The following is a 72,089-nucleotide window of genomic DNA, read 5'->3' on the forward strand; positions in this document are numbered from 1 at the left end:
TTGAAATTCAGCAACCTAGTTGCCCATAGTGCATCATCTAATTTTCTAGATCATTTCAACTCTTTGTCAAATATCTACTTGTCCACTCATCTATGGATGGTATGGTGTACCTACAGTATTTTCTGTCATCAACTTAGCAATATTTACAATCAATAGTTCAAACTAGTATCAATAACATCATCAAGCATGTGCTCATGTCACTTTCAAATTTATTTCCACAATCATCCAAATGACCTCTAACGCATTTGTCAACAGTGTTAATCCTAAAATAATCATCAGTAGCATTAGAATATTTAGTAGATTGCAAAATATTAGAAGTTACCTCTTCTTGCCCCACTCTCATGCAAAATATTAAAAGTTACCTCTTCTTGCCCTACTCTCAAAGTCAATTTTTTCTTCATGAACATCAACGACTGCCTTACCAGTTGCAAGGAATGGGCATCCTAAGATCAATGGAATTTCTCGATCTTTCTCCATATCAAGAACAATAAAGTCCACTGGGAAGATAAATTTATCCACTTTAACTAATACATCCTCTATCACACCTTTAGGATATGTTATTGAATGATCTGCAAGCTACAACGATACTCTGTTAGACTTCACTTCTCCAAACCCAAGTTTCCTAAAACAGATAAAGGCATCAAGGTAATACTAGCACCCAAATCACATTAGACTTTTGTGAATTCCATATTACCAATCTTATAAGAAATAGTAAAGCTCCCTGGATCCTTAAGCTTAGAAGGCAATTTGTTTTAATAATGGAACTACACTCCTCTGTAAACATCACAATCTCCTGATCATCTAACCTTCTTTTCTTGGAGAGAATTTCCTTTAGAAACTTTGCATAGCTAGGCATTTGAGCCAATGCTTCAACAAAAGGAATGCTAATATGCAACTTTTTAAATACCTCCAAGAATTTCAGAAAGTTCTTATATTTAGTATTTTTCTTGAGCCTCTGAGGGAAAGGAATTGGTGGTTTGTATAGCAGTACAACCACCTCTACCTTAGGCTCTTCTACTACCTCCTCTTCTACAAGAGCTTCAACTATTCTTTGCTTGCTCCTTTAGAGGTAGCTCCTCCAACTGTTTTCCATTTCTCAAGGTAATTGAATTTACCTATTTTCTTGGATTTATTTTAGTGTTGCTAGACAAAGTTCCTTGAGTTCTATTGGATACTAGATTTGCCAATTGTCCCATCTGTACCGCTAAATTTTTTTATAGTAGCTTGTTGATTTTGAAGGTTGGATCTAGTTTCTCCCATGAATGATATGCTTTCTCTCATAAAGTCATTAGTGGTTCTAGCAAGAGGTTCAATGTTATTCTCCAAACTGCTCTTCTTCTCAGGTGGCTGAAATCTAGGCGGTGCTCTCTGTGAAGGTAGCAAAACTTGAGTTTGTGGCTGAGTTTTCCACTTGAGATTCAGATGATCTCTCCAACCTGGATGGTAAGTGTTGGAGTATGGATTGTTTTGTTGGCATCCCTGATTGTCCACATAATTAATCTGCTTAACTTGCAAAAAAAGAGTAGCCCATAGGACACTCACTGAAATCATGGTTGCCAGTGCAATTCTCACAGACCTGCACCACAGAATTAATAGAATCAGTAGTAATTTTATCCAATCTTTTAGTTAGAACTTCCACCTATGCTTGTAGTGCAAAAACAATGCCAATCTCATGTATTCCTACAAGTCTCTTGGGTGGAATCCTATCTATGGGAAACTTAAAGTTTGTGGTAGCCAATTCATCTAAAAGGCAAAGGCTTCAAAGATTTCTTTTCTCATAAATAACACTCCAGCTGCATTGTCTACTACATTTCTTATGTTGGCATTGAGTCCATAGTAGAAATTTTCCATAACCATTCAATCTGGTAATCTAAGGTGAGGACATATTCTGAGCGTGTCCTTCATTCTCTCCCAAGCTTCATAAAGTGTCTCTGAGTCCATCTACAGAAAATGATAGATTTTATTCTTCAATTTGGATATCTTTGTTAGTGGAAAGAACCTTTCTAAAAATTTATCTTTTAAATCATCCCAGGTAGTGATTGATCTAAGTGGAAGGTTTTGTAACCACTTTTTGGCTTTATCCTTCAATGTAAAAGGAAATAACCTCAATCTGATCGCTTCATCCGATACACCATTCTGCTTTTAATTGTCGCACATATCCAAAAATTGCTCCAAATGGTTACTTGGACCCTCACTAGGTAACTCACAAAACTAAAGTGCATTCTGAAACATCTGTACCAATAAAGGTTTTAGCTCAAAGTTATTGGCTTGCACTCCTAGTCTAACAATGCTTGACCCAATATGTATGATGTCAAGTCTAACATAGTCTCTAAGTATACTGTGGTTCTGTGGTTTAGCTTCTCCTCCAACCACTGGATTTGCAACTACTACATTGTTATTGTAACGACCCGGAAATCGGACCGCTACCGGCGCTAGGATCCAGATCAACATAAGGTCGCCGGGACCCGTAGCAAGCCAAACATACATCCTGAATACCTGTCAAATCCCATACATGATCACACATATACATAAATATGAGAACTTTTTCTCTTCTTTTACCAAGCTCAACCTGCACATGCACATAAACATAAACATAAACCACACACTGGAGTCTCATCACATGCTCCAATGGGGTATCTCATCCAACATCAAGCTTGGTTGAGCATAAACATCATAAAACATAGATCATGTATATACATGGGATTATTCAAACATGCTATGGTCAAGCACAATTCTAATCCTCAATATCAATATTACATAACATGACTGATCATAACATTACATCATTTTACAAATCATCATGTCCACATCTAACTATTACAACTCACAAGACTTTACTCTTCTCGATTCCCTGATCTAGCCCATACCTGCAAACCTGGGGGATATAGGGAAAGGGGTGAGCTACAAGAGCCCAGTGAGCAGAATACTGAAACATTTAAAACATATGCCATCATGTAATGCATCATATCACAGACAATTCACATCAAGGGTAAACCTGTCACCAAATAGTCCCAGCATCATATCCGTGCCAGGCCGTAGAATGGGGTCCTGGTCTTTCCTCAGGGACTAATTGGATCATACAGCATTCACCCACATCCACAACAAAGAATACAGTGCAACATATTCGTGGATTCTAATGCAACAACCTATTATATCACATGGCATTCGTGATGCATGATTCATGCTAAAACTTGCATTAATTTAAAACATAAGGTTTATTCTACTCACCTCAGGCTAACTTTGATAATGAACTGAAGCAGCTGACTCACTGCTGGGGTCCTCGGTTCCTTGGGTCCGAACCTACACAGGTGGACTCAAATAAGGGACCAAACATACTAGAACATGACTCTAAAAATATCCCCCCAAAATCCCCTTAAAACACGTCAAAACAATCAAAGAATTCATGCAAAGGAGGGCTGAACAGGGCACTTTCGGCGGCAGGTTCGGCGGCCGAAAGTCCCTCCAGAGCCGAAATGTAACAGCCCGCAAATCGGACCGCTACCGGCGCTAGGATCCAGATCGGCATAAGGCCGCCGGGACCCGTAGCAAGCCTACTATGCATTCTGTACAGTCGGTATAATCCCAAACATGAACAAACATTTCCATAAAACATTTAAAACTTTACCTTTACCCAGCTTGACCTGTGTATGCACTATGACTGTACTCATAGAACCCCTAGGGTCAGCATACCCCATGACAAACTCGGTCCAACACATATCTCATCATAAAATAAAACTCATGTACAAAGGGATTATCCAACTCGAGCCAAGCACAATACTATAACTCTGAACATATTACATAATATCATTTTACAATACAACTCTTTTACATCATTACGTAAACTTACATTACATCATGTCTACTACTATTCTATTACACATCATAGCCATAGCCATAGCCTGGTGACTTCCTGAACTATCTCCGACCCTGCATACATGGGGTTAGGGGAGATGGGTGAGCTATAAAGCCCAGTGAGCAGAAACCATACAAGAAAAATAGTTCATTTTTTAAAGTATGCTATCATGGAATGCATCACATCACAAACATATCACATCAAGGATGAACTTGTCACCAATAGCCCTCTACATGCCGTAATATGTCCAACTATACCAGGGGCGATGAGGCCACACCTAGTATTCGCTCACATAACTAATATCATAACATGTCCAACTACACCAGGGGCGATTAGGCCTCACCTAGTGTTCGCTTACATTTAACATAGTGCCAGGGGCGACCTGGTCTTTCTATCTCATATCATACCATGTCATATCATATCATTTCATATCGTACTGAGGGCTAGCGGATCATTCAAGATTCATCCACATCAATAACATATTATGCAATGCATCATATTCGTGAATACTAGTGCAATACAACCTACTACATATCATGGCATTTTATGATGCATGGATCATGCTAAAACATTCATTAATGCTTTCTCATATAGAAAAAGATTTAGTTTAGTTCCACTCACCTCTGGCAGACGCTGGACTGACTCTGCAACTGCTAACACTGATGGCCTCCTCGGTTCCTCGGGTCCGATCCTACACAGGTGGACTCGAATGAGGTGCCAAACACACTCTAAACAACTCATAATCAACTCCCTAAAAACCCTCTAAAACATCATAGAAACATGCATACAGAACACTCATGAAAGGGCTGGACAGGGCACTTTCGACGGCCGAAGGTCCCTTCCAAAGACGAAAGTCATGCAGGTTCGGGGGCACCTTCGGCGGCCGAACCCTCTCTCCATAGACCAAAGTCAGGCACTTTCGGCAGCCGAACATCACCTTCGGCGGCTGAAAGTCTGCTCCAGCTCTGAAACACAACTTTCGGGGGCAAGGTTTGGCGGCCAATCCATGCATCCATAGGCAGGTTCGGCGGCCGAAACTACCTTCGGCGGCCGAACCTGAGTGCTTCCAGAACTCAACCCTTGTGCATACAAGCCTCCCAAACCTTCTAAACACCCCAAAACAAGCACCCAACTTCTTAACACATGCACAAACTCTTAACCATGCACAAAGGAGCCTAACAACTTGATTAAACTCCAAAAACAACATCAAAAGCATACATAGATAGCTTATGACCCACATAGGCCAAAACCATCAAAACAACCCATAATCTCACTTGCTCTTTCCCAATCATGCATACACTCTCCCACATGCATAAACTAGCTCAAATCTTCAACATAACATCACATAAACACACATTGGGCACAAAACCCACATAAACCCTAACATGCATATCTACCCATACTCAACCATCGAAAAAATTATTAAACTTACTTAAAACTTCAGTAAAACACTAGGAAAGCAAGGATCTACACTTACCTCTTGAAGATCGAGAGGTGGTGCGATCTCTAACTCGGAGGTGTGGAGGATCCAAGCTCCAAAAGCCTCCAAACTTCCAAAACTTCTATTTAAGCTTCAAAACTTCAAAACAAGGGTAGATCTCATGAAAAACTTGAGGGATGGGTAGAGAAAACATGAAAACGACCAAAGGAGGACAAAAACTCACCTGAGCTCGAGAATGGGGAGAAAACTCGCCCATTTCCAGTCTGAGGGCTCTTTATAGGTGGCCTGCTGAACCACCTTCGACAGCCTAACGTGCCTCCTAAACTCATGTATGTTCGGTGGCCGAACTTGAGGTTCGGCGGCCGAACCTTGGTTCATTCAAACAAGGCTTTCGGAGGCCAAAGGCGCTCCCAAAACCTTCCCATGTTCGGTGGCCGAACTTCTCTTTCGGCGGCCGAACCTGGCAAAAACCTCTTTGGTCTTTTCTTTTCGAAACTCAATTCCTTTTCATTTAAAACCATGAAATCAGTAAAAACATTTTAGAAACCATATTTTACCCCTCTAGAAGACTCTGGCATCATCAAAATTCTAGATTCCAACGGAGATTCCGCCGGAAGGTAGGGATTCCGATGCTGGAATCTAGCCGGATATTACACGAAAGTCATGCACCTTCGGCGGCACTTTCGGCGGCCGAAGGTTCTCTCTAGAGGCGAAACTCATGCATATTCGACGGCACCTTCGACGGCCGAAAGTCCCCTCCAGAGATGAAAGTCCACTTTCGGGGGCAGGCTTCGGCAGCCGAAAGCTTGCCTCCACAGGCAGGTTCGGCGGCCGAAAGTCCTTTCGGCTGCCGAACCTGAGTTTCTCCCAAAGTGGCAGAAACTCAGCTCTTATGCACATTTACCTCTCAAAACCTTCAATCATGCATACAACTCAACCAAAACATGCATAAACACATACATAAGCTCCTAGGGGTTTCAAACTATCCTAAACCCCAACTGCAACACATCAAAAGCAACTCAGCAACCTACATTATTCATAAACACAACACAAAACCTAACAAAGCTCATCTAACCTAAGCATGCATTTCTACCCCAAGAATCAACTTAAAACTTGTTTAAAACATATAATGAGCTCAAGATCGGCTCTTACCTCTTGAAGATCAAGAGGAAAAACGATCCTAGCTCGGAGATGGGAGAGATCGAGTTCTTTGAACCTCCAAGCTCCAAAACTTGCTATTTGCTTAAAAATCTTCAAAACAAAGGTGAAAACTCATAAAAATCATGAAAGATTTGAAGGAAGAACTCAAGATCGGCATGAGGGCGGCGAAGACTCACCTTGGCCGAAAATGGGGAGAAAAAGCTCACCCGTTCAGACAGGGGGACCCCTTTATAGGTGGCTGGCCAGACCACTTTCGGGGGCCTAACGTGCCTCCGCATGCATGCCATGTTCGGCGGTCGAACATAAGGTTCGGCGGCCGAACCTGGACTTCCCTCACTTATGCCTTCGGGGGCCTAAAGCACTCTCGAAGCGCATGCACGTTCGGCGGCCAAACTTGAGGTTCGGCGGCCGAATCCGACTTTTCCTCCAATGCTATTTTAATGCAAAAACTCATTTTCTTTCTTGCTTAAAAACATAAGTTACATTAAAACATTTTATAAAAACATGGTTTTACCCTTCTAGAAGTCTCCGACTCTCGAGATTCCACCGGACGGTAGGAATTCCGATATCGGAGTCTAGCCGGGTATTACATTCTCCCCCCATTAAGAACATTCGTCCCCGAATGTTCCTCAACTAGCACATGCAAGGCATATAACACATCATACACATAAAACACATGAAACATACAAGAAACTAACCTTAGAAAAGATAAGGGTATTGCTGGAGCATGGACTCCCGTGTCTCCCAGGTGCATTCTTCCATATTATGGTGGTTCCAAAGGACTTTCACCATCGGGATTTCCTTGTTTCTCAGCTTCCTGATCTGGGTGTCAAGAATCCGCACTGGCTGTTCAACATAGGTGAGATCTTCTTGGATCTCCACGTCAGGCTCACTAAGAACCTTGCCCGGATTTGACACGAACTTCCTCAACATGGAAACATGGAAAACCGGATGGATTCTTTCCATTGAAGCAGGTAAATCCAGCTTGTACAACACATTCCCAATCTTCTGCAAGATTTCAAAGGGTCCAATGTATCGTGGGGCTAGCTTACCCTTCTTCCCAAAACGAACCACTCCTTTCATAGGAGACACTTTGAGCAATACCAGATCTCCCTCCTGAAACTCTACCTGTCTCCTACGGATGTCTGCATAGCTCTTCTGTCTGCTCACAGCAGTTCTGATCCTCTTTCTGATAATGGGTACCACCCTGCTGGTGATCTCAACAAGCTCAGGGCCTGCCAAGGCCTTTTCCCCCACTTCTTCCTAGCAAACTGGTGACCTGCACTTCCTCCCATATAAAGCTTCATATGGAGCCATCCCTATGCTAGCATGATAGCTGTTATTGTAGGCAAACTCCACCAAGGGTAGATGCTGCCTCCAAGAACCGCCAAAATCTAGCACACACATTCTGAGCATATCTTCTATAGTCTGGATGGTCCTCTCTGACTGTCCGTCCGTCTGTGGATGTAACGACCCGAAAATCAGACCGCTACCGGCGCTAGGATCCAGATCGGTTTAAGGCCGCCGGGACCCGTAGCAAGCCTGACATGTAACCTGTAAACCTGTTTAATCCCATACATGATCAACAATATACATAGAAATTAAAACTTTTCTTTCATACATTCGCTCATACACCAAACTCAACCTGTGCATGCACTATACATAGTCATAATCATAAACATTGACCCCTCTATGGGATCTCATCAATGTCCCCAAAGGGTGACATAACATGTGTTGAGTTGGTTTACATAAGCATCATAAAACATCTAAGATCATGTATTAAAAGGGATAACAACATCCATAGGGTCAAGCACAACTTCTAATCCTCAATATCATTATACATAACATGACTATTCAAACTTTACTTCATCTTACAATTTATCATGTCCACTTCCTATCTATTACAAATACATGACTTTACTCTCCTTGACTTCTCTGTCTAGCCTGTACCTGCAAGCCTGGGGGTTAAGGGAGAGGGGTGAGCTACTAGAGCCCAGTGAGCAGAATAATGAAAAACAATATTTAAAATCTCATGCCATCATGTAATGCAACACATCACAACAAATCACATCTCGGATGGTATTGTCACCAATAGTCCTCTACATTCCAAAGTGCCGGGACGTAGAATGGGTCAACCGGTCTTTCTCTTAACATAACATAACATAGCATTCCAATGTGCCAGGGACGTAGAATGGGTACAACCTGGACTTTCTCTTACATCGTGCCAGGGACATAGAATGGGTACAACCTAGACTTCCATACCGTATCATGCCGTAACATCATCATATCATATGAGGACTAAAGGATCATCCAATAACCAATCCACATCAACATCATAAATGCAATGCAACATATTCGTGAATTCTAATGCAAACAACCAAATTCATCACATGGCATTCATGATGCATGAACATGCTAAAAACTTTATAATTTCTTTGCTTTAAATCGTAAAGGTTTATTCTACTCACCTCTTGGCTAGCTCTAACAATGACTGAAGCAGCTGACTCACTGCTGGGGTCCTCAGTTCCTCAAGTCCGAACCTACACAGGTGGACTCAAATGAGGGACCAAACAACTAGAACATAACTCTAAAAACATCCCTCAAAAACCCCCCTAGAACATCATGAAACAATCATAGAAAAACATGCAAAAGAGGGCTGGACAGGGCACTTTCGGAGGCAGGTTCGGCGGCCGAAAGTCCCTCTAGAGCCGAAAGTCAGGCAGATTCGACGGCACCTTCGGCGGCCGAAACTCCCAGAAAGAGGCGTAACTCATGCATGTTCGGCGGCACTTTCGGCGGCCAAAACTCCCAGACAGAGACGAAAGTCTCCTTTCGGGGGCAAGCTTCGGCAGCCGAAGGCTGCTTCCACAAGCATGTTCGGCGGCCGAAAGTTCCTTCGGCTGCCGAACCTGATTTCTCCCTTAGTGGCAGAAACTCAGCTCTTCTATGCATATACGCCTCCCATTCCATCCAAACATGCATAAACCTATTCTACAACACACATACACAAGCATACAAGCTCCTAGGGGCTTCAAACTATCTAAAACCCCATCTACAACACATTAAACATGCATTTGCAAGCCACATTGTTCATAAACACATATTAAACCCATAAACCTAACCATAAGCTAAACATGCATTCTACCCCATAGATCTTCATAAAACTTACTTAAAACATGGAATGAGTTCAAGATCGGCCCTTACCTCTTAAAGATCGAGAGAGGGGCGATCAAAACTTGGAGATGGGAGATTTTCAACTTCCTTGGGTCTCCAAGCTCAAAGCTTGCTCAAAACTTGAAAATCTTCAAAACAAGATGAAAACTTGTGAAAAACTTGAAAGATCTGAAGGAAGAACTCAAAGGTTGGTGAGGAACGGCGGAGAGCTCACCTTGGCTGAAAATGGGGAGAAAAGCTCGCCCATTTCGGCTAAGGGACCCTTTTATAGTGGTTGGCCAGGCCACATTCGGGGGCCGAACGTGCCTCCGCATGCATGCCATGTTCGGCGGCCGAACTTGAGGTTCGGCGGCCGAACCTGGACTTCCCTCACTTATGCCTTCGGGGGCCTAAGGCACACCTGAAATGCCTGCATGTTCGGCGGCCGAACTTGAGGTTCGGCGGCCGAACCTAGGTTTTCCTCCAAGGATATTTTCATACAAAACTCATTTTCCTTTTTACTTAAAAGCATCAAATACATTAAAACATTTTATGAAAACATGGTTTTACCCTTCTAGAGGTCTCCGACATCCGAGATTCCACCGGACGGTAGGAATTCCGATACCGGAGTCTAGCCGAGTATTACATTCTCCCCCCCTTAAGAACATTCGTCCCCGAATGTTCCTCAACTAGCACATAGCATGGCATAAACATATCATACATACAAAGCACATAAAACTCACAAGGAACAAACCTCAGAAAAGATAAGGGTATTGCTGGAGCATGGACTCCCGTGTCTCCCAAGTGCATTCTTCCATATTGTGGTGGTTCCAAAGGACTTTCACCATCGGGATTTCCTTGTTTCTCAGCTTCCTAATCTGGGTGTCTATGATCCGTACTGGCTGTTCAACATAGGTGAGATCTTCTTGGATCTCTACATCAGGCTCACTAAGAACCTTACTCGGATTTGACACGAACTTTCTTAACATGGAAACATGGAAAACCGGATGGATTCTTTCCATTGAAGCAGGCAAATCTAGCTTGTACGACACATTCCCAATCTTCTGCAAGATTTCAAAGGGTCCGATGTATCGTGGGGCTAGTTTACCTTTTTTCCAAAATGAACCTCTCCTTTCATTGGAGACACCTTGAGCAATACCAGATCCCCCTCCTGAAACTCTACTTGCCGTCTGCGGATGTCTGCGTAACTCTTCTGTCTGCTTGCAACAGTCTTGATCCTTTCCTTGATTATGGGTACCACCCTGCTGGTAATCTCTACTAACTCAGGCCCTGCCAAGGCCTTCTCTCCAACTTCCTCCCAGCAAACAGGTGACCTGCACTTCCTTCCGTATAAAGCTTCATATGGAGCCATCCCGATGCTAGCATGATGGCTGTTATTGTAGGCAAACTCCACCAAAGGTAGATGCTGCCTCCAAGAACCGCCAAAGTCTAGCACACACATTCTAAGCATATCCTCTATTGTCTGGATGGTCCTCGCTGATTGTCTGTCCTCTCTGATTGTCCGTCCTCTCTGATTGTCCGTCCGTCTGTGGATGGAAAGCAGTGCTAAAATCCAACCTGGTACCCATGGCATTCTGCAGACTCTGCCAAAACCTGGAGGTGAACTGGGGTCCTCTATCGGACACTATAGAAACAGGGACCCCATGCAGCCTGACGATCTCATCTACATACACCTGCGCCAACTTGTCCACAGAATAGCCAATCCTGACAGGGATGAAGTGAGCAAATTTGGTGAGTCTGTCCACAATCACCCATATGGAGTCCAATCTGTTGGACGTCGCCGGTAACCCCACTACGAAGTCCATAGCTATATTCTCCCATTTCCACTCTGGAATAGGTAGCGGGTTAAGCATTCCAGCCGGCTTCTGATGTTCCAGCTTCACCCTCTGACATACTTCGCAGGCTGACACAAACTGTGCCACTTCTTTCTTCATCGCTGGCCACCAATAAACTTTCTTCAGATCTTGATACATCTTGGTGGCTCCGGGGTGAACGCTGTATCTTGCATTATGAGCCTCCCTCATAATGTCTCCTTTTAGCCCTATGTCATTTGGTACACACAATCGACTCCCATAGCGGAGGATCCCCTTACTGTCAAATCTGAATTCACTGTCCTTGCCCGACTGAACAGTCCTGGCAATCTTCACTAACTCTGGGTCCTCATGCTGTTTCTGAGCCACTTGCTCCAGAAACACAGGTGTCACTCTCATCTGGGCCACTAAAGCACCTGTACCAGACAACTCCAACTGTAGACCTTCATCAATAAGCTTGTAAAACTCCTTCACCACTGGTCTCCTCTCAGCCGTAATGTGGGATAGACTGCCTAGTGACTTCCGGCTTAGGGCGTCTGCCACGACATTCGCCTTACCCGGATGATACTGAATCTTGCAATCATAATCACTCAGCAGCTCTACCCACCTTCTCTGCCTCAAGTTCAAATCTCTTTGACTCAGGATGTACTGCAGGCTCTTATGATCTGTAAAGATCTCACATTTTACCCCATAGAGGTAGTGCCTCCACATCTTGAGTGCAAAGATTACTGCTGCCATCTCAAGGTCATGTGTGGGGTAATTCAACTCATGCTTCTTCAGCTGCCTAGAAGCATAAGCAATCACCCTCTCATTCTGCATTAGTACACAACCCAGTCCCACACGGGACGCATCACAGAAGACTGTAAAGTCCTCATCACTAGATGGCAGAGCTAACACTGGTGCTGAAGTCAACCTCTTCTTAAGCTCTTCAAAACTCTCTTCGCACTGGTCGGTCCACACAAACTTCTGATTCTTCCTGGTTAGTCTGGTCAGAGGAGCTGCAACTTTTGAGAAGTCCTGGACGAACCTCCTGTAGTAACCTGCCAAACCCAAGAAACTCTTGATCTCCATCACTGAAGTGGGTCTAGGCCAGTTAGCTACAGCTTCTATCTTCTTGGGGTCCACCTCTATCCCATTTTCTGACACTGCATGCCCCAAGAATGAAATGCTCCTCAGCCAGAACTCACACTTAGAGAACTTGGCATACAAGCCATGTTCCCTCAAAGTCTGCAAAACCAACCTCAGATGATGGGCATGCTCCTTTGCGTTCCTGGAATACACCAAGATATCATCTATGAAGACAATAACGAAGTGATCCAGGTATTGGCTAAACACTCTGTTCATGAGATCCATGAATGCTGCAGGGCCGTTGGTTAACCCGAACGGCATCACAAGGAACTAAAAATGCCCATATCTGGTCCTGAAAGTCGTCTTTGACACGTCTTCTTCTCTTATCCTCAGCTGATGGTACCCAGATCTCAGATCTATTTTCGAGAAACAACCCGCTCCGGATAGCTAGTCAAATAGATCATCGATCCTTGGCAGAGGGTACATATTCTTGGTAGTGACTTTGTTCAACTGCCTGTAGTCGATACAAAGTCTAAGGGATCCATCCTTCTTCCTCACAAACAAGACTGGAGCACCCTAAGGTGAGGTACTCTGTCGGATGAAGCCCTTTTCTACCAGCTCTTGTAACTGCTCTTTCAATTCCTTCAACTCGGCTGGGGCCATCCTGTAGGGAGGGATAGAGATCGGTCTAGTTCCAGGCATCAACTCTATCTCGAACTCTATCTCCCTAGCAGGTGGTAAACCTGGAAGCTCGTCTGGAAAAACATCCTGAAACTCTCTGACAACTGGCACCGAGGCGGGCCCTCTGACCTGACTGCTAAGCTCTCTCACATGAGCCAAATACCCCCTGACATCCCTTCCTAAGCAACCTACGAGCCTGAAGAGCTGATATCAGACCTCTAGGTGTACCCCTCCTGTCTCCCCTGAAGACAACCTCTGACCCATCCTGACCTCTGAACCTGACTACCTTGTCCCTGCAGTCCAAGGTAGCACCATGGGTAGATAACCAGTCCATCCCTAGAATGACGTCAAAATCTGTCAAGTCTAGAACCACAAGGTCGGCGGAAAGGCATCTTCCCTCAACAAAGACTGGACTGCACTGGCAGACTGACTCTGCCACTGATGGATCACACTTGGGTCCACTGACCCAGAGAAGACACTCTAACTCAGAGATCATCAACCCCAACCTCTGGACGGCTCTCGGAGCAATAAAAGAATGAGATGCACCAGGATCCATCAAGGCATACACATCTGAACAACCAATGACTAAATTACCTGCCACCATGGTATTAGATGCATCTGCCTCCTGCTGAGTCATGGTGAAGATCCGTGCTGGAGCTGATGGACCTTCACCTCTGAAACCCACTGAAGAAGAGGCTGCTCCTCTCCCTCTACCTCTACCACTGGCCTGAGTCACGGCTGGAGCTGCTGGCTAAGCCACACTGCCAGAAGCTGTCTGCTGAGACTGTGCTCCAAAAGCTGCCCTAGGACACTCCCGAGCCATGTGTCCCTCTTGCCCGCATCTGAAACAGGCTGCTGTCCCAGCCCGGCAAACTCCCCTGTGTGGCCTACTACACTTTGCACAAACTGCATTATCCGCACCAGAGCTCGAGCCACTCCCTAGTCCCAGACTAGACTTGACTTTGTTCCAGAATTTGTTCTTCTTCGGCTTCCTAGTGGTGTTATTCCACTTTTTGCTACCTGAAGCTGCTGCACTCAGAGAAGAAGAGCCTGGGGTCTTGGAACCAGAAGACTGTGCCACTGACTGTCTGACTGTTCCCTGAACGATGGCACTGGCCTCCATTTTCCGGGCCATATCCACTATGGCATGGAAGCTCTCCCTATCTGCTGACTGGATCAAGGAGGAATATCTGGAGTGGAGTTTCATGATATACCTCCTTGACCTTTTCTGGTCTGTGTCAAGGTTTTGCCCTGCAAATGGCAATAGCTCCAAGAATCTGTCTGTGAACTCCTCTACACCCATCTCATCAGTCTGCCTCAACTGCTCAAACTCTATCATCTTCAGCTCCCTTGAACTATCTGGGAAAGCCCATCCTGCAAACTCGTTTGCAAACTCCTCCCAAGACATGCTGTCTACTCTCGGGTTCACATAATTCTTGAACCACTCTCGTGCCTTCTTGCACTTAAGCGTGAACCCAGCCATCTGAATGGCTCTACTGTCATCAGCCCCAATCTCATCTGTGATCACCTTAATCCTTTCAAGATACACAAATGGGTCATCCCCTATCTCATACTGAGGAGCACCCAATTTCATGTAGTCGACATCTTAACCTTACTCCTACTGGCTGAGCTAGGTCTAGAAGGTTGAGTAACTGGGGCTGCGGGTTCTGTAGGTGGTGGAGGTGGAGGTGCAGCATTCCCCGAGGTGGGGTTTGCCGGGTGAGGATAAAAGGGTGAGGGTGGATAAGCTGGGTACTGGGGGTGAGGTGGATAGAAAGGTGGATAGGGCATGTAGGTGGGGTAGGGGCTGAAGCTAGAGTAATCCGATGTGCCTCCCATCGGATACCCTGAACCCTGTGGGAAGGGTGGATAATGGGGTGGAAAACCATACCCCGAGGCTTGAGCGCCTCCCTGTGACTCCCCTGTCCCCTCTTCCGTCATGCTGACATCCAGATTCCCATCCCTCCTCTGATCCTCTTCCATAACCTCCCTCACATCTGAAGAACTTCCTCCTCTATCTGTCCCCCTTCTGCTAGCATCAAAAGACCTTTTAGGGTCCCTTGACACTCTCTCTCTGCTTGATCTACATGACATTGCCCTAGGCAATGCAGGAGGAAGGGCGCTCGTGCCCTCATCCTCAGGTGGCACTCCAGTCAATCGTGCAGATCGACGAGTTCCCCTCATCCTGTTTTCTGAAAGGCAGCACATAACAAGCAAACATTAGCATCATATGGTTCATGCGGGCACACATGAACCCTCATCACATACATCACATATCATTAATGCACATGCATATAATCATGGCATTTCACATCATCAATCAAGACAGGACTCTACATCCTATCCTAGTGGACATGATCTTCCTATTGTGCTTGACCTTCTATAACATCTATGAGCCCGACACTCTAGGTCCGACCATATGAACCTAGGGCTCTGATACCATTCTCTAACGACCTGAAAATCGGACCGCTACCGGCGCTAGGATCCAGATAGGCTTAAGGCCGCCGGGACCCGTAGCAAGCCTGACATGTAACCTGTAAACCTATTTAATCCCATCCATGATCAACAATTAAAATTTTTCTTTCATACATTCGCTCATACACCAAACTCAACCTGTGCATGCACTATACATAGTCATAATCATAAACATTGACCCCTCTATGGGATCTCATCAATGTCCCCAAAGGGTGATATAACATGTGTTGAGTTGGTTTACATAAACATCATAAAACATCTAAGATCATGTATTAAAAGGGATAACAACATCCATAGGGTCAAGCACAACTTCTAATCCTCAATATCATTATACATAACATGACTATTCAAACTTTACATCATCTTACAATTTATCATGTCCACTTCCTGTCTATTACAAATACATGACTTTACTCTCCTTGACTTCTCTGTCTAGCCCGTACCTGCAAGCCTGGGGGTTAAGGGAGAGGGGTGAGCTACTAGAGCCCAGTGAGCAGAATAATGAAAAATAATATTTAAAATATCATGTTATCATGAAATGCAACACATCACAACAAATCACATCTCGGATGGTATTGTCACCAATAGTCCTCTACATTCCAAAGTGTCGGGACGTAGAATGGGTCAACCGATCTTTCTCTTAACATAACATAACATAGCATTCCAATGTGTCAGGGACGTAGAATGGGTACAACCTGGACTTTCTCTTACATCGTGCCAGGGACGTAGAATGGGTACAACCTGGACTTCCATACCGTATCATGCCGTAACATCATCATATCATATGAGGACTAAAGGATCATCCAATAACCAATCCACATCAACATCATAAATGCAATGCAACATATTCGTGAATTCTAATGCAAACAACCTAATTCATCACATGGCATTCATGATGCATGAACATGCTAAAAACTTTATAATTTATTTGCTTTAAATCGTAAAAGTTTATTCTACTCACCTCTTGGCTAGCTCTGACAATGACTGAAGCAGCTGACTCACTGCTGGGGTCCTCGGTTCCTCAGGTCCGAACCTACACAGGTGGACTCAAATGAGGGACCAAACAACTAGAACATAACTCTAAAAACATCCCCCAAAAACCCCCTAGAACATCATGAAACAATCATAGAAAAACATGCAAAAGTGGGCTGGACAGGGCACTTTCGGTGGCAGGTTCGGCGGCCGAAAGTCCCTCCAGAGCCGAAAGTCAGGCAGGTTCGGCGGCACCTTCGGCGGCCGAAACTCCCAGATAGAGGCGAAACTCATGCATGTTCGGCTGCACTTTCGGCTGCCGAAACTCCTAGACAGAGACGAAAGTCTCCTTTCGGGGGCAAGCTTCGGCAGCCGAAGGCTGCTTCCACAAGCATGTTCGGCGGCCGACAGTTCACTACAAAAAAACAGTGATTTAGCGACCAAAATTTTGGTCGCTAAAAGGCAGAATTTTGTCGCTATTATGAAATAGCGACCATTTAGCGACAAAAATTAAATGGTCGGTGTTTGGCCAGTCGCTAAATTTTTGGCGACAATCTGGAAATTAGTCGCTAAAATAGCGACCAATCAGCGACCATTTTTTGGTCGCTAATTTGGTGTCATGGCAAATTAGATATTAGAAATATTAGCCGCTGTTTGGTCGCTAAATGGTCGCTAAATATTAGTCGCTAAATGGTCGCTATTTTGGTCGCAATTTCGTTGTTATTTGATCGCCTTAAGAAAGAGCATTTGGTCGCTATGTGGAAGTAAATTGATCGTTAAATTTTGGTCGCTAAATGGTCGCTGTTTTGATCGCTAATTTGGTCGCTATTTCGTTGTTATTTGATCGCCTCAGGGAAGAGCATTTGGTCGCTATGTGGAAGTAAATTGGTCGTTAAATTTTGATCGCGAAATGGTCGCTGTTTTTGTCGCTAATTTGGTCGCTATTTAGTCGCTATTTGATCGCATCATAGAAGAGCAATTAGTCGCTATTTCGTCGTAAATTAATAGTAAAATTAAAAAAATATTTATTATTGAATTTGTTTTTGTGGCTGATTAGTCACTAATAAATGCATTTAAATCTGATTCATATCATTTTTTCAATAAATTCATAAACCTGCTAGCCAAAACAAATGGCTTATACTTATGAAATCTCCTTCTTTGATTTACATCCACAATATTATACATTAAATGAATTTTCACTCCAACATTTAGGGTAGGATCAAATGTTTTATAACTCTACTATTGGTATTCTGCAGGAGAAGTGGATCCTGGGATATTAATGCATAGACAAGGCAAGGTTCAAATTGAATCGAGCACAATTCCAGACTTGATCAAATATGCAAACTCTTTTTACAACAGCCTGTGCAAAACATCTGGATTCCAGATATTTCTATTGAATTGGTGATTGTTTGGTATTTGTTAACTTATTACTACACTTGAATGGAAATGGGGAAAAAAAAAAAGAGAGGAAGAGAGAAACAGTGAGACAAAATCTAAAGATCTAGGCCTGGAGAACAAGACTCTTACTAAGAATCAAGTCATCAGTGGAGAAATCAGCCTCTTTCCTGTATGTTCCTTTACCAAAGTCTAGATTGTAAGAATCTGCAAGGCCTTCTACCAGGTCAAATTCAGGTTTCCATCCAAGAACATGTTTCGCCTTGTCAACAGATGCAAAGAAATGCTGCATTACATTGCAGAAGAATAATTTCATTAGTAAAACAACAACAGGAGTAGCCTGTCCAGTCTTGTACTACTTTCACATCTCACATGAAAACTATGCTCAACATTTGGAATCTGTCTTAAGTTATCAAATTTTCACATATCAACATCCATGACAAGTTTGTTAACATTTACCTGGTCGCGGAATGGGAATGCCTTCTTTTTACCAAAGTCAAATTCCTTGGGATTATAGTGAATGATCTCAGGTTCTGGAAAACCAGCAGCCTAAGAGGAAAGAGTAGATTGAGGGAAAAAAAATTAGTACGCGATGGAAATTTTATTTTCGACTTATATTTAGTAATACATCAACAACAATTACCTTTGCACATGCCCTTGCTAAACCATCAAAAGTTACATTCTTTTCCCCTGATATGTTAAATACTTCCTTGGATGCTTTTTCATTCCCTATGCTTTTTCATTATCACAGATCATGCATTTATAGCTCATAGGCAGCATCTCCATTTGTGCAAATTCTTAATGTGTTAGAATCAAATTGAAAAAGCATAGGGAAAGAAAGAGAGACAGAAAGAGGAGATGCCTAAAAGTAATCACTCAATGAAATTGGCTGAAGCAAATGAACTAGTAATTTACTGAAAGAATCTCAATTCTAAGTATGCATCACTTCTTCCATACTTGAATTTAGCCCAAATGTTTTGTGGGAAGAGAATGTACTCACCTTCACATGACCAAGTTGGGTAATTTGAATTCCTGAGTTGGGAATTGGAATTGGAATTGGGCGACCTGCTTTCAGGCGGTGAAAGAACCACTCTTCAACAGGATTGTAGTTTAATGGCCCATATATGTAGACTGGCCTTATAGAAGTCCAGTTAACATCTCTTGATTCTAGTAAGCTCTCTATCTCAAGCTTTCCCTTGTGCCTACTCTTTGGATCAACGACATCTGTCTACAACCAGATGAAAATAATTCAGAACTAGAACATACATTATTTTTAGCAAAGAATTACTCTTTAAGATTGATTTTAACAGAACTTGTCCTTTCCAAGTGTTAATGAGTACAGAAGACTTTGATCTTGGAAAATGTAATCTATGAATGACATACAAGGCTTCTGTTAGTGATTAGGGACGTAAACGGGTAGGTATCACAAAAATTAAACTATCTGAATTTAAATCGATTTATATTAGTAATATTCGAACAGTTTTGAATTTGATTAAAAATTAATTTAAATTATCTGAATCCATCCCAAACCCAATTATTATTATCCGAATAAAATTTGAATCATTTAATTTTATATATTTTAATTAATAATTTATATAAAAAATAATTTTCATTTAAAAAATCTAATATTTCTAAAAAATATTTGAATTTTAATTTTTAAATGAAAATATATAAAAAAATCATAAATATTATTATAAAATATATATTTTTATATTAAATTAATTATTTATATAAATAGATTCAGTAGTAGATACTTCATACATAAAACTTGAATCCCCGAATTCGATCCGAACCAGCAAACTGATATTATTTTTTTAAAACATGAACTCATCCCAAACCCGATTATAACTAATCAAACTCGTCCTGATCTGTCGGATGAGTACCCAATATACCCTATCCGTTGCCATCCTACTTTAGATCACAAAATTTTAGTGTTTTTGAGATGTTATACATGCTATCATTTATGTTGATTATCATATTGCATGAGGATCCAAATTTTCCATGACAAAAGAATGATATGAAACCAACCTCACAGTGTGGTAAAAGATCAGATTTGAGGTAAACTCCAGCTGAAGAACAGTATATGTACCTGAGAATTTGGAGATGTTTAGATTTTCAAAGATGGTTGTAAAGAAAGGCAAGAAAGGTTATAATTCCAAAACTAACAATACAGTAGTTTCTTCCTTTCTAATATCAATCAATCTGTCCACATTGCCTCAACAAGTATGATCTCTTTGGCTTAGAAATTGATTGTAGTTTAATTTCATCAACAGAGTGTTCAGAGCTTACTGTTCTAGTTTTGGTAGAGCATCCAATATAGGTGCAACTTCATCTGCTTCGCGTCCTGAAAATAAGTGAAAAAATAAGAGTGTGGAGAAGACAAATAAACAATTCTATCCTAGTTAGACAGGTGAACTATGCTAACGGCACAAAAATAGGACATAACATACCATTTATATCATAGACAACATCAAAGCCTTTAGCTGAGAGACTGGATTTCACAAAATCAAAGTCCTTCCTATCTCCTTTCAAGTGTAAGATCTAGCAAATCATACAAAATCCAGATCTGATTAAAAAACTAACATAGAAGAGAAATTCAGAACATCATTTCTTCATGGATAATGACTTCCATTTGTTTGTGATCTATCAATACAACCAACATTAGCATTCTGCACAAGTTCCCAAAGCTAAAATGTTTTTACAGACTAATAAGCGCATAAATTATATTGTTAAGCAATTTTTCTTTCCTTTTCTGATCTATCAAACAGATGCTGAGCAATAAAATTTTTAACCAAATGAACCACAAATCATAAATAATAAAATAATTGGAAAGAGATTACAATTTCTATCAGAAGCAACTCAATTGCAGAGCTGAAAATTTTAATATCAGCATATAATTAGACTTCAACCAATTGAAAATGGAAAATAACTACCGATTTGTGAAATACAGCCATATTTGACCATTCCATTCTCTTACACCAATCCCAATTCTACCTTTTTCCCTCAAACAACAAAATAGAAATTCTCTCTCTCTCAAAAAAAAAAAAAAACAAAACAAAACAAAACAAAAGGGTACTCCAGAAGAAATTCGCTCTATCAAATAATGAAATATAGAACACATCAAAAGCAATTGAACTGCAATACCCAGAAGAAAAATTTTGCATATCAAACAAGAAACTGTACGAACGCTAACGGTAGATTCAGCCTCACAAGATTGAATTCCGGAAAGCCTTCTCTCCACAAAGAAATCATCGTCATCATCATCGATAATGATATTTCTGCTGTAATCATTATTATTATCACTGTGACTGATTATGGCCTATATTTTGAAACCCACCATTCTCGTGACCGTCTAAACCAAACCCTAACCCTAACTCAAGCTCCAAATTATCCATGCCTAATTCACAATTCTCCTCTATAACACCGAAGTCCGATTCGTTGAGCGAATCGGAAACCAAATGGGAACTGCGACCCATTACCTGAGACTGCTCAACTCGCTGTTGAAACAGATCCATAACGAAACTAACCTGGTTCTGACGGTCGAGGATATCCGGGCCTCCGAGGATAATTGACTCGGGATCCGAGACGGCATCGTCGTCAAGGGTCCGAATATTGAAATTGGTGTGATCAGAGAGTGAGTAGGGGTCATGGAGAGTGGCGTGCGGGGAGTGAGAATCAGAGGAAGAGAAGAGAGGGAAATAAGGGTCGACAGTTAGGTTGCGAGGGTGGTGTGGACGGCGGTGGTGGTGATGACGATGGTGAGAATCGTCGTCGGCAGGGTCTCCAGTGAAGTGGGGGAAGAGAGGCGTTGACTGGAAATTATGGGAAGGGAATGGGGGGAGAGAGGTGCCTACGGAGAGAGGGAAGTGTGACTAGCAAAATGGAAAAATAAATGAGGGGATTAGGGTTATGTTTGTTAGTATAGCTAATTAGGGATTAGAGATTAAGAATTAGGGATTAGGGTTAGTTTTGTTAGGGATTAGGGATTAAAGATTAGGAATTAGGGATTAGGATTAATTTTATTAGGGATTAGGGATTAATTAGATATTAGGGATTAGAGATTAGGATTAGGAATTAGGTTAGAGTAGCTATGTAAACGGATCGGGTATTTTCGGGTATCCGATCCGATCGAACTCTAATATGACGGATTTGGGTAGTTATAATTGGGTTTGGATTTTAAAAATAATACCCATTGCGGGTTCGGATCGGATTCGGGTTTTATGTACAGGGTACTCACTATCCGAATCCATTTATATAAATAATTAATCTAATATAAATAATATATTTTATAATAATATTTATAAATTTTTTTATATATTTTTATTTAAAAATTTAAATTTAAATATTCTTTAGAAATATTATATTTTTTAAATGAAAATTATTAATGAAAAATATTTTTATATAAATTATTAATTAAAATATATAAGATTAAACGGGTTCAGGTTTAATTCGGATAATAATAATCGGGTTTGGGACGGATTCGGATAGTTTAAATTAATTTTTAATCGGGTTCGAAACGGGTTTAGATATTACTAATATAAATCGGGTTCGGGTTCGGGTAGTTTAATTTTCACGGGTACCCTACCCGTTTACATCCCTAGGTTAGAGCATCCCTTAAAACGTCGTTTTATATACCGAATTGAAATTACTTAATTTAAAATTTTAAATAAAATAAAATTTTAATTAAAAATTAAATTAAAATTTTAAAAATAAAATGGTCGCTGATTCAACGCTATTTTAGAGATTAAAATTAGGGGTTAGGGTTAGGGATTATGAATTAAGGATCACGGATTCGGGATTAGGAATTAGAGATTAGGGTTAATTTTATTATGAATTAGGGATTAATTAGGGTTAATTTTATTAGGGATTAGGGATTAATTAGATATTAGGGATTAGAGATTAGAATTAGGAATTAGGTTAGAGTAGGGATGTAAACGGATCAGGTATTTTCGGGTATCCGATCCGACCGAACCCTAATAGGATGGATTTGGGTAGTTATAATCGGGTTTGGGACGGGTTCGAGTTTTAAAAATAATACCCGTTGCAGGTTTGGATAAGATTCGGATTTTATGTACAGGGTACCCACTACCCGAATTCGTTTATATAAATAATTAATCTAATATAAAAAAATATATTTTATAATAATATTTATAAATTTTTTTATATATATTTTTATTTAAAAATTTAAATTTAAATATTCTTTAGAAATATTATATTTTTTATATGAAAATTATTAATGAAAAATATTTTTTATATAAATTATTAATTAAAATATATAAGATTAAACGGGTTCGGATTTTATTCGGATAATAATAATCGGGTTTGGAACGGATTCAGATAGTTTAAATTAATTTTTAATCGGGTTCGGAATGGGTTCGGATATTACTAATATAAATCGGGTTCGGGTTCGGGTAGTTTAATTTTCACGGGTACCCTACCCGTTTACATCCCTAGATTAAAGCATCCCTTAAATTGTCAAAACGACGTCGTTTTATATACCGAATTGAAATTACTTAATTTAAAATTTTAAATAAAATAAAATTTAATTAAAAATTAAATTAAAATTTTAAAAATAAAATGGTCGCTGATTGGTCGCTGATTGGTCGCTATTTAGCGACTAATTATTTTAGTCGCTAAATATGGTCGCTAAATATTCCCGCCCAAAAAGTTGTCGCAATTTCGTCGCAAATATGGTCGCTAATAACTCGCGCCATTAATTCCCGCTAAATTAGCGACCATTTTATATTTGGTCACTAAATAGCGACCAATTAACGACCAAAAATTGGTCGTTAAGCTTTTTGTTAAATAAAAATATTATTTCATTCATTTAGTCGCAGAATGGTCGCTGATTGGTAGCTATATAGCGACCAAAAAATTTGGTCGCTAATTTTGGTCGCAATTTCACAGTTTTTTTGTAGTGGTTCCTTCGGCTGCCGAACCTAGTTTCTCCCTTAGTGGCAGAAACTCAGCTCTTCTATGCATATACGCCTCCCATTCCATCCAAACATGCATAAACCTATTCTACAACACACATACACAAGCATACAAGCTCCTAGGGGCTTCAAACTATCTAAAACCCCATCTACAACACATCAAACATGCATTTGCAAGCCACATTGTTCATAAACACATATTAAACCCATAAATCTAACCATAAGCTAAACATGCATTCTACCCCATAGATCTTCATAAAACTTACTTAAAACATGGAATGAGTTCAAGATCGGCCCTTACCTCTTGAAGATCGAGAGAGGGGCGACCAAAACTTGGAGATGGGAGATTTTCAACTTCCTTGGGTCTACAAGCTCAAAACTTGCTCAAAACTTGCTCAAAACTTGAAAATCTTCAAAACAAGATGAAAACTTGTGAAAAACTTGAAAGATCTGAAGGAAGAACTCAAAGGTTGGTGAGGAACGGCGGAGAGCTCACCTTGGCCGAAAATGGGGAGAAAAGCTCGCCCATTTCGGCTAAGGGACCCTTTTATAGTGGCTGGCCAGGCCACGTTCGGGGGCCGAACGTGCCTCCGCATGCATGCCATGTTCGGCGGCTGAACTTGAGGTTCGGCGGCCGAACCTGGACTTCCCTCACTTATGCCTTCGGGGGCCTAAGGCACACCCGAAATGCCTACATGTTCGGCGGCCGAACTTGAGGTTCGGCGGCCGAACCTGGGTTTTCCTCCAAGGATATTTTCATACAAAACTCATTTTCCTTTTTACTTAAAAGCATCAAATACATTAAAACATTTTATGAAAACATGGTTTTACCCTTCTAGAGGTCTTCGACATCCGAGATTCCACCGGACGGTAGGAATTCCGATACCGGAGTCTAGCCGGGTATTACAGTGGATGAAAGGTAGTACTGAAATCCAACCTGGTACCCATAGCATTCTGTAGACTCCGCCAAAATCTAGAGGTGAACTGGGGCCCTCTATCAGACACTATCGAAACAGGAACCCCATGCAGCCTTACCACTTCATCCACATACACCTGCACTAACTTATCCACTGAGTAGTTGCTTCTGACAGGGATGAAGTGAGCAGATTTAGTCAGTCTGTCCACAATCACCCATATGGAGTCTAACCTGTTGGATGCTGCCGGTAACCCCACTACGAAGTCCATAGCTATATTCTCCCATTTCCACTCTGGAATAGGTAGTGGGTTAAGCATTCCAGCCAGCTTTTGATGTTTCAGCTTCACCCTCTGACACACCTCGCAGGCTAACACAAACTGTGCCATTTCTCTCTTCATAACTGGCCACCAAAAAACTCTTTTCAGATCTTGGTACATTTTGGTGGCTCCAGGGTGAACACTGTATCTGGCATTATGAGCTTCCCTCATAATGTCTCCCTTTACACTGATCTCATCTGGTACACATAATCTATTCCCATAGCGGAGGATCCCCTTGCTGTCAAAACTGAACTCTTCATTCTTGCCTGACTGAACTGTCCTGGCAATCTTTACTAACCATGGGTCCTCATGCTGTTTTTGAGCCACCTGCTCCAGGAACACAGGTGTCACTCTCATATGGGCTATCAAAGCACCTGTACCAGACAACTCTAGCTGTAGACCTTCATCAATGAGCTTGTAAAACTCTTTCACCACCGGTCTCCTCTCAGCCGTGATGTGGGATAAGCTGCCCAGTGATTTCCGGCTTAGGGCGTCTACCACCACATTCGCCTTACCCGGATGGTACTGAATCTTGCAATCATAATCACTCAGCAGCTCTACCCATCTTCTGTGTCTCAAGTTCAAATCTCTTTGACTCAGGATGTACTGCAGGCTTTTATGATCGGTGAAGATCTCACATTTTACCCCATAAAGGTAATGCCTCCACATCTTGAGTGCAAAAATTACGGCTGCCATTTCCAGGTCATGTGTAGGGTAATTCAACTCATGCTTCTTCAGCTGCCTAGAAGCATAAGCAATCACCTTTCATTCTGCATTAGCACACAACCCAATCCCACTCGGGATGCATCACAAAACACTGTGAAATTCTCCTGACTGTTAGGCAAAGCTAACACCGGTGCTGACGTTAACCTCGCCTTAAGCTCTTCAAAACTCTCTTCGCACTGGTCGGTCCACACAAACTTCTGATTCTTCCTGGTTAATCTGGTCAAAGGAGCTGCAATTTTAGAGAAGTCCTGAACGAACCTCCTGTAGTAACCTGCCAAACCCAAGAAACTCCTGATCTCTGCCACTGAAGTGGGTCTAGCCAGTTAGCCACAGCTTCTACCTTCTTGGGGTCCAATTCAATCCCATTTTCTAACACAACATGCCCCAATAATGATATGCTCCTCAGCCAGAACTCACATTTGGAGAACTTGGCATACAAGCCATGTTCCCTCAAAGTCTGCAGAACTAACCTCAGATGATGGGCATGCTCCTCTGCATTCCTGGAATACACTAAGATATCATCTATGAAGACAATAACAAAGTGATCCAGGTACTGGCTAAACACTCTGTTCATGAGATCCATGAATGCTGCAGGGGCATTGGTTAACCCGAACGGCATCACAAGGAACTCATAATGCCCATATCTGGTCCTGAAAGTTGTCTTCGGTACATCCTCTTCCCTTATCCTCAGCTGATGGTACCCTGATCTCATATCTATCTTGGAGAAACAACCTGCTCCTGCTAGCTGGTCGAATAGATCGTCGATCCTTGGCAACGGGTACTTATTCTTGGTAGTGACCTTGTTCAACTGCCTGTAGTAGATACAAAGTCTAAGGGATCCATCCTTCTTTCTCACAAACAATACTGGAGCACCCCAAGGTGAGGTACTCGGTCGGATGAAGCCCTTGTCTACCAGCTCTTGCAACTGCTCCTTAAGCTCCTTCAATTCTGGTGGTGCCATCCTGTAGGGAGGGATAGAGATCGGTCTGGTTCCAGGCATCAATTCAATCTCGAACTCTATCTCCCTAGCAGGTGGTAAACCTGGCAGCTCGTCTGGGAACACATCTAAAAACTCTCTGACCACTGGCACCGAGGCAGGCTCTCTAACATGACTATCCAGCTCTCTCACATGAGCTAGAAAACCCTGACAACCCCTCCTGAGGAGCCTACGAGCCTGTAGGGCTGATATCAAACCTCTAGGTGTACCCCTCCTGTCTCCTCTGAAGACAACCTCTGACCCATCCTGACATCTGAACCTGACTACCTTGTCTCTGCAATCCAAGGTAGCACCATGGGTAGATAGCCAATCCATCCCTAGAATGACGTCAAAATCTGTCAAATCTAGAACCACAAGGTCGGCGGACAGGCATCTTCCCTCCACAAAAACTGGACTACACTGGCAGACTGACTCTGCCACTGACGGGTCACACTTGGGTCCACTGACCCATAGGGGACACTCTAACCCAGAGACCATCAATCCCAACCTCTCGACGGCCCTCGGAGCAATGAAAGAATTAGATGCACCAGGGTCCAATAATGCATACACATCTTAACAACCAATGATGAGATTACCTGACACCACGGTGTTGGATGTGTTTGCCTCCTGCTGAGTCATGGTGAAGATCCGTGCCGGAGCTGATGGACCCTCACCCCTGAATCTCGCTGAAAAAGAGGCTGCCCCTCTCCCTCTGCCTCTGCCACTAGCCTGAGTTGCGGCTGGAGCTACTGGCTGTGCCACACTACCTGAAGCTATCTGCTGAGACTGTGCCACAAAAGCTGCCCTAGGACACTCCCGTGCCATGTGTCCCTCCTGCCCACATCTGAAACAGGCTGTCGTCCCAACCAGACATACTCCTTTGTGCGGCTTCCCACACTTCTTGCATACTGCATTATCTGCACCTGAGCTCGAACCAATCCCAGACCAGACTTGATCTTGCTCCAAAACTTGTTCTTCTTAGGCTTGGCTTTACCCCATCGCTTACTGCCTGAACTCAGAGAAGAAGGGTCTAACTTTCCCCCACCTGGGGTCTTGGAACCAGAAGGCTGTGCCACTGACTGCTTGACTTTCCCCTCGATTATTGCACTAGCCTCCATCCTCCAAGCCATATCCACTATGGCATGGAAACTCTCCCTCTCTGCTAACTGAATCAAGGAGGAATACTTGGAATGGAGCTTCATGATGTACCTCCTTCACTTTTTCTGATCTGTACCCAGATTCTGCCCAGCAAACGGCAACAGCTCCAAGAATCTGTCTGTATACTCATCCACACTCATCTCATCCGTTTGCCTCAGCTGCTCGAACTCAATCATCTTCAATTCTCTTGAACTGTCAGGGAAAGCCCATCTTGCAAACTCATTTGCAAACTCCTTCCATGATAGGCTATCCAACCTCGGGTTCACATAGTTCTTAAACCACTCTCGGGCCTTCTTGCATTTTAGTGTGAACCCAGCCATCTGAATGGCTCTACTGTCATCAGCTCCTATCTCATCTGTAATTGTCTTGACCCTCTCGAGGTACACAAACGGGTCATCACCGGTTTCAAACTGGGGAGCACCCAACTTCATATAATCGGTCATCTTGACCTTGCTCCCCCCAGATGGGCTTGGTTTAGGCATTTGGGTTTCTGGGACAGTAGGTGCTGCTGGTGGTGGAGGAGGTGCAACATCCCCTGGGGTAGGGTTTGTTGTACCTGGATGGTAGGGTAGAGGTGGGTACATAGGGTACTGTGGGTACGGTGGGTAGAAAGGTGGGTATGGCATCTGAGAGTGATAAGGGTTAAAACTGGGGTAATCCGATGTACCTCCCATCGAATACCCGAGATTATGTGAAAAGGGTGGGTAGTAAGGTGGCTGAACAAACCCCGAGGCCTGAGTGCCTCCTTGGGATTCTCCCATTCCCTCTTTCGACATACTTACTCTGAGACTGCCATCCCTCCTCTGATCCACATCCATCTGATCCACATCCATCTGATCCCCCACATCCTCTGACATCTCCCCTTGCACTGTTCCCCTCACTGATCTGCTTCTACCCAGATCCAAAGACCTTCTAGGGTCTTTTACTGCTCTTTCTCTGCTGGACCTACTTGACATTGTCCTAGGCAATGCAGGAGGACAGGCATCAGTGCCCTCGTCCTGGGGTGGTACTCCAGTCATTCGTGCAGATCGACGAGCTTCTCTCATCCTATTTTCTGAAAAACAGTACACATCATATAGAACATTAGCATCAAATGGTTCATGTGCAAACACATGAACCCGCATCACATACATCACATATCATAGCATAACATTAATGCACATGCATATAATCATGGCATTTCACATCATCATTCAAGACAGGACTCTTTATCCTATCCTAGTGGACATGATCATCCTATTGTGCTTGACCTTCTATGACACCTATGAGCCCGACACACTATAGGTCTGATCATATGAACCTAGGGCTCTGATACCACTCTGTAACGATCCGGAAATCGGACTACTACCGGCGCTAGGATCCAGATCAACATAAGATCGCCGGGACCCGTAGCAAGCCAAACATACATCCTGAATACCTGTCAAATCCCATACATAATCACACATATACATAAACATGAGAACTTTTTCTCTTCTTTTACCAAGCTCAACCTGCACATGCACATAAACATAAACATAAACCACACACTGGAGTCTCATCACATGCTCCAATGGGGTATCTCATCCAACATCAAGCTTGGTTGAGCATAAACATCATAAAACATAGATCATGTATATACATGGGATTATTCAAACATGTTATGGTTAAGCACAATTCTAATCCTCAATATCAATATTACATAACATGACTGATCATAACCTTACATCATTTTACAAATCATCATGTCCACATCTAACTATTACAACTCACAAGACTTTACTCTTCTCGATTCCCTGATCTAGCCCATACCTGCAAACCTGGGGGATATAGGGAAAGGGGTGAGCTACAAGAGCCCAGTGAGCAGAATACTGAAACATTTAAAACATATGCCATCATGTAATGCATCATATCACAGACCATTCACATCAAGGGTAAACCTGTCACCAAATAGTCCCAGCATCATATCTGTGCCAGGCCGTAGAATGGGGTCCTGGTCTTCCTGTCATATCATAACATTACTTACCATTGCCCTAGGGCCTCATCTGGGCACCTGGTCTTCGCATTCCATACCGTGCCAGGCCGTAGAATGGGGTCCTGGTCTTTCCTCAGGGACTAATTGGATCATACAGCATTCACCCACATCCACAACAAAGAATGCAGTGCAACATATTCGTGGATTCTAATGCAACAACCTATTATATCACATGGCATTCGTGATGCATGATTCATGCTAAAACTTGCATTAATTTAAAACATAAGGTTTATTCTACTCACCTCAGGCTAACTTTGACAATGAACTGAAGCAGCTGACTCACTGCTGGGGTCCTCGGTTCCTTGGGTCCGAACCTACACAGGTGGACTCAAATAAGGGACCAAACATACTAGAAAATGACTCTAAAAATATCCCCCCAAAAACCCCCTAAAACACCTCAAAACAATCAAAGAATTCATGCAAAGGAGGGCTGAACAGGGCACTTTCGGCGGCAGGTTCGGCGGCCGAAAGTCCCTCCAGAGTCGAAAGTCATGCACCTTTGGCGGCACTTTCGGCGGCCGAAGGTTCTCTCCAGAGGCGAAACTCATGCATGTTCGGCGGCACCTTCGGCGGCCGAAAGTTCCCTCCAGAGACGAAAGTCCACTTTCGGGGGCAGGCTTCGGCAGCCGAAAGCTTGCCTCCACAGGCAGGTTCGGCGGCCAAAAGTCCTTTCGGCTGCCGAACCTGAGTTTCTCCCAAAGTGGTAGAAACTCGGCTCTTATGCACATTTGCCTCTCAAAACCTTCAATCATGCATACAACTTAACCAAAACATGCATAAACACATACATAAGCTCCTAGGGGCTTCAAACTATCCTAAACCCCAACTACAACACATCAAAAGCAACTCAGCAACCTACATTATCCATAAACACAATATAAAACCTAACAAAGCTCATCTAACCTAAGCATGCATTTCTACCCCAAGAATCAACTTGAAACTTGTTTAAAACATATAATGAGCTCAAGATCGGCTCTTACCTCTTGAAGATCGAGAGGAAAAATGATCCTAACTCGGAGATGGGAGAGATCGAGTTCTTTGAACCTCCAAGCTCCAAAACTTGCTATTTGCTTAAAAATCTTCAAAATAAAGGTGAAAACTCATAAAAATCATGGAAGATTTGAAGGAAGAACTCAAGATCGGCATGAGGGCGGCGGAGACTCACCTTGGCCGAAAATGGGGAGAAAAAGCTCACCCGTTCGGACAGGGGGACCCCTTTATAGGTGGCTGGCCAGGCCACTTTCGAGGGCCTAACGTGCCTCCGCATGCATGCCATGTTCGGCAGCCAAACATAAGGTTCGGCGGCCGAACCTGGACTTCCCTCACTTATTCCTTCGGGGGCCTAAAGCACTCCCAAAGCGCATGCATGTTCGGTGGTCGAACCCGAGTTTTCCTCCAATACTATTTTCATGCAAAAACTCATTTTCTTTCTTGCTTAAAAACATAAGTTACATTAAAACATTTTATAAAAACATAGTTTTACCCTTCTAGAAGTCTCCGACTCCCGAGATTCCACCGGACAGTAGGAATTCCGATACCGGAGTCTAGCCGGGTATTACAGTTATTGTTTCCATCACCAGCTTCAACAACAGCCCTGTTTTCACCAATGTTTGGTTCAATTTTCAGTTCAGCTGCTATTGGATTAACACTTTTGCTTTCTCTAACTTTCTTTCTGTTTTAACGACAAGTGCGTTCGATCTCTGGGTCGTACTGCAAAAGTTTTGCAATTCTTATTTCTCATACACTACCTATCCAAAAAAATAAAGATAAAAATAAAAATTAATAAAATAAAATAAAATGTATAAAGTAATAACAAAGCTTACTATTTTGATATTAATGTTGTCAAGTCCCCGTCAATGGCGCTAAAAACTTGACAGGCTGTACGCTATGCAATATCCACAAGCGTATGGAATCGTCTCAAGTAATAAAGAGGGAGTAGAGTATCGTATCCATAGGGACTAAAAATTAAGTATCAAAATCTTTATAAAGCTAATTATTATTTAGACTACCAATTGTGAAGAACAATTACAAACTTAAAATAAAATAATAAAATAAAACAAAAAAACTTTACAAGGAAGAATTCGTGAAACAATTAATATTAAGTACTAGGGTACCTTGATTTCACCTAGACCTGATTCAATTAATTCATTTGGTTAATAATCTAATTTTAATTACCAAATCTATAGCAAATAATACTAAGGTAATTGACCCTCTCTCCTGAGTAAGACCAAACTAATTTAACTAAAGATTATCACCTGTCTCTCAATAATCTGATAATTCTCTAATTAATTTCACAAACACTATGATTAATATGTCTAAGACTCCACAGGTCAAATCTTCATTCTCAATCCAATTAATATTCTTATGATACTCAATTCCCAATTCAGTCCTAAAACATTCCCATTTCAGTATTAATTTCAGGATAAAATCATTCAAGTATGCTATAGGTACTCAAAGGCATTAATCTCAAGAATTGAATAATAGATTAGTAAAGAAAATCAACTCAAATAAATTAAAGAGAATAAATAATCCAAGCTCATCAAGTCCCCTAATAGAGGAATTTAGTTGCTCATGTTCAAAAATTCAACAATAAACTCTTTTGAGAAATTATCCAAAATCATCCTAAAATAATTGTGAATAATAAACCAAAAGAATAAAAGAAGAAAGAAAAACTGTAGATGAATTTCTCCTTCTTGATCTTCCAAATCTTCCTCCTTGAGTTCTTCGTGATTTTTGCCATGTATATGTTGTTCAAAAGTGGGCAAAAAGTCCTTTAGTCTCTAAATTATGATGTATTTATACCCTCTTGAGACTCTTAATCCATGGCCATAGTGGAAAGCACAAAGAATTTGGACTTCTGATAAAAACATGAAGCGGAGCGCGTGGAAAATAGCGAAAGATGGTGTAGACAATGAAAACACGAGTTTATCCCTTGTTTTATACTAGATGATTTGGCCTCAAAATCTATTGTCTAGAGAGAAACACAAGGCAGAATATAAAAACACAAGGCAAAGATAAAAACACGTGGCTGGCCCATATTTTTGTCTATTTCTTTGGAATCCCTCCAAATTGTTTCATATTTCTCTCCAAAGTGTCTCCTTCATTCCTTGACTTGTTTTGACCTGTAAAAAAATACTATAAATGAAGTAAAAACATTAAGTAATAGACTAAAACTAAAAATCCTAAAATTAAATACAAAAATCTAATAAGGGTAATAAAAATCAGTCAAATTAGGTGGATGTGGTTTTAAAATATGAGTAAATATGTAAAATTTTACCACATCAAATACCATCCTGCTATGGAGTCCCTCTGACTGTGAGATGTCTGACAATGCCTTCATCTTTGCAAAACTTGTTAAGTTCACTTTCATAGAACTCTAGTCCGTTATTTGTATGAAGCCTCTTAATTTTCTTGCCTGTCTGCTTTTCACCAAAACCTTTCACTGCTTAAAGTAGCAACGCATTATTCTTGTGTTTTAAAAAATAAATCTATACCTTTCTAGAGTAGTCATCAATGAAGGTAAGCATGTACCGAGCACCACCTTTAGAAGGAATACGAGCAGGCTCCCAAAAATCTGAATGGATATAATTCGAAGTCCCTTTGGTCCTTTGGTTTTATGGATTGTAGTTTAGAAACTGACTCGCTTCTGTTCACCAGAGGTACAATGTTTACAAAAATCTAATTTAGATGTACTCTGGCCATAAAGAAGACATCATTTGCTTAAGATTTTCAAACATTTTTCATTCACATATCCTAGCCTCATATGCCCTAGCCTCATATGCTATACTTTTGTATTATCAGAATTTGATATTAAAGAAGGGACAGCAGCAATATCTGTAACAACAGATGCTTATATTATATACAATCTACTAATCAGTTGACCTTTCATCATAGTAAGAGCACCCTTCATGACCTTCACAAAAATATCCATCTTCGACGAATGTACGACTACCCATTGCTAGTATGCTTAAAGAGATGAGATTTTTCCTCATGTCTGGAATATGTCGAACTCCAGTCACTGTCCTAATTACTCCATCATGCATTTTGAGCTTAACTGTATCAATTCCTCGAATCTCGCAAGACTCATCATTAGCCATCAACAAAATATCAATAACGGACTCATAGGTGGAGAACCACTCTTTGTTGACACACATATGAAATGATACAGTAGTGTCTAAGTACCAATTTTGCTTGGATCTGGGTATAGCTCCAATAATAGAAAGAATATTAGAAATGACAATATCTTCCACCATACTGGCTTCAGTAGGCTTATTCTTATCAATTTTGTTGTTTTTCTTATTTTTTAACTTGAAATAATCAGTCTTTATGTGCCCTTTTTTCTTACAATAATTGCAATTCATATTTCTGTATCTGGATTTTGATCTTGAATTAGATCTACTATTGCTGACAAAATCTTTATTAGTAGGTCATCCTCTAACAATCAGGCCTTCTGTTGGACTATTGTTTTTGGAAATAAGCTCTTTTGAGACTGACTTGACCTATTCCAAAGTCAACGTTGATTTACTAAAAATAAGAGTATCTCTAAAATGTTTATAGGATGAAGGTAAAGAACAAAGCAGCATAAGAACTTGGTCTTCCTCTTTATACTCAATATCTATATTTTTCAAATCCATTAAAATAAAACTAAATTCATCAATGTGAGATTTCAGGGATGTACCTTTTGCAATAGTAAGCATGTGCATACGATGCTTCGCGATCAATTTAGGTTCTTCGTCATATACAACGATCCAAACTTAGTCCACAAACTCACTGCAATCTTCTCACTAATGACTTCTCGCAAAATCTCATTAGACAAACATAACTGAAGGGTGACAAAAGCTATTTGATCCATCTCCTACTTTTGATCATCAATCATGCATAGATTGCGATAATTTCTCCAAAACTAATAATGCATTCTACATTTCGTTTACTTTGATTTGGTTTAGAACCTTTACTGTGTTTGTGTTTGTGTTTGCTTATTCGTAAGGAGCTTGAATAGAGTGAACAGAGAAGCGTGCTTATGGCTTTTATTCTGTATTTTTTTATTCTTTCCTTCGAGTGGTGGTCGATCCGATATCCACAGACAAGGTTATTCTTCTGCATAGATTTCTTGATGTTGTTTCCTCAACCAAACAGAGAATATACCATGTGCATTTAAGAACAAATCAAACTCGTGGAAGGAAGTTTGAGCCTAGAAATTAGCATTAACCTTGCATCTGCTTTTATTAGGGCGAATGAGATTTCAATGAATTTATATTGCAGTTTGTAACCAATTTTGATTAATGTCCTTATGTATATGCAAAAAGGAAAGAGGGTTTTAAGGACTTCACAAAGGTTTAGGGATTGTAAAGAGAAGTGTAATTTTGGAAGAAAAATTCTCTCTTCACTGTTAAAAATCACGAAAATAGAGTAAATATGAAAACCGTTTTGTTCAGGGTATTATTTTTCAAAACTTAAAATTAACAGAGAAAACACATCTCCCAACTCAAAAATAGCACACATAATTGCTTTTGTAACAAGAAACTCTTCAGATCAGCATATGAATGTGGATTCAACATGAGGGTCACTGCAGTAGAGACCTGGTCTCTGAGTGAAACCTTGATTCTTCAGCATCCTCCTAGCCCTCAAGACCAGTTCCTGATTGGTAACTTTACCATCCGTGTCCGCAATTATGATCTGAATTGCATTGCTAAGAGCTCCATAAGCTTCACCTGCATTTCCTTGAGGACTGGCATCAGCCGATGTTTGGTCAGTCTGGCAGCCACTGATTAGAATCTCTCCATCTGGCAGGCATTTCTTGGTTTGTCCAGCATAAACCTCTTGCTTGCTGCCCACTTCTGTCTCCAATGCAGGCTTTGCATAATTCTCATCATTCTCGTCCAGCTTGTGTTTGAGAAACTCCTGAGCAAGACTACCAACCATTCCCAAGAATCCACCACCTCCACTTTCTCCATCACCACGTTTGAGTTTACTCAGAAGCACGTTCATGAACTTCTTCACTTTAGGGCTTGAATCTTCTCCAAACGTATCAAAAAGGGTTGGCCTCAGCTTCCCCACTTCAATGTCTTCTTTTCCTGTTTTTTGCTTCAGAATATCTATGAGAGTTGAGAGCGGAAGAGATTTACTCTTTACATAGCCATACTCACCAAAGCCTTCTTCAACCCCTTTGTCATCAAAATCCTCCTCATCCCCATGACGATGTAATCCAGATGGAAGGTGAACTCCACGAGAATCAAATGCATCTTCGATGGTCTGTTTCAAAAAATTTTTGAATCCAGACTTGCACTCTGATTTCTCCTCTGCACGCTTTGTGCTCTCCCCTATTTGCTCTTTAGCCTCATCAATAAGCCCACCGCTATGGCAAGAATCGGACACAATTGTTATGCGGCAGCCATGAGGCACTTGATCCACAAAGTCCCTGAAGTCATCATCTGTTCATGATCACCCAAAAAACCAGTTAGCAGGTAAGATTACTTAAATTATCATTCATCCGGTAATAAATCATTCAGTAAATACTAAAAAGTATTTAGTTGATTCTGGAAATTTTACTTCAATACCGAGGAATTAATCTTAATCACAATTTATTCTGAATTATAATTAGCAAAAAGTATGACAGATTTACTATCTTCCCAACCCAGGAAGAAGTTTGGATAGTCAATCAAAAATCCCAAATACAAAGCGATGGATTATTTATAAGAAAGATCAGAAAATAGAACATAAAGCAGTGTGAACAATGGCAAAATAGAACCACTTCACCAAAAACCAGAAAGTCCTAAGCCAGCCACTAACACAAGCAGGAGAGGCTTTCCTTTCCTATTTTTCCCCTCTGTGATTCAGCCATTACCAAAAATATTTACACAACTGATTAAGCCAGTCCATATGCATTGCAAAGGTGAGCAAAGAACATACATAAATCATAACTTTAGTTCTTTGTTCTTTTCCAAAGATTGTTTGCAGTAAAAATTATCCCATTGAAGTCACATGACGAAATATATGGGGACAAAAGGAAGAAAGCACTTAATGATGCACTCATCATTCTGTTTTCTTCAACAATAGTTACAAAACACTACCTTCAGTTAGCTTGATCCTCTCAATTACCTTTCCACAAGAGAAAAAAAAATACTAATACAAAAATGGTTTCCAGTATTAAATCTTGAATTTTCTGAAAATGGGGAAAAAAAATGCATTCACCCCTCCCAATGGCAAGACAAAAGCAGAAATCAATAAAGGCATGTTATCCATGGCCAACAGAAATCAATAAATTATTCCAGCACTTGGTTAGAACATTAAAATCAGATTCAGAATTATCATTTACTTGTGTTGCTTTGTTTTTTTTTTTCTCTATTATGCATATGTTCTGGATGGTACACTTCTTGCTCACCTCGAAATCCTTCGTCACGTCAATTAATACACTTCTCAAACAATTCCAAGATCCCAATTTTCTTCAAAATGGCATGAAACATTGCAAAAAAAAAGAATTCAAATGAATTCTTGTAAAATTATGCAAGATTTCAACTTCAATTTAAATGAAAGATTTCAAATAAGATAATTTTCAGAAACTGTGAAATTCTTGATTCTTAACTGAGGGAGAATGAATATTATCTATAGAATCCCTGAAAATTGTTCCCAAATCCCAACATCTTCTTTATAAAAATAATAACAAAAATTTACAATCTAAAATTAAAATATAAAGGGTACTAAATTACAGTATTTTACGCATAAGAGAAGGAAATTCGCAAGATATGAAATAGGATCGGAAAATCCACCAGAATGATGAGATCCCAACTCAAAAGATTAGAAAATACCAGTGATGAGATTCATGTCACAGGGCACAATGCATTCATCAAAGCCAGTATCATCATCCTCCCCAGTCTCGGCAGGAAGCCTGGTCCCATGTCCACTGTAGTGGACAAAGAGAAAATCGCCTGGCTCGGCCGATCGCACAAGATCGTTGAGGACCCAACGAATATTCTTCCCAGTTGGCTGGATGTAGGACTCGTCGGTATCGATTAAGACAGTAATATCATCCGGAGAGAAGCCATATCGATCGATGAGACATCGATACATCCTCCTGACATCGTTTATGCAGCCCTTGAGTTCTGCTTTGGTTCCTGGGTAGTTGATTCCTATCAACACAGCCTTCTTCCCCATAGCGCTGCCCTGTTAACGATTTGATTATCCGAATCACGATTCTCGGAATATTGTGTCTTTTCTGAGGCCTCGGGATCGGACTTCTGATCAGGAAATTTAAATAAAAGGTGGAATGTGGACCAGATGGAAAATGTGAACGTGGGCAATATATTAATATAAATTTTTTGTCTAAGGCTATCTTAATAGTTAAATAAACCTTTTAAATGTCACACATACGCTTTAATTCTTAATAAGTTTAAATAAAGTTTTTAAATTTTAAAAGTACATCAAAATTATGGAAGAAATAAATTCCTTAAATTTCTTTTTCTTTTTGATTTATAATTTTGTTTTATATTTTATCGTTTTCTTTTATAAACTTCCTTGATCAATTTATGTGAGGTTACGTGGTCTATTCATCTTCATACAAGATTAAAGTTTATTCTTTTCTACATTTCATATTATTATTCCATCTAAATAACAAATTATAAATCTAACCAATTAATTCTAATTTTATTTAAGGGAATGATTTTCTTTTAATGCTTATTTAATTTTCATTAAAAAAGTGATATATTATATAATCCAAGAAAAATCAATCCTCATTCAAAGGCTAGGTTGTGAATTCAAGATTTGTTGAGAAAAAAAAATTGAAATATAAGTTCTAGCATTTAGAGTACGGAAGGGAGGAACCAACATAAACTTGTATCCATCAAAAGAAAAACAAAAGTCATTCACAATAAGATAAATTAGAACATAAAAGAAAAAATAGGTATGTATGATATGACTTAGTACTCGCCTATAAGTCTATACATGTTGGCAGTCTTTTATTAGATTTTAGTGATGATATGTTTATGACTCGTATCCTATACACACAAACATTCAGACTTAGTTACACAAGAAGTTCACTCTCGAGCGATAGGACCTAAAGACTCACCCATTATTAGACAGAGCCTAGCTATCTTCATCTTATTGTTGATGGTTGTTACGCCACAATCACCAAGATCCCTACAAATATGAGATTTCTTATCCATTAGCCGGTAAGCTCTAGATTCTAAGGAAGACAAGTAACTAACCTTCTCTTTTTATGGTATAAAAGCGATGAAGATGCATAGTTCAAGGTACACAGTTTGATCTACATAAGTATATACGTATGTGAGTCATTCAAAAGAGTGTAATTTCTATACTTACCTCGATCATCCCTTCTTTAGAATACTGACTAGCTTCTCCTATTGCTTTTATGACTCCATCTATCTAGCTTCTGAGTCTTGGCTAGACTCACCTTCTTATCTTCTTTGAGGGCCTAGACCTTATCCTCCAAGGATATGTACTTTTGAGCTTTTTCCATTAACTGTTGATAGGTAGCCGCTAAGTTTTTTTTATCAAGGAGTCTATAAACTTGATGTTCCTAGTCTCCTTTTTAAGTGCTTCACAAGCTATCTCATGATTTAAGTCCTCAATCTGTATAGCTTCAGAATAAAGTGAGAAATATAACTCCTCAAAGACTCACCCTCGCTTGCCAAATTCCGGCGACCTTAAGTCGATCTGAACCCTAGCACCGGTAGCAGTCCAATTTCCGGGTCGTTACAGAGTGCTATTAGAGCCTGAGGTTCATATGGTCAGACTTAGAGAGTGTTGGGCTCATAGATGTTATAGAAGGGCAAGCACATTAGGAAAAATCATGTCCACTAGGATAGGATGTAGAGTCTTGTCTTGATGAAAGTGTGATGATGTGTAATGCCATGATTGAATGCATGTGCATTGATGTTATGTTATATACATGATGTGGGTTCATGTGTGTCCACATGAACCATATGATGCTAATGTTTATGTGATGTATGTTATTTTTTCAGAAGACAGGATGCGAGGCTCACGTCGATCTGCACGATTGATTGGAGTTCCACTTGAAAATGAGGGTATGGATGCCCTTCCTCCTACTACTTCGTTGATAGAGCATATTTTAGTCTTTTTTATCTTGATATTATTGATGATTATTTATATGTTTTTTGCTTAATTTAGTGCTCTTGGCATTGTTTTGCAGAAAATGGTGAAAAAGGACATTTTGGAGAAAATCCCCTTAAAACTGCCTTAAAAGGAGCAAAGGAGAGCAAGTCTGCCAAGTTAAATTCAAGTGAAGCTAAATAAGGAAAGTTCTAAATAAGGAAAGTGGCAAATATGGAAAGAACATTCAGCCAAAGCAACTTGAAATTCAAATTTCAAATCTCCAAGTAGCCTTTTCCTTATTCAAGAAGCCAAGCCTCAACTTGCCATATATGAAGAGCCAAATAAGGAAAGTATTTTGAAATTCAAATCTTCAAGATTCATATTCAAATTTTAAATTTCAAGATTCAGCTTGCCAAAGAAGCCAAAGAAAGTCACACATGCCACACATGCCTTGCACATTCAAAATTCAAAATGCAAAGAAGGCTCCACCTTCCTTATTAGTGCATGGGCGGTAAGGGGAGTATGGAGGCAAGTCTTGGGCACCTTGGTTAGCATCTTGAAGACACTAGGGCAGCAAGCAAAGACCAAAGAGCCCACTCCTTGCAATTGAAGACAAGTCCCACGTTTTTCCCTCCACACATGTGCATAGATGGCACACCTTGGATCAAGGGTATTTTGGGCAGCCTCTAAAAGATACATGGACAGCCAAGAAACCCTAGGCAGCCTCTCAAGACATATTTAAAGGCTTCAAGAAGACCAAGAGAGGCAGATTGCCTCTCCCTCCATTCGGCCAAGCAAGGACCGGCGCTCCTCTCCTCCCTTTCAAGCAATCGGTTCACCTTTTCATCTTCTCTTCTTGTTTTTTATTTTTGTTTCAGCCATGAGTGGCTGAAACCTTTTATTCTAGTTGAAGATTGGTTGAAACTAAGGTTGTTTATGGATTGTGAGATCTGAACATAAACTATTTTTCTTTGATTAGTTCAATATTCATACAATTGTGTGCTTGAATCTAAGATTGCTTTGTTGTTTTGATCAAATTGGCCACTTGATTCTTGATTGCAAGGTAATTGATTGTTAGTTGGGATAATTTTTAGTTCGCAATTGCTGGAATTATTCTAACATAAGAACACTTGGTGTAAAAACTAAGGAATTGTATGATCTAGCAACATCTCATGCGTTTGAGTAGCTAGGGTTGGATCTCTCTCTTTCTCATGCAATTGACAATTGTTTTGATGCCTAGGGCCCAAGGACGTTCCTTGGCAATTTGTTAATTAGTAATTGATTAGAGGACGTTCCCTAATTGATTTAATCATAAGGAGAGACATGGTGGTGAGAAGCGTTTTTCATCTCCATAACTAATCTATTGAATCAATCAAGAGAACATGAGTTTCAATGATCAATCCAAACAACCAAAGTGGATCCATCTCTTCAACTAGACCTTTCTCATATTAGATTTCTCTTTTATTTAATTATTACTTGCTTATTTAATTGTTGTTCGTAGTTGTTAATCAAATCAAATCTCAAAACCCCTCTTTTTACTTTTACTGCACTTTACTTTTAATCCGCTTTCAGTTACTTGCTTTCAGTTTCTCATTCAATTAATTCTCTTGGTCTTGTTGAGAAAAATAGATATTTTTACAATTCTCTGTGGATTCGATCCTTTACCACTATCTACAGTTGTAAAATTGTTGATAACCGGAAAGGTTATTTTTGACCGGCTTTGACAACCGCGAGTCATTCGTCAAGAGCACGGTCAAGTAGGACTAATAGAGGTGAAACGTCAAGGGACCCTAGGAGGTCTTTTGATGTAAACAGAAGGAGAACAGATCCGGGAAGGATGTATGCAGATATTAGAGGAACGGTAGAGGACGACCAAAGAAGAGATAAAAGTCTGGGTGTGAGTTTTTCAGGAGAGGGTATGGGAGAATCTGAAGGAGGCACTCAAGCCTGGGGTTTTGCTTACCCACCTCAGTACCAACCCTACCCACAGGGACTCGGGTATCCGATGGGAGGCACATCGGATTACTCTAGCTACCACCTATACCCCTCATTCATGCCTTATCCTCCCTACTACCCACTATATCTGTAACAGCCCGAAAACCGAACTGCTACCGGCGCTAGGATCCAGATCGACTTAAGGCCGCCGGGACCCGTAGCAAGCCTGCTGTGATCTGTGTACCTGTGAAATCCCATACATGATCATACATTTCGGTAAAAACTTAAAACTTTCCTCTGTTCCAAGGCTTAACCTGTGCATACATCATCGCTATACTGTGAACCCCTACTAAAGCTCTCATCTTTGCTCTAGGTGGGCTAACTCATATCCTGTTAAGCCTGATTTTTCATACATATAACATAAAACATTTCCATAAAAAGATCATGTATACAAGGATTACCACTCTTAGAAACAAGCACCATTCTATACACTGTACCTTCTATTCTATCACTTGAATAAATACATGTCCACTAACTATTACATAGCTCTTCTCTTTCTCTGTACCCTGCTAATACTTCTGGACTCTGAACCTGCAAAACTGGGGGTGAAGGGAGAGGGTGAGCTATACTAGCCCAGTGAGTAGTACAGATAAAACATGTGATAAAACATGATCTCATGGAATGCATCACAACACAAGTAAATCACATAATCTCAGACGGACTAATTCAAAATTCCCCACATTGCCCGGCCCGCGAAGGAGCTCCTCAGGTCTTCATTCAGCACCCTATGGTACCGTGTGCCCGGCCCTTTCAGGGCTCCTCAGGTCTTCATTCAGGGGCTAATGAATTCAAACTACGCCCGATCTATACATGCACTGATTAATGCAACATCTTCGTGCTCACTAATGCAATACTATAGACAATACTATAACCATGGTATAAATGATGCATGAAATATGTTAAAAAGGTTTGAGTGCTCATATTAAAAGATTTAGGTAAGTTCCACTCACCTCTGGCTGACTCTGTACTGACTCTGCAGGTTCTGAAGTAGTGCTCACTGCTGACCTCCTTGGTTCCTCTGGTCCGTTCCTACACAGGTGGACTGAAATGAGGGACCAAACGAACTCAAGAACATCTCTAAGAAACTCCCCAAAAACCCTCTAAAGCCTCCTAGAACAATCACATAAAACATGCAAAAGAAAGCTGGACAGGGCACTTTCGGCGGCAGGTTCGGCGGCCGAAACTCCCCTCCAGAGACGAAACTCATGCATGTTCGGCGGCACCTTCGGCAGCCGAAAGTCTTGTCCAGAGACGAAACTCAACCTTCGGCGGCACTTTCGGCAGCCGAACCTTGCCTCCAGAGACGAAAGTCCAAATGGTTCGGGGGCAAGCTTTGGCAGCCGAAACTGCCTCCACAAAGGGTTCGGCGGCCGAACCTTCCTTCGGCGGCCGAACCTGGTTTTGCCCGTTGGGCAGAAACCTGCTCTGTTTCATACAAACTTCACCCAAAACCTATCCAACATGCATAGCAACTACTCCCAACTAGCATATACTATAGAACATGCATAAAGAGGTCTACACCTATCCTAACACCTCCAACAAACATATCAAACAACACTTAACCATGCTGATCTCAAAAACCTCCCTTAACCTAAACATGCATAACTACCCATACAACTCCCATAAAACCTTCAAAATCAAGAAAGGAAGTTCAGGATCTTCACTTACCTCTTCCAAACAAGAGATTGAACGATCCCTACGTGGAGATATGGAGAAATCCTCTCTCAACTTCTCCAAGCTTCCAAACCTTTGCTCTTTTGCTTAAAAACTTCAAAACCACATGAAAATCCATCAAAACCATGAAAGATTTGAGAAAACACATAAATCACTCAAGGAAGATCAAGTCTCACCTCAGTTCATGCAAATGGAAAGTAAATCTTATCCATTTGACCGACCTAAGGCCTTTTATAGTTGGCTGGCCAGACCAACTACGGCGGCCGAATCGTGAAACCGAAAAGCCATGCATGTTCGGCGGCCGAAAGTCACCTTCGGCGGCCGAACCTTGGCTTTTCTGCCTTGGTGCTTTTCTTGCAAAACCTCATTTCTTTTACAATGTAAAACCTGAAAACGCGTATAAAACCATATAAAACATAGCCCTTACCCTTCTAGAGACTTCCAACATCAGAAAGTCCACCGAACTACAGGAATTCCGACGCCGGACTCTAGCCGGGTATTACAATATCTACCTCACCCTATGTTTTCAGCTTCATTTTATTACCAGAATCTAGCAAACCCTAATCCATGGAGTGCTGCACCACCTCCTCCCCCAGCAGAACCAGAAATTCCTGAAACTCAACTACCCAAACCTAGCCCATCAGCAGGGAGCAAGGTGAAAATGATGGACTATCTGAAGTTGGATGCTCCTAAGTATAAAACGGGTGATGACCCGTTTGAATACATCAAAGCAGTGAAGATGATAACCGATAAGTTAGGGGCCAGTGACAGCAGAGCCATTCAGATGGCGGGATTCACTCTAAAGTGCAAGAAGGCAAAGGAATGGTTCAAGAATTATGTGGACCCAAAACTGGATAGCCTATCTTGGGAACAGTTTGCAAATGAGTTTGCAGGGTGAACTTTTCCAGACAGTTCGAGAGAGTTGAAGGTGATAGAATTTGAGAAGTTGAGACGGACTGAAGAAATGAGTGTGGATGAGTATACAGACAAGTTTCTGGAGTTGCTTCAGTTTGTGAGTCAGGCTTATGACACTGACCAGAAGAAGGCTAGGAGGTATACCATGAGACTCCACTCTAGGTACTCCTCCTTGATTTTAGCAGCAGAGAGAGAGAGCTTCTACACTATAGTGGATGCAGCTAGAAAAATGGAGGCTAGTGCCATCATACAGGAGACAGTAAAGCAACAGGTGGCACAGTTCTCGGATTCCAAAACCTCGAGTACAGGAAAATTTGATCTCTCTTCTCTAAATGCAGCCGCCACAGAAAGTAAAAAGTGGAGTAGATCCACTAAGAAGACAAAGAAGAATAAGTTCTGGAGTAGATTGAAGTCTGGTCTGGGAATGGGTAGTGGTTCAAGCTCTGGTTCAGATAGCTCTGGATGTGTGAGGTGTGGTAAATCGCACAAAGGGCTTTGTCGATTTGGGACTACAGCTTGTTACAGATGTGGACAGGAGGGGCACATGGCACGTGAGTGTCCCAACGCAGTTATGATGGCTTAGTCCCAACAGACAGCTTCTAGCAGCGTGGCTCAGCCAGCAACTTTAGCCACATCACAGGGTAGAGGGCAAGGTCAAGGGAGAGGGGCAGCCTCTTCTTCAATAGGTTCCCAAAGGGAAGGTCCTTCAGCTCCCGCACGGATCTTCACCATGACACAGTAGGAGGCCAACACATCAAACACGGTGGTGTCAGGTAAACTCACTATTGAGTGTTCTGATGTGTATGCTCTTATGGACCCTGGTGCCTCTCATTCTTTTGTTTCTCTAAGAGCCGTAGACGGTTTGGGTTTGATAGCTTCCAAGCTAGAGTGTCCTCTTTGGGTCAGTGGGCCCAAGTGTGATCCATCTGTGGTAGAGTCAGTCTGTCGGTTCAATCCAGTCTTTGTTGAGGATAGGTGCCTTCCAACCGACCTTGTGGTTCTAGATTTGACTGATTTTGATGTCATTCTAGGGATGGATTGGCTCTCTACTCATGGTGCTACCTTGGACTATAGAGACAAGGTAGTTAGGTTCAGAGAACAAGATGGATCGGAGGTCGTCTTTCGAGGGGACAAAGCAGGTATGCCTAGAGGTTTGATATCGACCCTACAGGCTCATAGGTTGCTTAAGAGGGGTTGTCAGGGGTTTCTTGCTCATGTCAGAGAGTTTAATGGTCAGGTTAGGGAACCAGCTTCAGTGCCCGTAGTCAAAGAGTTTCTTGACCTTTTTCTAAATGAGCTACCAGGTTTACCACCTGCTAGGGAAATAGAGTTTGAAATTGAAGTAATGCCAGGAACCAGACCCATCTCTATTCCTCCCTACAGGATGGCACCTGCCGAGTTGAAGGAGTTAAAAGAACAGTTGCAAGAATTGGTAGATAAGGGTTTCATCTGACCTAGTACCTCACCTTAGGGTGCTCCAGTTTTGTTCGTGAAAAAGAAGGATGGATCTCTAAGACTTTGTATTGACTACAGGCAGTTGAACAAAGTCACTACCAAGAACAAGTATCCGTTACCCAGAATCGATGATCTGTTTGACAAGCTAGCAGGAGCCGGTTGTTTTTCCAAGATAGATTTGAGATCCAGATATCATCAGTTGAGGGTCAGAGAGGAAGACATACCTAAGACAGCTTTCAGGACCAGATATGGGCATTATGAGTTCCTAGTGATGCCGTTCGGGCTAACCAATGCCTCTGCAGCATTCATGGATCTCATGAATAGAGTTTTTAGTCGGTTTTTGGATCACTTTGTTATAGTTTTCATTGATGATATCTTAGTGTATTCAAGAAATGCAGAGGAGCATGCCCATCATTTGAGGAGATTGTTACAGACTTTGAGGGAACACGGCTTGTATGCCAAGTTCTCTAAATGTGAGTTCTGGTTGAAGAGTATCTCTTTCTTGGGGCACATAGTGTCAGAAAAAAGAATCGAGGTGGACCCTAAGAAAGTAGAAGCTGTAGCTAACTGGTCCAGACCCACTATAGTGACAGAGATCAAAAGCTTTTTGGGTTTGGCAGGTTACTACAGGAGATTTGTCCATGATTTCTCTAAAATTTCTACTTCTATGACCAGGTTGACCAAGAAGAATCAGAAGTTTGTCTGGTCAGATCAGTGTGAGGAAAATTTTGAAGAGCTAAAGAGAATACTGACGTCAGCACCAGTGTTAGCTCTGCCTACAAGTAATAAAAATTTCATAGTGTTTTGTGATGCATCCCGAGTGGGACTAGGTTCTGTGTTGATGCAGAATGAGAGGGTAATTGTTTATGCTTCTAGATAGTTGAAGAAGCATGAGTTAAATTATCCTACATATGATCTAGAGATGACAGCTGTGATCTTCGCACTTAAAATGTAGAGGCATTACCTATATGGGGTAAAATGTGAGATCTTTACAGATCATACGAGTTTGTAATACATCTTGAGTTAGAAAGAGTTAAACTTGAGGCAGAGGAGATGGGTAGAACTGCTTAGTGATTATGATTGCAAAATCCAGTATCATCCGGGTAAGGCAAATGTGGTGGCAGATGCTCTCAGCCGGAAATCACTTGGCAGTTTATCCCATATCTCAGTAGAGAGAAGACCGGTGGTGAGAGAATTTTACAGGCTCATTAGCGAGGGTTTATAGCTAGAGTTGTCTGGTACAGATGCATTAGTAGCTCAAATGAAAGTGATACCTGTGTTTCTGGAGCAAGTAGCACAGAAACAGCACGAGGACCCCGAGTTGGTAAAAATAGCGAGAACTGTTCAGACGGGCAAGAATGGTGATTTTAGATTCGACAACAAAGGGATCCTCCGTTAAGGAAATAGATTGTGTATACCAGAGGATATAAGCTTGAAAGGAGACATTATGAGAGAGGCTCATAATGCCAGGTACAATGTTCACCCTGGGGCCATTAAAATATATTAAGATTTGAAGATAGTTTATTGGTGGCCAGCTATGAAGGGGGAAAATGTAATACCCGGCTAAAATTCTAGCGTCGGAATTCCAAATCTTCAGACAGAATCCCCGTTGGAATCCAGAATCTCGAGGCTGGAATCTCTTGAAAGGGTAAAATTAAGGTTTTCATAAAATGAATTTGAATTTTTGAATTTTGGGTTAAGGAAAGAAAAAGGAAATTTTTTCGAGCAAACCTCAGGTTCGGCCGAAGGTGGTTCCTGTTCGGCCACCGAAGGTGGTTTCTCCAGTCACTTATCAGAGGCCTTCAGCTCGAAAATGACTCCATTTTTTGGCAGAGGTGAGTCTTCGCCACCCCTCCCTTTTATTGTTCTTCTTGTTTTTCCTTCAATTTTCTCAGAAAATTCATGAGTTTTTCCTTGTTTTTGAAGATTTGACTTTGAATCTAAGTTTTAAACCTTGGAGACCTCCGGAGATTGATTTTCTCTCATCTCCAAGTTTGGGTTACTGCTACCTTTAGATCTCCAAGAGGTAAGTTTAGATCTTTGCTTTTCCTATATTTTAAATAGGTTTTAAGAAGGGGTTAAGGATTGTTAATGCATGAAATGGTTAAATCTAAAGTTTTAGGGTTTGAGTTAGGTTGATAATGAATGTTTTCTCTTGTGTTGTTTTATTGTTGCTTGATGGAGAATAGGCTAGTTTTTATGTCCTTATGCATGTTGAGGGAGTATGAATGTTTATGAGCAGTTGGGTGTGAGGATCGGGGTGTTTGGTGGCTTTGAGCATAGGGTAGAATCGGGTTCTACCTTGCTGGAAAACCCAGGTTCTGTAATACCCGGCTAGACTCCGGTATCGGAATTCCTACCGTCCGGTGGAATTTCGGATGTCGGAGACCTCTAGAAGGGTAAAACCATGTTTTCATGAAATGTTTTAATGTTTTTGATGATTTTAAGTAAAGTGGAAATGAGTTTTTGAATAAAAACACCCTTGGAGGAAACTCAGGTTCGGCCGCCGAAACTCAGGTTCGGCCGCCGAACATGCATGCACTTCGGGAGTGCTTTAGGCCCCCGAAGGCATAAGTGAGGAAAATCCAGGTTCGGCCGCCGAACCTCAAGTTCGGCCGCCGAACATGGCATGCATGCGGAGGCACTTTCGGCCCCCGAACGTGGCCTGGCCAGCCACTATAAAAGGGTCCCTTAGCAGAAAACGGGCGAGCTTTTCCCCATTTTCGGCCAAGGTGAGTCCTTCCGCCATTCCTCACCATATTTGAGTTCTTCCCTTCAAATCTTTCAAGTTTTTCACAAGCTTTTGCTTTGTTTTGAAGATTTTCGAGTTTAAAGCAAGTTTTGGAGCTTTGAGGTTCAAGAACTCAAAATCTCCCACCTTCGAGTTTAGGACATCTCTCTCTCGATCTTCAAGAGGTAAGAGCCGATCTTAAGCTCATTTCATGTTTAAAGTAAGTTTTATGCAAGATCTATGGGGTAGAATGCATGTTTAGCTCATAGTTAGGTTTTTGAGTTAATGTTATGTTTTGAGCTTGTATGATGGATTTGAGTTGTTGTAGTTGGGGTTTAAGTTAGTTTGAAGCCCCTAGGAGCCAATGTATGTATATTTGCATGTTTTGGATGAGTTATATGCATGTTGAGGGTTTTGGGAGGCAAATGTGCATAAAGGAGCCAAGTTTCTGCCCTTTGGCAGAAACCAGGTTCGGCAGCCGAAGGAACTTTCGGCCGCCGAACATGGCTGGGGAGGCAGGCCTTTCGGCTGCCGAAGTTGCCCCCGAAAAGAGACTTTCGTCTCTGTCTGGGACTTTCGGCGGCCGAAGGTGCCGCCGAACCTGCCTGGGTTTCGGCTCTGGAGGGACTTTCGGCCGCCGAAGGTGCCGCCGAACCTGCCCTGTTCTGCCTTCCTTTGCATGTTTTTGCATGATTGTTTGAGGTGTTTTAGGGGGTTTTTGGGGGATGTTTTTAGAGTTATGTTCTAGTTGTTTGGTCCCTCATTTGAGTCCACCTGTGTAGGTTCGGACTCGAGGAACCGAGGACCCCAGCAGTGAGTTCAGCTGCTTCTGAGTCGGTAGAGTTTCAGCCAGAGGTGAGTGGAATGACTTTTATGCTTTAAATAAATAAATCAGTTTTAGCATGATTCACGCATCATGAATGCCATGAGATATAATAGGATGCTTGCATTAGAATCACGAATATGTTGCATTGCATATTACGTTGATGATGTGGATGAATGTTGAATGATCCTTTAGTCCCCATATGTCATGATGATGATGATACGGCACGGAAGACCAGTGAGGCCCACTCTACGCCCCTGGCACCATGTAAGAGAAAGACCAGTGAGGCCCATTCTACGCCCCTGGCACAGTTGGTCCATGTTATGTTATGTTATGTAAGAGAAAGACCAGTGAGGCCCATTCTACGCCCCTGGCACAGTTGGACCATGTAGGGGACTATTGGTGACAAATTCATCCTTGATGTGATTAGCTGTGATGTGATGCATTTCATGTTATCATATTTTTAAATGTTTTATTATTCTGCTCACTGGGCTCTAGTAGCTCACCCCTCTCCCAAATTCCCCAGGTTTGCAGGTACGGGTTAGACAGAGAAGTCAAGAAGAGTCATGAAGTCATATGTATGTAATAGTTAGAATGTGGACATGACGGATTGTATAATGATGTTTGGATATGTAATGTAATGATATTGAAGTTAGAAGTGTGCTTGACCATAGTAGTAATGTAATCCCCTTTGAAACATGATCTTAATGTTATTGATGTCCATGTTTAGCCAACTCAACTCTTGTTATGCCACCCATTGGGGGCTTTGATGAGATCCCACAGAGGGGTCAAGTTTATGATTATGTATATGTTCAGTGCATGCACAGGTTGAGTTTGGCGTATGATAGAATGTATGAAAGAAAAGTTTTAATTTTTATGTATGTTCTTGATCATGTATGGGATTAAACGGGTTTTTAGGATGTATGTTTGGCTTGCTACGGGTCCCGGCGGCCTTAAGTCGACCCGGATCCTAGCGCCGGTAGCGGTCCGATTTTCGGGTCGTTACAGGTTCGGCGGCCAAAGCAAGGTTCGGTCGCGCGAACCTGCTTGTGGAGGCAGCCTTTTGGCCGCCTAAGTCGCCTCCGAAGGTTCCAACCTTCAGATTTGTGTGGGGTTTAGGCCGCCGAACCTACCCCCAAAAGTCCCTGACTTTTGGATTTGTGAGGAACCTTCAGCCGCCGAACTTACCGCTGAAAGTCCCCTGCCCAGCCTTCTTTTGCTTATTTTGTATGCATGTTTTGGTATGTTTTAGGGGGTTATTGGGGAATTGTTTAGAGTCTTGTAATAGTTATGTTTGGTCCCTCATTGGAGTCCATCTATGTAGGATCAGATCTGGGAGACCGTAGAGGCCTGCAGTGAAATAACTGCGTCAGTGTTAGGCGAGCGTCAGCCAGAGGTGAGTAGAACTGAACTGATCTATTATTTTTAAAGAAATCAAACTGTTTAAGCATGTTCATGCATCACGAATGCCAAGTATATGTATTAGGTTGTTTGCATTAGAATTCATAAATATGATGCATTGCATAATTTACTGTTGATGTGGATGGATGTTGGATGACCCACTAGCCCTCAAGTATGATATGTTATGACGAATATGGAAAGACCAGGGCTGTCCATTCTACACCCCTGGCACTATGTAAGGAAAAGACCAGGGTTGCCCATTCTACGCCCCTGGAATTATGAATATGTTATATTATATTTAAGAGGAAGTCCTGAGGAGCTCCCGTTGAAGGCCGAACACTTTTGGAATATGTAGAGGGTTACTGGTGACAACTCCATCTTGATGTGTATTGTTTGTGTTGTGACGCATTTTATTCGATCATATGTTTATTAAACTGTTTGTTTATGTTCTGCTCACTAAACTCTTGTAGTTTATCCCTTTTCCCTAACCCCAGGTTTGCAGGGTCAAGGATAGCTCGATGAAGTCCGCATAGTTGTTGGTATAGTCTAATGTAATAGTATAGTTGTGAACATGTATTGTTTAATGGATTAGAATTGTGCTTTGTCCTAGTTTTGTCCTTATAATCCATGTTTTCATGATCCTTATGTAAAGATTTTATGTATAAGTTTATGTTTGAACTAAGTTTGAGGCATGTGATGTTTACCATACTGGAGCATTTGATGAGGGCTCTAGTATGAGTTTATGTTTTTAGTTTTGATGCATGCACAGGTCAAGCCTTGGTTTATGGGATGTTTATATTTTGGTTATATCTTGTGATCATGTATGGAATTTTATTAGGTGTAACAGGATGTACAGTAGGCTTGCTACGGGTTCCAGCGACCTTAAGTCAATCTGAACCCTAGCGCCGGTAACGGTCCAGGTTCTGGGTCGTTACAAGAGGGACCTTCGCTGTTGCCCTGTCAATTTAGTGTTGGCTCTGTCAAAATAGGATAGTGTTTCTTATAGCCATGTTTACATCCACTTTTCGCCCTCTAATGAACCTCAGTAAAGCTGTCACAAACTACTCCTTTATCCGGGTTGGTCTTTTCCCTCTCTATGGAGGTCGATATACCGGTTTCATTCGGTCTTAAGAAACTCAAAACCTTTAGAAACTTGGTGCCTGATAAGAAAGAATTTGTTTTTCCACCATTTTAGTGAGGAAGATAGTTTGTCCAAAAGTGTATGGCATTTCCTCCACTAAAAAACCAGTTCTTTTCATTAACTAGAGTACTGAGTTGGTATAACTGCGAAAAGATTGCCACACTCGATTAGATGTTGTGGTTGTGGCAGAGGAATTTAAAAGCCACAAAGAATGCACCAGTTATTTGGATGGAGCTGGGCAATGCAAAGTTTATGTAAGGTTAAGACTTTGGCAAAGAATGGGTCTATTAGGAAACTTTGTAATATCCGGCTAGACTCCGGCATCGGAATTCCTACCCTCCGGCAGAATCTCCGTTGGGATCCGGGATTTCTCGAATGTCGGAGCCTTCTAGAAGGTAAAATAAAGGTTTTCTAAAATGTTTTATATGTTTTTATGGTTTTAATGAAGAAATAAAATTGATTTTTGAAAGAAAACATTTTGGAGGAGAAACCCAGGTTCGGCCGCCGAACCTCATGTCCGGCCACCGAACATGGTGGAGTTGCGGAGGCACTTTTGGCCTCCAAAAGTGGTCTGGCCAGCCACCTATAAAAGGCCCCCTGTCCGAAAATGGGCGAGTTTTCTCTCTCCATTTTCGGGCAAGGTGAGTTTCCGCCACCCCCTTGTTGATCTTGTGTTTCCTCCTCAAATCCTTCAAGATTTTTATGAGTTTTTACCATGTTTTGAAGATTTTAAGCTAAGATCGAAGTTTTGGAGCTTGGAGACCCCCGGAGCTCAATTTCTCCCAATCTCCAAGTTTGGATCACCTCTCCTCTCGATCTTCAAGAGGTAAGCGTAGATCCTCACCTTCTTTTATGTTTTTAGCAAGTTTTGAGGGGTTTTAAGGGTGTTTAATGCATGTTTAGAGTAGATGTAAAATGTTAGGGTTTATGTACCCTTTATGCTTAAAGTGATGCCATGTTGATGTTTGTTGGGGTTTAGGCTAGTTTTATGCCCCTATATGCTGGAATAAGTGTTTATGCATGTTTTAGAATAGCTGAATGCATGTTGTGAAATTTTGAGTGGCTGGATGTGAGAGGCAGAATCGGGTTCTGCCCTTTGGAAGAGCCCAGGTTCGGCTGCCGAAGCCAGTTTCGGCCGCCAAACCTGCCTATGGAGGCAATTTGGCCGCCTAAACTCGCCCCCGAAAGTTTGGACTTTCAGCTCTGGAGGGGAATTTCGGCCGCCGAACCTGCCCCCGAAGGATGGTGACTTTCGGCTCTGGAAGGACTTTCGGCTGCCGAACCCTGCCCCCGAAAGTGCCTGACTTTCGGCTCTGTAGGGACCTTCGGCCGCCGAACCTGCCGCCGAAAGTCCCCTGCCCCAGCCTTCCTTTGCATGTTTTTCATACATGTTTTATGATATTTTAGGAGGTTTATAGGGAGTTGTTTAGAGTCATGTTAGAGTATGTTTGGTCCCTCATTTGAGTCCACCTGTGTAGGATCGGACCCGAGGAGGTCAGCAGTGCTAGCTGTTTCAGAGTCAACCAGAGGTGAGTAGAATTGAACTATGTTTTAAAGTAAATGAAATTTTTAGCATGTTCATGCATCACGAATGCCATGATATGTACTAGGTTATTCTGCATTAGAATTCACGAATATGATGCATTGCATAATATGATGTTGATGTGGATGGACATTGGATGACCCACTAGCCCTCGATATGATATGTTATGATACGGTATGGAAGTCCAGTGAGGCCCATTCTATGCCCCTGGCACGATGTGAGAGAAAGACTAGTGAGGCCCATTCTATGCCCCTGGCACATTGGATATGTTATGTTATGTGATGTTAAGAGAAAGACCAGTGAGGCCCATTCTACACCCCTGGCACAGTTGGACTATATAGAGGGTTATTGGTGACAAGTCCATCCGTGATGTGAATTGTTTGTGATGTGATGCATTTCATGAAAGCATGTGTTATTAAATTATTTTACCATTCTGCTCACTGGGCTTTAGTAGCTCACCCCTTTCCCCTAACCCCCAGGTCTGCAGGAGCACAGGTAGTTATGGGAAAGTCTGCAAGGTTATGGTATAGTCTATGTAATAGATTAATAGTGGATATGAAATGACATGTAATGTAATGTAAGGTACTGTAAAGTAATGTAAAGAGGATTAGTATTGTGCTTGGCCCTAATGGTTATTGTAAATCCCTGTTGTACATGATCTTTATGTAATGTTTTTAATGATGATATATGTTGAACCAAGCTTGATGTATGAAATGTTGACCCAACTAGAGCATTTGATAAGGGCTCTAGTATGGGGTTTTTATGTATACAGTTTTAGTGCATGCACAGGTCAAGCTTGGTACATGAAAGTTTAAAGTTTTTACGAAAATGTTGATCATGTATGGGATTTTAGCAGGTGTACAGGATGTATTTTAGGCTTGCTACGGGTTTCGGTAACCTTAAGTCGATCTGAATCTTAACGCCGGTAGCGGTCCGGTTTCCGAGTCATTACAACCTTAGTCTTACCTTCAATTGTTCTTTGTAAACAATGAGGATATCCTTTGCTAGGATGGCACCATTGGCATGAATGTTGGACCTAGGAATTTAAGAGTTTTGAATAAATTTTAAGGGATCTAATAGAGGTTGTGTCTGTTAGTGTATCTACCTAGGCCATTAATTTGGACCTTTATGTTACTTATTTTGTTATTAATAAAAAGGTTTTATTATCATTATTATTTATTTGTATGTTACATAATAATGATTTATATCACTGGTTCTTATTATTATAAAGATAATAATATATATAACTAGTATGCATATTGATTGATAATTATAAGATAATTATGTATATGGTGATGCAAATCAATATCATAGATACTTGTTAGAGAATAAAGTATTGGATAGACTCACACTGAGATCACTACATGGATTAATGTCATTAGTGAATCTCATAATAGTTATGAATTAATCCTTAGACTTGAGATTGTTATAGTTTCTAACATAAGGATTATTATGTTGTGACATAATCAAATATTGTCTTTAATTAGATAATCATAAAGGTTATAATTGGACATGATAGAAATTGTGTAAAGGATATTGAACAATTAAGATAGAATTTGTCTCTCTCTCTCTGAGAGATATCTTCTAGGCCCCTCGATAAGTCAGACTGAGAAATTCATGGCCGTACTCAAATAAATTGATAGTGTGATGATCAATGACATTTGATTTTGTCAGTCTACTTGAAGATCGAGTAATAATAAGTTTGAACAATATAAGTATGACATTGATTATGACTTGCATTCAAATTAGATATCGTGTGACAAAAAGATTAATGCATATTCTGTTATAAGGCTTTAATTGGACAATTGATCCTTGTATTAATTGGATAGTTATAATATTTTGTTAGATGACACTTATGACTTGTATGCTTTAATAAAAATTGAGCCTACTGCCAATTAATGTGGGCCTATTGAGTCCCACACAAATAATGCATTATTGGGCTAGGTATTATTAATGGAGCTGATGTCTATTAATTTGATAATTAATAATAATGTTAATATTTGATATTGATATTATTATTATTATTATTATTATTATTATTATTATTATTATTATTATTATTATTAGACAATAACAATAATATTAATAAACCAGTATTTGATATGGATTGTGATATCAACCGTTTCTCTCTCCATTCCATTTCGAATTGAATAAATATATCAATATCTGTTTTTTGTTAAACCACACGTAACATAAACACATTCTCTAAGAATAAAGGAGTTGAGAACTCATACAATTTTAGTGAAAAGGAAAGCAAAAAAGCCCTAGCCGTTTTTCAAGAACTAGCACTCCAAATGGCAAGCATTTGTGTGGATACTGACAGAGAGTGTTCGCAAGAAGTAGTACCTAGAGTCCACTGAATATTTCACAAGATTCTAAAAAGATTAGAATTTGAATCCTTCTTTTTGAATTAAACAGATCACTTGGATCCTGAGAGGTAATTTAGAGATCAAAATTTTTGTTTCGCTGCGTATTTTGGTTTGTTGTGATCTTTTGAGTTCACTAACAGTGTAGGCGACTAATGTCCTTCTCTATCATAGCTGACCTTATATAAGATGTTAGTAGGGTTTCACCTTCAACTTGCCTTTCTCTTAGAGGCACTATCGAAGCATACACTCAAATGCAGTGGTCAGAGGTGGAAGAGCTGGAGTCGGAGGAGCCCATAAAGTTGGATGTACCCTCACTAGAATTGTGGATAGACACCATTGATTAGGGGGGTAGAGGTAGAAGATTGGATACTTTGACTCATCTGCGATGAAGATGAGAGTATCTTAGAATTAGAGGTTTATGTAGGATTCTTTCAACGGAGCAGTCAGCAAGAAGACGGTGTTGGAAAACGACCAAAATGCAAGACAGATGCAAATAAAGGATGAAAATACAAAAATGGTAAATGAAGGAAAAATGGGTTTTAAAGGAGTGTTCGACAGCATAAATGAATTTCAAAAGTTGAGGCGTCATTGCTAGTTGAAAAGGCACGAACGCGAAGCATTTTTTTATCGAATGGCTTTTTGACACATGGCTTTACAACGAAGAAGGCTTCGAATCTAAAGAATCAAAGACTTATGGTTGGACTTCTGATATGACTCGGTACTCGCCCACAAGCCTTTACATATTGGCGGCCTCTCATTGGTCCTATGATGATATGTTCGTGACTCGTACCTGTACACATGGACGTCCAGGCTTAGTTGCACTAGATGTTCACCCTTAAGCGACAAAACCTAAAAATTCGCTCATTATCAGACAGAACCGTGTTATTTTTATATTATTGTTGATGGTTATTATGCAACGATCATCAGAATCCGTACAAACATGGGATCTCTTATCTACTAACGTAAGTTTCAAACTAAAGAAGACAACTAACTAACCTTTCCTTCTTACACTGTATAACAATGAAGATGTAAAGTTTAAAGTGCCTAATTCTAACATACTCAAGCTATTTGTTACTATTTCACTCACTCAATTAAATAAAATACCGATTTGAATATCGGAATAGTTACCCCACAAGACACTTAGCCATCTCATATTTTCTTTTTGCAAAATACCAACTCAAGAAAGATGTATTTCAGATGACATCAATATATATATATAACCGTAAACGAGGACTTATTTGAGGACTAAATTGCTAAAATTTAAAAGTTTAAGTAAAATTATTTAAATGCGTAAAATTTAACTTATATGTATTAAATGAGACGCACATTGAATAATAAAAAAGTCGTCTTTAATAACACAGTATCACTCTCTTATTGTGATTTAAAATTAAGATAAAATTTACGAGTAAATTTCACTAATAATATATGAATTTCTATGTTTTGAACAACAAAATACATAAATTTTAATTTGTAATAATAAAATGTATGAACTTCAATAGTTATAGCATAAAAGTACACATAACCTATAATTGTCGGTACTTCAGTGATATGATGATATGACTTTTATTATTAATAATTTTAATAAAATTCATTTGGGATCTCATTACTTTCTCTCTCAATTTTGAATATTTAAAATGTGAAGCTTCAAGTTAATTACTACAAATTCTTTTTATCTATCTTCCTTTCTATATTTAAAGTTAGGATTTAAATTATTTAATATTATTTTAATTCTCAATTATATAGTTCTTGGAATTAATTAAATTATATGAAATAAAATAATATAAGGTGTTAATTGTATGTAGACAATAAAAAGTCAAATACTAGAAGTAATATTTTAGAAGCCATATATATACGTGTGTGTTTTTCTCTTTCATTATAATCTATATATGATTAAATGTTAAAATTAATTTATTTATTATTCTTAATCATTAAGCTAATAAGTGTATTTTTTAAAATAAAATAAAATTTTAAATAAACAAAAAAAAAGAAGAGGGGACGGATTATAGAAGAGGAAGGATGGGTGCTCCTTCCTTATATAAAGGGAAGGTCCCCTCCTACTACCTATGAAAAGTTGGCTTTGATCAATATATGGGGCTATTACTAATTCCAATAGTTAATATTTTATTTTTTTATTAATAATTTATATAGTATATTAAGTATACTTTTAATGTTAATTATAAAATTTATTTATTTAAATATATTATAATTTAAATTATTTTTTATTTATAATATATTATTTAACTGTATTAAATTTAATAATATTAATAACTTGCTAATGATTTGAGACTATATTTAGTTTATTTTAATACAAAGAAGCAGATTTTATGTTTAACTCGTTTATAAATTTGGTATGAACTGAACTCAATTTATTTATTATAAAAATGAGCTATATTCAAGTTGAACTTAAATTGCATTCAAATTCATTATATAGCGAGTTGGACAAAGCTTGAGTGAGGCTAAGTTTGAATTATTTAAGATTAGTTGACACAGTGCGTCATATAAATTTTAATTATTATACTAATAAATTTAATTTAATTTAATAGTAAGTGTATCTAAATAAATCTGAAAGATTTCAGATTCTACTCAATTTCTAATTACCATTTTAAAATATATATATATATAAATTTTAATTATTAATTTTATTAATAAAATTAAAAAATAAAATTTTTTTTGTAATTAAAAGGTATATATTATTCCTAAATTTTTCATAGTAATTAAAATTGAAATAAAGATAAAAAAAAAATTCAAATTTTTCTTATAAAATTTGAAATCAAAATTTTCGATCAAATATCCCATAAAATTATTAAATTTTTTATTGTAATGTTTGCTTTTATTTTGAATAATAATATAAATAAATTTTATTATTAATTAAATCACCACGATTTATATTATATTTTTAATTTTTAAAATTATATTAATTTATAAAAATTGACTCTATTTATTAAAGATATATATTATGTAATTATTTTATAATAATTTTTAATTAAAAAATATTTTATATGTTAACCTCCTAAATAATTAATAAATATTTTTAATTTCTAGCATTCTTAAGTTTATTATTATGTTTATTATACCGAATCTTAAAAAAACAAAGATTTTAAAATTATGTGAACTCAGTATAAATATATATAAAAATGAAATAAATAAATATAAATTATTTTTAAAAAAAAAATAAAAAATATTTTAAATAAATTTGAATTGTATAAAAAAAATTGAAAAATAAATTAAACGAATCTATATTTTATCAATTTATTAAAATATATAGGTGAACCAATAAAAATTAAAAATATTAAAAAAATTAAAAAACATTTTACATGTTAACTATTCACATGATTAATAAATATTCCTACATTATAACGTTTATAGTTTTGTTATTGCCTAGTATAATAAAATATTTAAATATTTTATTTTTCTTATAAATAAATATATCTTTATCTTTATAGAAAAAAAAATATAACACTTTAAAATTATATCAACTTATATATATATATAAACTTTTAGGGTAAAAAAATTAATAAATAATAGATATAAAATAATTTTTATTAAAAATTCAAAAATAAATTAAATGATTTTTAATTGTTTAAAAAATTTAAAAATCAAATTAAATGGATAAAAATTATATAAACAATATTTAAAAAATAACTAAATGAATTTAAATTAAAAAAACTATTAAAATAATTTAAATTAAAATTTTTTTTTCTTGTTCTTTCGTAACTCTCAAAAAGCCTGCTTTATATATATATACAATAAATAAATTTGATCTGATTTTATTAAGCCAGAAGTACACCGCGTCGGTTTGTTTGTTTGTTTGTTTGTTTTTTTGTCAAATAGCTACATTGCCAGCTGCCTAAGCATTGCCAATGCCAATCACATGAACGTTGAAAGTTTTATTTGAAAAAAGAAATGTTCAGACCACGCAACTGACTTAGCGGAGTTGTCATATCCGCCAAAATAGTGACAATCTCATATATTAATTTTATATTTTTAAAGTAAACCATGTGCTCTTTATAATTTAAAAAAATAAAAAAATTAGTCCATCCGCAAAAGTACAGGTATATTGTAATTATTGTATTATTTATTTTAGAATTAATTAATATATACATAAACTATAGTTCTTAAATTGTTAAGTTTGTAAAATTATAAAAAATAAATCGTAAATATATTTGACGATCTGTCTGAAAAAAATATTTTATTAATTAATATAACTTGAACGGTTATTTATAATTTTTTTATTAAAATTTTAAATTAAACTTAATGTCCTAAAATTATGATTAAATTTAAGGTTTTAGTTTTATTGAACTAAAAAAAATTATAATATAAATATAACTTTTTATAAATATTTAACTTTTTTCACTAAAAAAAATTATGTGCTTTTATTTTAGACGTATAAAAAAAAGTACACAAAAAATTATAGAGATTAAATTATAATATATTCATGTTTAAACCTATACTAAACAAAATTACAGTTAACTTTATTAAAATAAATAACACCTATAAATTCATATTATAAAGATAAAAATTATACATTTAATTAATTATTATCTGAAAGCTGGGCGAATTGGTAATCTCATATCATCACTCCCTTAAATTTTATGAAAAATTTATATTTTATTTTAAATTTGTTACAGAGTAGTATTTATATTTCGTAAATCAGTCACATTACAAAAAAATATACATTATATTAATAGAGAATATATATGTAACTTTTTTGTAATTTTTTTAAAACTAAACTATATACCATTTATGTTTTTATAATATAAATTTATAAATTCTTATATATAAAATTATTAAATTAATAAAAAAACACTTTAAAAATAAAATGATAATAAAAATATTTTTATAAATAATCATTAATTTATTAATTATATTAAAATTTAAAAATTTAAATATAATTCATTCATTAAAAAGATAATAAAAACATTAAAAATATTTTTACGGTTAAAATTTTTACAGTTTTAACAGTAAAAATAAATAAAATAATATCTAATTTAGATACACTATTATAAATGAATTTAAGTATTTGATTTTAAAAATATAAAAATCAATGTATTAATTAATTATATTAAAATTTAAATATTAAAATATAATTTATTTTATAATTATTTTTAATTAATAATAATTTTATTATTTTTATATTGAAAATTAAATAATTTATTGAAATTTTATTAATTTAATATTATTTTTATTGTATTAATTTGTAAAAATTAATTATAAAATAATTACTTTACCAAAATATATATTATTTTACATAAATTTATAAGGTAAATATATAAGTTTTGTAAAGTTTAATTTGATTTGGTAAATAAAATAAATTTCTAAAATGAATTCTGGATTCCATGTTACTGATTTGCCTTTATCCCTTACCCCCCACCCCACAAAAGAATTCAACTGACGATCACTATCACATTTGTGGAAATCGTTTGTTCAAGTATTTGGATTCGGTCTTAAGCTTTTGCCTCTTATCCATTGATTTCTATTTTTATTTTTGTTTTTTTAATTGAAGGATTTAAATCAATTAATTTAAATTTGGATAAACTGTGCAGATAAAGTTAAGTAAGAAGAAGAAGTTAAGAAAGGGAAAGGGAGCAGTTGCCCCTCTCTTCGTCGGTGTATTAGATATGTTTTGTTATTTTATTATGTTTTTGGATATGTTTTCTTTATTCCTTCTTTAGTGTACCTTTTCAAATTGAAGCTATTTTGGCAGGGAGCAATCGTTTGAATTTGGAGTCATTGATGCTTTTGCTGGTGGCGGTTAGGGATGTAAATGGGTGGGTACCCGCGAAAATTAAGCTATCCGAACTCGAATTCGATTTATATTAGTAATATTTGAATTCGTTTCGAACCCGATTAAAAATTAATTTAAACTATTTGAATCCGTACCAAACCCGATTATTATTACCCGAATAAAATCCGAACCCGTTTAATCTTATATATTTTAATTAATAATTTATATAAAAAATATTTCTCATTAATAATTTTCATTTAAAAAATCTAATATTTTTAAAAAATATTTAAATTTAAATTTTTAAATAAAAATATATAAAAAAAATTTATAAATATTATTGTAAAATATATTTTTTATATTAAATTAATTATTTATATAAACGGATTCGGGTGGTGGATACCCTGTACATAAAATTCGAATCCGATCCGAACCTGTAACGGGTATTATTTTTAAAACCCGAATCCGTCCCAAAACCGATTATAACTGTCCAAATTCATTCTATTAGGGTTTGGTCGGATCGGATACCCGAAAATACCCGATCCGTTGCCATCCCTAGTGGCGGTGATAAGTCTTGGTCCCAAGCGGTTGGTGGTATTTTTACTTCTAGAGTCCTAGATTAGAACTATTGGATTGGTAGTTTAATTTGATTTTTTACTTTTATGATTTGATTGATTGATCTGTTTTAATTAGATGTAGATTGGATTTCATGGGAGCTCGATTTTTTTATGTACTTTTTATCCGGAAAGTTAGGACTTGTAAATGCAATATTAATTGCATGTTAAAAAATTTTAAATTTAAGTAAATATTTTATTTAAAATGCTTAAAAAATATAATTTAGATTTCAATTAAAATGGAGATAAATGTAAACAATCAAAAAGCAAGAATACAAAATAAAAATAGTAATTATGTTATTTGAAATTTATATTCAATTTAATAATTTTTAATACTTTCTTCTATTTTAAAACTATAATTTCATTCACCTTATTAAGAAAACGAGAATTAAAAATTTTTCATTTGAAATTTAAATTCCAAATACAAAACCATGAATTCAAACCCAACATTATGGTATTTCATAAACACGACATTTGAATGTGTTCCACGAGTTAGCATATTTAAAGGCAAAAATTCCTTTTAGGTCCTTTAGAAAATCAAAATAGTTCCTTAAGCCGGGTGGTTTAGAAAATTTCTCAAAATAGTTTTTTTTTTTTTCAAGTAAAAAAGCTAAAAAAGCACAATATTTTTATGAATGTGATTAGAAAAAGCTCAAAACCCAAGATTTTTGTTAAAGTGATTAAGAAGGCTCAAAGTGCACTCACGTGGTCACACGCGGTTAGGGAACAAAATTTTTACTCTCTTAACTAGGGATGTAAATGGGTAGGATACTCGCGAAAATTAAACTATCCGAACTCGAATCCGATTTATATTAGTAATATCCGAACTCGTTTCGAATTTGATTAAAAATTAATTTAAATTATCCGATTCCGTCCCAAACTCGATTATTATTATCCGAATAAAATTCGAACCCGTTTAATTTTATATATTTTAATTAATAATTTATATAAAAAATATTTTTCATTAATAATTTTCATTTAAAAAATCTAATATTTCTAAACAACATTTAAATTTAAATTTTTAAATAAAAATATATTAAAAAAATTTATAAATATTATTATAAAATATATTTTTTATATTAAATTAATTATTTATATAAATGGGTTCGGGTAGTGGATACCTGTACATAAAACCTAAATCCGATCCGAACCCGCAACGAGTATTATTTTTAAAATCCGAATCCGTCCCAAATCCGATTATAGATACCCAAGGGTTCGATCGGATCGGATACCCGAAAATACCCGATCTATTGACATCCCTACTCTTAACTGTTGGAAGACTAAATTTAACTAAGAAAATAACATGGCCCAAATATATACTTATATGGTTACATAGCGCATTAAATAACTGAATTAAAATTATGATATATTGAATATTTAAATTTATAAAAATTAATAATTAAATATTTTATTTCTCTTATAATTTTTATCCACTTTAATAAAAAAATAATTTTTTTAATTAACTTTTCAATTATATTAATATTAAATTTTATTAAATGCTAAAAAATATTTTAAATTTCTTTTAAAAATAAAATAAAATAAAATAAATTATAATAGTCATGTTGTTATAATGTAAAAGAAGAAAGTTGATAACATTTTTAAAATAATTAAAAAAATAAATAAAAATTATAGTATAGAAAGGGTATAAATTAACTATATTATTTATAATTTATAAAAAAAGAAGTAATAAAATAGTTTACTAAATTATTAATTGTACTAAAATTTTGTTGATTAAACTCTAAAATTTTAGAAAATGATAAAATTATATTCATCTATTTTTTTTTAATTTGTAAAATTTTCAAGCATAGTATAATTAATAATAGGCCTATTCAATTTTTTATTTTTTTGATAAATTATTAATAATATAATTAATTTATTTTTAATTATCGTAATTTTTATAAATGCCGGTGTTGAATAAGTTATATTTTTATTTAAAGTGTCCAATAGGTTAATCTTAATAAGGTGCAAAATATATATTCACACAAGTAAAATATTATAAACCTTTGATTTTCAATTTGGAAAATTGAATTAGCTTTTACATGAATGTTATCCTAGTAACTTTCAAATTTCTTTAATACAGATCAAAACAACTAATATCCATTGTAATTATCATAATAACTAATTGTTATTATTTTCTTTTGTTAAAAGTTAAAAATTCAATTAAAGGACTCAAGGCTCCAAAACATCAAAACTTTTAAAAAAGGCTAAAAAAAAAAAAGAAAAAAAGAAAACTAGAATTGAAAAGTCCAAGATCAAGCTCCCAAGTCCACACAAAGGATGCCCTAAACTGAGTAAAGAAGACTTCTAAACTACCACAGCCAAAGAGATTATCAAAAGCTCACTAGGTCACTGCTGATAGATCTCTAAATTGAATGAAACAAGAATGACTAAAAGACAAGTAGAAGAAACCTTAACTCAACAGAAAGCTCAGTAGCTAAACTCTAAAGCACAACCTTAGACTCATTTGAGTTAAGGGGGGAGAAAACTAAGCAGAGCTCCTTGACGTTTTTTGAGTCTTGAGGATCTATAGCCCAAAGCAAACAAGGTGGTATCGGAATCCATAGGTACTTGGCGACCAAATAGCAGAGAAACCTCCCTCAGCCAAGATAGATCAATCAACCAAAGGGAAGTGCCAAAAAATGATTTGTAGAAAAAGAAACTCCTAAAAAAAAAAAACATATGGAGGGAGGATCCTTCTCACCTTGGGACATGTAGGAGCTACCGGGGACAGTATAGAGTTAAAACAATACCGAACCTTGCATGCAAACACAAACAAGAGCCATAACAAACCAGAAAGAACAAATCAAAGCAAAACTCTCCACTTATACCACAGATCTGCTCCAAAGAGAAGAAAAGACAAACATTTTTATACACACTACCCGCCCATAGGGTGAGTAGAGAAAATCCATTCCCTAGACAAAGAATGGGGCGACTTTCACCTGCCTAGAAGGGGCAAAGGGCGATATGGCCACATAAAGATAGCAAATGCAAATAGACAATAAAAAGAGATGGAACTCAGAGAGAGTTTCTCTCTCTGAGTGAACTGGACAGAGAAATGTATCTTGACTTAAATTCATAACAAATGAATGTTAGCATATAAGCAACAAGAAGTTGATGTAGTTCGTGTGATATTCATGGTGAGTCTTGAAGTCATAATCTTCCTAAAATTGCCATTAGTTAATATGGTCTTAATTGAAAACTTAATTAACATACAGAAAACACTTTCATTTTCAATGCTTTTAGGTTCCTGTAATACTAAATTAAGGAAAAAAAAAATCACAATTCTATACTGCATAAATGAACAAAGAAAAAATAAGGTTGAATATATACTTGCACCCCTATAGTAATTAGGATTAATCTATTGAACACCTAATTAAAATTGGACCTATTCAACACTTGAACTTATAAAAATCATAATAATTAAAAATAAATTAATCATATTATTGAAAATTTATTGAAAAAAGTAAAAATTAATCACACTTATCCTTGATATACTCTAAATTACTAACTGTGTTCTAAATTTTTATAAATTGATAAAATTAGATGAGTATAATTTTACAATTTTTTAAAACTTTAGAATTCAATTAGGAAAATTCTGAGTCCAATTGGTAATAAATTAAATTATTATTTGCTTCTTTTTATAAATAATCAATAATATGGTTAATTTGTGTTTCATTTTTACAATTTTTATAAGTTTAGGTGTTCAATAAGTTATAATTTAGTTCAGATGAATTAACATGTTATAATTTTAGTTCAGATATTTAATAGGCTAATATAAAATAATATTGGATATAAGTAAATATTTGTCCAACAAAATAAACTAATCTTCCCCTCTATGGTTTTCCTCTTATAATACACACATATTCTTTGTGAGACCAAGTAGCAAATTCTTACTATTTATTGTTTAGGTAATTTATTATTTAGTCTCTATGTTATAGAAAAACACACCAGTTAATTCTTTAATTTTGAAAAATATATTAAAATATTAAAAAAATATTAAAAAAATACTAATCAATACTTCATTAATTTTAGATATTAAGTGTTTTACTATTTAGTCTTCATAGTAAAAAAAATTATTAGTTGGTCCTTCAACTTTATAAAAATATAAACTAATTAGTCTCTCTAATCGAGGGTATTTTAGACTTTTCTGAATACTTAATGACTAATTTTAATGAAAAGACTAATTAATAGAGTTTGTAAAATATTAGAAACGTTTTAATATATTTTTTAAAACTGAAAAATCTAACTAGTAAGTTTTTCTATATTATAAGAATTAAATGATAATTTTTTTATTGTTATATACACTACAAGAATTTATTAAAATATAAATGGAATTTACAAATGAATACAAATCCGCTTGTAACCGTTACAGTTACAGCTTCACAAATGAACATATAAAAAACTTTTTCTTTACATATGGATTCTATATACGATTGTGAATCCATTTGTATCTAATTATTTTTATAAATGACTTACACATCTATTTGTAAATCTATTTTTAGCAATTTAATTTTACAAATGGATTATATGTTCGTTTGTAAATCTATTTGTATCCTTTTAATTTTATAAATAGTTACACTTCTGTTTGTAAATTCTGTGTGTATCCATGTAATGTTACAAACGGATTACAGCTCCGTTTGCAAATCTATCTATGTGTATTTAATTTTACAAATGGTCTACATATCCATTTATGAATATGTTTGTATCTTTTTAATTTCACAAACCATTATACTTCCATTTGCAAATCCATGCATATTTATTTAATTTTACAAATCGATTACAAGTTTGTTTGAAACTCTTTATGTGTCTATTTGATTTTACAAACAGATCATACATCCTTTTATAAATATGTTTATAGCTATTTAATTTTACAAATAGATTAATCATCGGTTTGTAAATCCGTATGTGTCTTTTTAATTTTATAAATAGTTACACTTCCGTTTGTAAATCCTATGTATCCATTTAATTTTACAAACAGATTATAAGCCTGTTTGTAAATTTATCTATATCTATTTAATTTTAGAAACGACTTATATATTCGTTTGTGATTTTATTTGTGTCCTAATTTTATGAACGGTTATATTTCCATTTGCAAATTCATGTGTTTTACAAATGGATTATAAGTTCATTTGAAAATTCTTTCATATCCATTTAATTTTATAAATAACTCACACATCCGTTTACAACAATATTTATAACTAGTTAATTTTATAAATGGATTAAACGTCCCTTTATAAATTCGTGTGTGTCCTCTTAATATTACAAAAGATTATACTTCCATTTGCAAACTTTTGTGTATCCATTTAATTTTACAAATGAATTATAAGTTTATTTTTAAATTTATCTATATTTATTTAATTTTACAAAGAGTTTACACATTCATTTGTAAGTTTATTTATATTCTTTTAATTTTACAAACGGTTATACTTCCATATGTGTCTATTTAATGTTATAAACGGATTATAAATCTGTTTAAAAGTTCTTTTTGTATCCGTTTAATTTTACAAACGGCTTATTTTTAATTTTTATTTAATTCTACGGATATTTACTTAAATATCCTATAAATTAGTAGCATCAAACTTTTTATTAAATTTATTTATTAAAAAAATATAAATACTATTTATCGGTGTATGCTAAAAAATTTAAAAAAAATGAAATTATATATAGAATATTTATTTTAATTTATATTAATCAATTTTATTTTGAGAATTTTAGTGTAATTATAAATATTATTTTTTTAATTTCAATTTCAATCTTATGATACTTCCACTTAAATTTTAATTTATTTTTAATTTTATAAAATCATATTTTAATTTAACATCTTATATTTTTAATAAAATTTTACCTCAATATTTATTTTAATTTTAAGTTAAACTTATTTAAATAATTTTAATTAAAAATAACCAAATAAGTTTACCTCCCACGTTTCTCCTTCTTTCCCTTCAGTTAACCATCATCACTTCTCCTTCACGCAATTTTCTCCTTTCTTCTGCACCCATTTCCACAGCCGCCGAGGCACTTAATCTCTTTCCCAACCGGATGTGGATCAGCTGTATCACGCTGCAGAATCTCCTCTCCGTCTATTTTAATCCGTCGGACCACCAGCGGGCAAACCAGGTTCTTCTCTTTTTCTCTCATCTAATTTTTGCTTTGTTTTCTACATGTGTATTTTTCTTTTAGGTGCTTTTTGTTTAGCTTGTTTCTTCTAATTTTATTCATTATACTTCTTGATTTATGATTCTATTTTGTGGAATTACTCTGAATGTATGCAACTGATGGTTACCCAACCAATATCCATAAACTTATTATCAATGATAAATGTGAAATTGATTTCATATTGTTTTTAATTGAAATTTACTAAATTCATTGTTTCATATGTGGATTTTGAAAACTAATTCTAAAAATGTGGCATACATCAATAACACTATTGCTGCTGCATATTTGCCCTTGGAGCAGCAGCATTGCTGATGCTGCTGCATGTTTGTCCTGCAGCAGCAGGCTGGTTAACTAGGTCTTGAACATACAGTACTAGTAGTTATTAATGCACAAGGCACATTAAGGTGTTAAGGAATCTTGGAACGATCACTTTGGCATTAAGGTGTTAAGGCTGTAACAACAAAGACTTAAGTTGAATGCAAGATAGTCCCACCAGCACTTCAATTGGCATATGAAAGCTTTTTAAAGATGTTCACCCATCCAAATTTGGTTCAAAGGAGTGGCTAAGTTATACAGAAACACAAAATTAATAGGGTGGTGCTAATTCCTAAGTCAATACTGTAAGGGCCAGAGCAACATGACCAAATGCCCATTTGGCATTATAGTTTGAGGGCCAAAACCATTTTTCTAGAAAATAGCACTTGTAGATGTTGTTGAGAAAAACAGTTTGAAAAGAATTAATTTGTTAATTTAGTGTTGCTATGACTAAAATTTGTCAAATTTAATTTGAAAACATTTTTAATACTATTTAACTAGTATATTTATTAAAAAAAGGGTATTTTTTTCAACTGTTACTCTAACAATAATACCAAAAGATCCTTAAATAGACAGGAAATTTAAGTTAAAGAAATATTATTTTTCCCAAAGCAATGGCACCTTTTGAATGCTTTTCAAGTAAAGTATAAAGAAGATGAAGAAAAAGCAAAGAACAACAGAAGTAATCTATATGATAAAGAAGTCGTGCTTCATCATGTGTTGTTGTCTTATAGTTACTTTAGGGATTAGTAAGAATGTAATATTATGGTTTTAAGTCTTGTTTAACATTGTTACTTTATTTTTATTTTCAATTTCAAAAACACTGCTAAAAGGGTTCTAAACCTTTTAGGTTATAATTATGAGTAGTCTTACATATATTAATTGTCTTTTATTATTACTATTTAGTTTTAATTTTCGCACCTAGGTTCCAAGATTCATTAACACCTTAATGTGCCTTGTGCATTAATGACTACAAGTATTGTTTCCCTGTAGCAGCAGCAGCAGTAGCAGCCTGCTGCTGCTGCATTTTCCCTGCAGCAGCAGCTACAGCTGCATTTGCCCTGCAGCAGCAACTTGCTGCTGCAGGTGCATTTGCCTAGCAGCAACTGCTGGCTGCTGCTGCTTGCAAATAGCCTGCAACAGCAGCCTGCAGTTGCTGTGCAAGCCACAAAATAAATCAATTAAGTATTCTTCCTCGTTAGGTATCAGTCATACAGTAATTATTTTATGTTTTTTTAATTAATGATTAATGAATTCTAATCGAGAAGACCGTTAAGAAGTAACATTGTTTAATAAAAAAAAACCCTTTTACTTTACTATTTATAAATATATAAAGTGCTTGTAAGATGACATTTTCAGCATGCTACGTCAGTTTGACCCAACCAACTGCTAAAGTGAACTACACAATCTTTCTACAGTTACCTTAATAGCTTATTCATACAAAAGGAAATATAATTGATAAAGTCAGCTTAAGTTTTTGTAAGCAGTAGCAAGCCTTTAATTAAATTAAGCCAGCCAACTTATTAATAACTTATTTTTCACTTTCATAAATTTCATATGATGGAATGCAAAAAATGTGAGTTAGATCATCTAACCATTTTGAATTGTTATTTGTAATGTACTTGTAAGTTCTTGGACATAGGCTTGATTTCCTAAATTGAGTATACATTTATAAGGTATGTTTGCTTCATTGCTTGCTACTTTATAGTAACCTGCTTTACTTCTTACTTCAGTACTCTCACATTTCATATGAACATAAGTGCTTCAATTCATCAATTCGAAAATATTTAACGACTTAAGCTTCACTACCTTACTTTTAATTACTAACACATACTTGATGTGGTTCACTATGCGTCTAGATCGTAGTTGGATGTATTGCAGGTTAAAGGATGGATTACTTAATCCTGAATTCTTACATGGTGTAAATGGATATGTGAATGAAGCAAAAAAACATACAAAATGCATGAATGGAGAACTCATTCGATGTCCGTGCAATAGATTTCGGTGTCAAAAACCGTTCTTTTCAGGAGGAGAGTACCATTAAGTATCACCTAATGAAGTTTGGATTTGTACCTAACTATCAAGAATGGTACCTGCATGGTGAGAAGCAACAGTACAATATTGACCCAACAATGGATCAGAACAATAATGTTTTGCATACTGAAGATGAGCATCAAACTTCTTTACATCCTTTTACAGAAATGGTTATAGATGCAGCAGGACCAAACTTCATTCTATCATATGGAAATGAACTACCAAATGCAACAACAAAGATGTTATTTGATATGTTCAATGCAACAAACCAAGAGTTATGGCCGAGATGTCAAAATCACTCTCAGTTATCTGTAGTTGCTTGGATGCTTAACATCAAATCTGAGCATCACTTGTCAGAAAGGTGTTTTGATGATATATGTCAATTAGTGAATGAGATGCTTCCAGCAGATAATGTGATGACCCCCATTTCTACAGCACAAAGAAGTTAGTTTGGGGTTTAGGTCTCCTAGTTGAGAAAATTCATTATTGTGTGAATTTGTGTATGCTTTATTGGAATGCTGATAGCTACTTAACTACATGCAAGGTTTGTCAGCATTCAAGATATAACAGAGAATCACATACATAGGAAAATAAAAAAAATGTCTCGTATAAGAAGATATATTATTTCCCCATAACTAAGATATTGCAGAGGTTGTATGCATCGAATGCCATAACAAAGTATATGACATGGCATAATGACCATATTTCTGAAGAGGGTGTGATGCGTCATTGTTCTAACTCTTCTGCTTGGAAGCACTTTAACTCTACTTATCCTTCTTTCTTAGCAGAACCAAAGAATATTTGATTTGGTTTGCGCATCGTGGATTCCAACCGTTCGGTCAATCTAGTCAACAATACTCTTCATGGCCTATTATTTTAACTCCATACAACTTCCCCCTGTAAAAAGATAATATTTGTTATTGTATTTCACAATAGAGATTACAACCTATTTATACATGAGGTGATATCTAAATAGGAAGGAAAATCAAGCCTATAATTATACAATCCCTAAAATTAAGCAATTGACCCATCTATCAATATTTACTTCCTATATTAACATATTTA

The 72,089-nt window shown here is 37.7% G+C and overlaps 3 protein-coding genes and 1 non-coding gene across 4 annotated transcripts; 2 read left to right on the forward strand and 2 right to left on the reverse strand.

Moving 5' to 3' along the window:
- Nucleotides 1-1,867: 1,867 nt before the first annotated feature.
- On the forward strand, nucleotides 1,868-1,974 carry LOC122722153. Its single transcript, XR_006349077.1, has one exon. It is a non-coding gene; the product is annotated as a small nucleolar RNA R71 (small nucleolar RNA).
- A 15,960-nt stretch (nucleotides 1,975-17,934) lies between these two features.
- LOC110602066 lies at nucleotides 17,935-34,429 on the reverse strand. Its single transcript, XM_043951728.1, has 9 exons — nucleotides 33,951-34,429; nucleotides 33,563-33,674; nucleotides 21,511-21,903; nucleotides 20,482-20,572; nucleotides 20,321-20,375; nucleotides 20,060-20,120; nucleotides 19,032-19,259; nucleotides 18,491-18,580; nucleotides 17,935-18,317 (listed from the first exon to the last, which is right to left on the reverse strand). Exons 1-9 carry the CDS (start codon nucleotides 34,427-34,429, stop codon nucleotides 18,138-18,140), a joined length of 1,689 nt encoding a protein of 562 aa, XP_043807663.1. The 3' UTR covers nucleotides 17,935-18,137.
- A 1,000-nt stretch (nucleotides 34,430-35,429) lies between these two features.
- On the reverse strand, nucleotides 35,430-38,335 carry LOC110604080 (metacaspase-4). Its single transcript, XM_021742157.2, has 2 exons — nucleotides 37,874-38,335; nucleotides 35,430-36,499 (listed from the first exon to the last, which is right to left on the reverse strand). Exons 1-2 carry the CDS (start codon nucleotides 38,217-38,219, stop codon nucleotides 35,601-35,603), a joined length of 1,245 nt encoding a protein of 414 aa, XP_021597849.1. The 5' UTR covers nucleotides 38,220-38,335; the 3' UTR covers nucleotides 35,430-35,600.
- Nucleotides 38,336-68,447: 30,112 nt separating this feature from the next.
- On the forward strand, nucleotides 68,448-71,507 carry LOC110603155. The gene is made up of 2 exons (XM_021740851.2): nucleotides 68,448-68,636; nucleotides 70,850-71,507. The coding sequence occupies exon 2, from the start codon at nucleotides 70,958-70,960 to the stop codon at nucleotides 71,471-71,473; it is 516 nt and encodes a 171-aa protein (XP_021596543.1). The 5' UTR covers nucleotides 68,448-68,636; nucleotides 70,850-70,957; the 3' UTR covers nucleotides 71,474-71,507.
- The last annotated feature ends 582 nt before the right edge of the window (nucleotides 71,508-72,089 follow it).

This window comes from Manihot esculenta, chromosome 16, assembly GCF_001659605.2.
Source record: "Manihot esculenta cultivar AM560-2 chromosome 16, M.esculenta_v8, whole genome shotgun sequence".
Taxonomy (NCBI): domain Eukaryota; kingdom Viridiplantae; phylum Streptophyta; class Magnoliopsida; order Malpighiales; family Euphorbiaceae; genus Manihot; species Manihot esculenta.

What these genes read in the sequence shown, in the direction of transcription:
- LOC110602066 (XM_043951728.1), bottom strand. Translation starts at nt 34,429, where the DNA reads ATGAATTGCAATTATTGTAAGAAAAAAGGGCACATAAAGACTGATTAT. An exon ending in TTGATGACTACTCTAGAAAG is followed by an intron (nt 21,904 to 33,562) that starts GTATAGATTTAT and finishes CCATTTTGCTAG; the next exon opens with TCACACTTCCCTCTCTCCGT. An exon ending in GCTCTACCAAAACTAGAACA is followed by an intron (nt 20,121 to 20,320) that starts GTAAGCTCTGAA and finishes CCAAATTCTCAG; the next exon opens with GTACATATACTGTTCTTCAG.
- LOC110604080 (XM_021742157.2), bottom strand. Translation starts at nt 38,219, where the DNA reads ATGGGGAAGAAGGCTGTGTTGATAGGAATCAACTACCCAGGAACCAAA. An exon ending in TGACATGAATCTCATCACTG is followed by an intron (nt 36,500 to 37,873) that starts GTATTTTCTAAT and finishes GATCATGAACAG; the next exon opens with ATGATGACTTCAGGGACTTT.
- LOC110603155 (XM_021740851.2), top strand. Translation starts at nt 70,958, where the DNA reads ATGGAGAACTCATTCGATGTCCGTGCAATAGATTTCGGTGTCAAAAAC.